A 67,627-nucleotide genomic window follows, 5' to 3' on the forward strand; every position below is an offset into this window, starting at 1 on the left:
ATATCTTAGATGGTTTTGATATGCGTTTCTCTGAATGCTAGAAATGATGAGCATTTTTTTATATATTTATTGATTGATTGTATATCCTCTTCTGAGAAATGTCTATTCAGGTCCTTACCCATTTGTTGAATGGGTTATTATTATTATTATTATTATTATTATTTGGTGTTTAGCTTTTTTAGTTCTTTGTATATCCTAGAGATTAGTGCTCTTCTGATGTGTGAGGGGTAAAAATTTGCTCCCAGGATGTAGGCTCTCTGTTTCACCTCATGGATTGTTTCTTTTGCTGAAAAGAAACTAAATATATATATATATATATATATATATATATATATATATATATATATATATATTAATGTAAGTATAAGGAAAACACTAAAACCTTGTTCTCTTCAAGAACATCTGACCAGGTATACAAAGGTAAATTGTAGACGAATTCTCAAGGGCCCACAACTCAGGCCTTTGGTGAGAGTTGCCACCTCAGGCCTATGGAGACGGGTGGAAAGTGGGACATAGTGGGATGGTGAGCACAGGACTAGGAGTATGGTACCCCCAGACCCAAGCCTGACCCCTGATAGTAACTCACCTTTTGACCTCTTTGGAGCAAAGTTTCTTTCTCTATCAAAGATTTGGGGAGATGATAACTCCCATCTCTCTAGTTTCACTATCCCACCATCACAGTCAAGGCTTTAGACTATCACCTTAGATAACAGCTTGTTACAACTTCATGAAGAACCATTAGCCAGACCACCCAGTTAAAGCCATCTCAGATTAATTCACCTAGGAATCAATGAGTTAAATTTTCAGCCTAAGCTTTTTGGTAATATGTCACACAGCAACAAAGAACTAACACACTCTTGAAGTAGCAGCCAGTATAATCTCTTTAAAGTAGAAGTCTACCCAGATCTTGGTTCTGATACCATTCCCACTAAAAGGAACCAGAACTCCTTCTACAAGATATCTGGCTTTGGAGCTAAGGCAGAGTGGGCGTCAGGTGAGTCTGTAATGCCAAAAATTTAGGAACTGCTTGGGGAAATGATAACTCCCATCTCTCTAGTTTCACTAGAGAACATGATGGGGAAATATCTCAAGGAACCATTGTGGGTAGTTCTTACTAGTCAATTTTGGCTCCTTTTGAACACCAAAATAATTAAATGCATATTGTACAGTAAGGTAACTATGGTTAATGACAATATGTTATATTTTTGAAAACTGCAAAAAGAGTGATTTTGTATTCTTACCACAAAAATGATAACCCTGCGAGGTGATATATTGGTTAATTATTTAGTCCATAATGTATATACTTCAAAATATCATGTTGTACATGATAAATACATGCAATGTATCAATTTAAAAATACTAATAATTTGATACATTTAGGAATTATACACCTTTGGAAAGATTAGGAATTCATGAATCCATACTTCTAATAAAAACAGTAAGCGTGTGAGCTGGGTCTGTGGTTCAGCGGGAGAGCACTTGCTTAGCAAGTGTGAGGCCCTGGGTTTGATCCTCAGCACCACATAAAAATAAATACATAAAATAAAGGTATTGTGTCCGTCTACAACTAAAAAATAATAATAATAATTTTTTTTAAAAAAAACAGTAAGAGTGGACAAAAGATATGAAGAGAGATTTTAATAAAGAAGAGCTATGGGGGCTGGGTTTGTAGCTCAGTGGTTGAATGCTTGCCTCACATGTGTGAGGCACTGGGTTCGATCCTCAGCACCACATAAAAAAATAAATGAATAAAACAAAGATACTGTGTCCATCTACAACTTAAAAAATTTTTTAAAAAACAATCTATGAATAGCAAATAAGCATGTGGGAACATATTCAACATCATTAGTAAATAGGGAAATGCATTAAGTGTACCTTTTCACACATATTAGTATGTTTATAATAAATAAGAGAAAATAAGTGTCGGTGAAGATGTGGAGAGAAGGGAACCCTCATACACTGCTTGTAGTTACATGAAATGGTGTGGTTGCTTTGGAAACAACTCTGTGGTTTATCAAAAAGTTAAACATGAAACTGCCACACCTCCCAGCCATTCCACTCTGATCTAGCCAAGAGCAATGAAAACGTGTCTATATAAGGACCAGTATGTGAATGTTCGTACCAGCTTTATGCACGTAGCTCTAAACTGGAAACACCCTAAGGTGAATGACTAGATAAAATGTTCTAGTTTGGTATAATAGAATTTTATTCAGTAATAAAAAGGAAGAACTACTAGCTGTGTGGTGGTGGTGCACACCTGTAATCCCAGCAACTGGGGAAGCTGAGGTGGGAGGATCACAAGTTCAAAGCCAGCCTGGGAAATTTAGCCCAAACTTGTCTCAAAATAAAAATGACTAAGGATGTAGCTCAATACTGTTATATTCAGTTTCCAGTACTAAACATAAACAAATAAATAAAAATTTAAAAAATGCTATCCCAAGAATGAGACTTTAAAAACATTCTGCCAAAAAACACTACTTATTATTTGATTCCATTTATATGAAGTATTTATAAAAGATCAATCTACAGAGATGGAAAGTAGATTAGTGATTGGGAATAGGAAAGACAGTAGAATGAATTGGATTTAACTTTCCTGTGCTCATATATGAATACATGACTAGTGAAACTCCACACCATATACAATCAAAAGAATGGGATCCTAATTAGAATAAGTTATACTTCATATATATATATATATATATATATATATATATATATATATATAAATACACTCTACTATCATGCATATTTAAAAACAACAAATGAAAAAGTGAAAAATAAATAATAGCCTTATGAGATTTATTTTACATATCATAAAACTTGGGCATAAGAATGGAGATTCACTTTAAATGGGCATGAAAGATCTAATAGGGGGAATGAAAATGCTCTACAATCTATTTATTTATTTTTTATTGTTTTTTAATTTATTTTATTTTTTAAATACACGACAGCAGAATGCATTACAATTTTTATTACACATATAGAGCACATTTTTTCATATCTTTGTATATAAAGTATGTTCATGCCAATTCATTCTTTATACATGTACTTTGTTTTTTTTTCATTACAATTCTTATTAGACATATATATCACAATTTTCATATCTCTGTTTGTATATAAAGTATGTTGACACCCAATTTGTGTCTTCATACTTGTACTTTGGATAATGACGTCCATCACATTCCACCATCCTTGCTAATCCCCTGCCCCCTCCCTTTCCCTCCCACCCCTCTTCCCTATCTAGAATTTATCTATTTCTCCCATGCTCCCCCTCCCTACCCCACTATGAGTCACCCCCCCTTATGTCAGAGAAAACATTCAGCAGAAAATGCTCTACAATTTACAGTAATGTTTGTACCATTTAGTAAAGTTACTGAAAAATCATTGAATTTTGTAAAATTGAAATGCCCAAGTTTTATGATATGTAAAATAGATCTTAATAAAGCTGTTATTTTTCACTTTTTCATTTGTTCTCTTTAGATATACAGGACGGTAAAGTGTATTTTGACATATATACGGGAAGTATGACTTATTCTAATTAAGATCCCATTCTTTTGATTGAATATGATGTGGAGTTTCACTAGTCATATATTCATATATGAGCATAGTTATGTCCAATTCATTCTACTGTCTTTCCTATTCCCATCCCCCATCCCTTCCCTTCATTTCCCTTTGTCTAATCCAATGGACTTCTATTTTTCCCCTCCCCAACCTTCTTTGTTGTGGGTTAGCATCCACATATCAGAGAAAACATTTGGCCTTTGTTTTGGGGTGGGGGGACTGGCTTATTTCACTTAGCATGATATTCTCCAGTTCCATTCATTTTCCTGTAAATGCCATAATTTCATTTTTCTTTACGGCTTAGTAATATTCCATTGTATAAGGTTATTATTTTTTAAAGAGAGAGGCATGGCAACTAAACGCAATACCTGAACCTAGACTGAATTCAGTACTAGAAGGAAAAAAAGTCTCAAAAGTCAACTAAATAAATTGGAGTATAGATGATAGATTAGTTTAAAATGTGTATTAAATCATTAAGGTTGATTATGTTTATATAGGAGAATTACTCTATTCTTAAGAAATACATACTGAAATATTATAAAGGATCATGATGTGGGTAATTAATGGTACCCTCAAATGGTACAGAAATTATATCTGTCTATATAAAGATAATAGATAAAAAAGAACAGATGATAAAGCAAATGTGGTAAAATGTTAATAATAGGTGAGTCAGTATAAGGAGTATATGAGTTTATTTGCTTTCTTTCTTTCTTTTTTTTTTTTTTTTTTTTTTGGTACTGGGAATTTAACCTAGAGATGCTTTACATTTCTATTTTGAAACAGGGTCTCCCTAAGTTGTTTAGGGCCTCGCTAAGTTGCTGAGTCTGGCCTCAAACTTATGATCTTCCTGCCTCAGCCTCCTGAGTCACTGAGATTACAGGTATGTGCAATGTGCCCAGCTGCACTGTTTATTCTTGAAACTTTTCTATAAGTTTGCAATTATCTCCAAATCAAAAAAAAAAGAAAAAAAAACTTGATTGCAGTTGTGACTGTGAATATCATAAAAAGGTTCACCTTGATCTGGCTCCTTATTTTTCCAATTTCATCTTCATTGACCCAAAAGAGCCCCCATGTTTTAATTATTCTACCTTTATTCTATTTCCAGACCACTCTCCCACCTCTCTTCCTTTGCAATCTTGATATACATTTTTTTTCTCCGTGTGGAATGCCATTTTAGCTCTTTCTTTGCCTGAAAACCTTCTAATCATCCTCCAGTCTCTGCTGTAATGTTTCCACTATCATGCACTAGCTTAGCACACTGGCTGAATCATAGCCTGCACACAGACAGACCCACGTTCAAGATATGGCTCTCTACTGAGGCCTATGAGGCCTCAGGCAAGTTATCTTCTACTCTAAGTCTCAGTTGACCCAAGATAAAGATAAAAATAATGATATACCTTTGAAGTGTAACGGGAATAGATGGGAAAATACATGTGGGACACTTATCACATAGTCTGTCAAATTGAGCATTCTTTAAATGTTATAGGGCATTCTTGCCCACCCACCTGTTCACCCTATTTCCCACCTGCCAATATCACTGTCATGTCTTAGTTCCATTTTTATCTCTCCTACTATGCCATGGGCCCTTAAAGAGCAAAGATCACATTCTGATTGCATCTGTATTTTTCAGCACCTAGTGTCATGTCCAATAGATAAGAGATGAGCAAAAACATTTCTTTCTCCCATAAAGCAATGTTACTTCCCAAATCAATGATTTCACTTTTAAAATTAAATCAAAGAGCCACTATCAGCCTTCTTTCACTCTAAATGCTTGGTTCTAATGAAAGTCTTAGAATTATAGTCAAAACATTTTAATTTGGGATTGACCTTTAATTCATTTATAGGAAAACTAGCAATTGGGCTCTTTATAAGAGACAGTTTAGAAAGTTAGGATACTTTGGTTATTTGTGGTTATAATTTAAGGTACTTGCAAAAGAACAGAAGACACTAGATGAGTTTAGGGGCTGGGGTGGTTGCTCAGGGGTTAGAGTGCTTGCCTAGCATTTGGGAAGCTCTGGGTTCCATCTTCAGCCCCACATAGAACTAAATAAATAAAGTGAAGGTATTGTGTCCATCTATAACACACAAACACACACACACACACATATATGTGTGTGTGTGTATATATATATATATATATATATATATATATATATATATATATATATTAAAAAACAAGCTAGATGAGTTTAGAGTTCTGGGGCCAGGATTTAGAAGTTTGGTCTTCATTCTGTGAACAGGAGGAGAGTACAGTGGTCCTCTTTGTAACTTGTAACTATTGACATGAGAGGGAGGTGGAGTATGTTGGGAAGGCACTCTAGGAATGGGAGCAGCCTCTACACAGCAGATGCAGGCTGACTGCTGTCCTGGGTACCAACCAGAGGAGATGAAATCACCACCTTGTGAAGATACTAGCAGGCACATGTTCACGGCAGCATTATTCAGAATAGCCAAGATATGGAAACAAACTAAATGTCCACTGACGGATGAATTGATTGTAGAGATCAGGTTTGACATGACTACAGGCATGTTGGCCCTAATTGCCATTTGGCTCACCAGATGACCCTGGCTTCCATCCCAATCCAAACAAAATTGTTAAGAGAATTGACAGAGTGTATGATGTTGGCCATTGATACCCTGTTTCTTTTTTTTTTTTCTTTTTTTTTTTCTTTTTTTTTTTAGTTGTCAATGGACAATTAATTAATTAATTAATATGCAGTGCTGAGAATCAAACCCAGTGCCTCACACATCACACATGCTAGGCAAAGGCTCTACCACTGAGCTACAACCCCAGGTCCAATGGACTATTTCTTAACTGACGTTGGACATGTCAGTAGTTTTTGAGAGAGTCCAGGCACATTCTGGTGGGCTGTGGCCCATCTTTGTCTAGCTTAGCACGTAAACTACTTCCTCCTGTCCTGGGATATGGGGAGTCTTCCATTCAAGATGTGCTGCTGTCTACAAGTCCCTGGTAAATTATTCTTTGTGTGATTTTGGATCTGTCTCTTTTTTTGGTGTCTCAGCCTCTTCTGCCTTTGGTGGCTGGTTCTCATACAAGAGATAGGACATTTCAGAAACAAGATTTTTTTTAAATGTGGTATGCATATACAATGGAATATTATTCAGTCTTAAAAAAGAAGATCTTGCCATTTGTCAAACATAAATGGACTTAGATGACATTATGCTAAGTGAAAGTGAAATAAGCCAGACTCAGAAAAATATTTCATCATCTCACTTATAAGTAAGTAAAATCAGTATTTTTAAAGAGCTTGAATGCACACAGAGAGAATGAAACAGTGGTTAACATGATAGGAAAAGAGGAGAAGAAATTGGAAGTATAAGTCAAAGGATACAAAATAGCAAATATGTAGTATGAACAAGTTTAGAGATCTAATGGATAACAGATCTAAAGTTAATAAAACTGTATTGTTTTGGGAAGTTTTATTAAATACAATCTAGCTGCACTATCCCCTTTTTCATTTTTTTTTTTTTTTTTTAGAGACAGGGTCTTCCTGAGTTACTTAGGATCTTGCCAAATTGCTGAGGCTGGCTTTGAACTTGTGATGTTTCTGCCTCAGCTTCCAGAACCCCTGGGATTACAGGTGTGTAGCACTGAAGCCAGCAGTAAGCCATTTCTAAGGTGGAATTGATGGCATTTTATGGCCAATTGGATGGGAATGTAGTGGTAAGGGGGAAGAACACTCTTGGTTGGGATCATCTTGGGAAGGCATTTTGGGGAATGGGAAATAATAGCCATAAATTTTGATAGGGTTACATTTGAAGGATGGAAGGGATTTCCAAGGAGAGATAACCAGTAGAAAATGATAAGTGAATGTTTGTGTTTGAGAAATCTGAGTCTATAAGCTGGAAAACAGGATGCTATAGAACACATGATTCCTACAGAGTCATCAGGCAGAAACATCAGGAAGAACTGCCAGGAACTTGCAGCTCTGGGGTTTATTAGTAAAGATGTCCAACTAAATCCATCTGCTTATTTATTTATTTATTTATTTATTTTTGGCACTGATGATTTAACCCAGGGATGCTTTACCACTGAGCCTCATCCCCAGCCCTTTTTATGTCTTTATTTTTAAACAGGGTCTTGCTCAGTTGCTTTGGGCCTCATTAAGTAGCTGAGGCTCTCCTGGAATTGTGATTCTCCTATCTCAGCCTCCTGAGTTGCTTTGAGGTCAGAGGAGGTTCAAACCCAAGCCTGGTCAGTGATTAGGTGAGTAACAATTCATAAGAGACTTTACTACTCAAAACCTGGCCTTCATTTTTAAGCTTTAGGCAAGGATAACATGACAAGGAGAGCCTTAGGGTTGATATGAAGAGGCAAAGAGCATAGTGGTCAAGAACATGAGCCCTGAAAACAGACCATCCTGGGTTTGAATTCTGTCAGTGCCATTAATTAGCTGTGTAACCTTGGCTAAGTGTCTGAATCTCTCTTGGCCTGTTTCCTTATGTGTTAAAGAACTGTGGGCCCTTGGTACAAATCATGTAGGATTATTGTGAGGATTTAATAAATTGATTCACAAGAAGCACCTAGAACAAGGGGGATCATGGGAAAGGGCTCGATATATGTTGGCTGCTACTTCATGCAAAACCATTTAACGTAATTAGCAAGTAGTATATAAAAATTTCTCAAAAGGATGACCACTATTATTAGTTATAGTTGTTGGTAAGGCTAATACATGGTTAGCTTTAAAAGTATGAAATTTTATATGTGGAAATCCTAAGAAAATAACCCAAAAGGTGTGATTTGTTTGAAAGGTATGATTTATGTAAAATGGTGTATCCTGCTGATACACCATTTTCCCTTTGGGTGATAATGAATTTACATTGTGCCCTCTTTAGTGGGAGTCTTATAATCTCAAGCAAACATTTGGAAAATTGCTGGGTGAGGTTAGAATAATTGTCCATTCTCAATAATTCAGAAGACTTTCCCTTCATATAAAATAGGAGAATCTTGTGACTCTACACTCAATAAATCCCACAGCGATTAATGCTTATGGTGAAATTGTACCTGCTTCCCTCTGTGTGCTTGAAAATGTGAACAATCATTTCATCTCCTCAGCAAGAAAGCCCAAGCAACTTCATGCCCAGATTGGAAAATGCTGTATGATTAAAATTCAGACTCAGACTTGCACCCACTGTACTTAACACATTACTTTCATTTGTTCCAAAGGCAGTATTTAACACAAATGAGTGTTTTTACCACCTAGATCCCAAGACACCTATGTGTCAGACTTTCTAGACTTTAATTTTAACTTGTGCATTGGGAATGCTATCATTCTTTGAAACTGAGAAATATTTTTATTGAGAGAGAGAGAAAGAGAGAGAGAGAGAGAGAGAGAGAGAGAGAGAGAGAGAGAGAGAGAGAAAGAGAATTTTTTTAACATTTATTTTTTAGTTTTCGGCAGACACAACATCTTTGTGTGTATGTGGTGCTAAGGATCAAACCCAGGCCTCACGCATGCCAGGCGAGCGCACTACCACTTGAGCCACATCCCCAGCCCCTGAGAAAGATTTTTCAAGTAGAAAATGGAGGTGGAGAGCAGCTGGCATTGGGACAACTGCTGGCATGATAAGAAAATCTAAGGTACATGTTTAAAGTCTGCCGTTGCTGTGACAATATTTTTCCTAAAAGCTCAAGATGATACAATTATTCATAAAATAATTTTAATAATTATGAAGAGAGTCTGCCTTGTGTATTTTGTAAATCATTATGAGAGTATGTTTCAGTAGGGTTTATGAATCCACAACTGTGCCCTTTTCAAACTAGTGATATGCCTTAATCAAACAGTTGCCTCCTTAGAACCTCAGGAACAATGTTAATCACCATTGATTTTGAAGTAGGTAAGCTTTTACTTGGGTGTTCTGGACTTTTCTGTTGAACCACCCTGAGCAGTCACAGTTTTCTGCCATAAGAAATCTAGAAATTGTTCAACCAGAGAGTCAACATTAATTTTTCGCTATTTCTCAAAAAGTCAGAAATCAATCAATAGTTTCCATAAATAAGACAATTACAACTTGCTTAATGATTCTCACCTCCATTAATGTTCCTGGTTGTTAACAAATCCTGTCCCTCAATCTATGTGCCTGTCACCTGCCAGTGATGGAGTGTTAGCTCAGCTCTCCACAATGCTTTGTTGGAGGTAAAGAATCCACTCAGAGCCCACTACCATGTGTGTTGTTAAATAATGCTTCTTTGTTGTCTATTTTTAAGTATTACAATTTTTGAATTATGGAATGAAAATAAAAATGTCATTTCTTACTCTGCTTTTTAAAGATTTATTTTTTTAGCTGTAGGTGGACACATACCTTTATTTCATTTTTATGTGGTGCTGAGGTTCAAACCCAGTGCCTCACGCATGCTAGATGAGTGCTCTACCTCTGAGCCACAACCCCAGTTCTCTTACTCTGTTCTTTATTGCTTGTTTTCTCTGAGTTGAATCAGTGACTAGGGTTACGATTCCTAGTACTTCACTCTTTCTGCAGAGAGATGAAATACAACTCCAAGAACAAGCTGAAGGTGCAAGTCAGGAACTACAGAAATTCTTACCAGCTTCCAAATGTCCAAGGCTACACTTGGAAAACAACTTGCTATCCTAGCAAAGGAAGAATGATTCTATTGTAACTGTCATCTGACCAGGACTGGGCAGGAAGAGGAGCAGGGGTGGCCCTTTTGCTTCAGAAGACTGTAAATTGTCTAAAACTCTCAGTATAAATTATCTGAAAGGTTATTTTCTCAACCATTTTCTTTGACAGGCAAGGACATTAAAGCCAAGAAAGGGCAAGTGGTTGAAGAAGGTTATACAGCTCACTGATGACTGCTCCAAGACTTCTGAATTTTCACTACAGCTCTCCTTTCTTTACTTCACACCTTCACATACCATAGAGGACCTCATATTTGTGAAACACTAAAAATACCGTAGTAGTGATACAGGCTGAATATTAGTGTTCCCACCAAATTTATACTTTGAAAACTAATAAGAGAGTATTTGGAGGTGGGCCTTTCAGAGATAATGAGGTCATGAGGGCAGGCCCTCATGAATGGGATGAATTCCCAAGGAAGCTAACTTGCAGCTTCTACCTTGTGAGGTTATACCAAGGAGGAACCACCTATTAGTCAGGAAGCAGGCCCTCACCAGACATAGGATCAACAGGTGCCTTTGACTTTGGACTTCCCAGCCTCTAGAACTGTGAGAAAGAAGTTTTTTATTGTTTAGCAATAAAAGAGACTCAATTTGTAAGACCTTTGACTTATGGTATTTTGTTATAGCAGCCTGAATGGATCAAGACAAGTGTTATTCTTTTTTTCCTGAGGAAAAGAAATTATACATCTGAAACGTACCGTATTTGGGCATCATGTTGTACATTACACGCAAATTTCATCCTAAAAAACATTATGACAACACTGTACTTAGGTTGTATTTTGCCTTTCATTAGATAAACTTGTAAATGAGGATTAATAGTTAAAATCCACTTAAACACTCATCCTCCCAGTCTACCATCATAGCTTCCCCTCTAACCACACTTAATTCCTCATCCACTTTTGTTGTTGCAGTATGAGCCTGCCTTTGCATTTACTGCTTCTCCTGCCTAGAATTATCTTCTCTTTATAAAATTTCCAAATTATTCCTGTCATTAGGTTTCTTTGTGTGCTATTCCTTTCCCATTTCTAGTTCCAGAGGTTTTTGCATTTTGCTATGGTGTAACACTTAAAGGATTCTACTTGAATGTAATACTGTCTCTTCAGCCAGTAGTGACCTCCGAAGCCTAACAAGGTGCTCAAAACATGCTTCCCCCATGTTTTTGCAGAATTAAATATAAAGATCAGATCAAAGCAATGGTACAAAGGATTCACTATATTTACTTTCATTTGGGATGACTTTTATTTGGATGGTGAATCTGTGGGTTCTTTTATACATTAAAAAGTAAGTAAACTTATAGAAATTCTGTATGACTAAAGCACAATAATTACAAAGTATTCGCAAGATAAGATTTGCCTAGAGTGTATCAAGTCTTCCACTGCTGAGAAAGATACTCTTCCTTTGCTTTCTAATCTTATCAGTTCCTCTCCAGAGGTTGCTCTTTGACCACAAGCTCACTGCATTGATTAACTAACTTTGAAAAAGATAATTAAAGGTCAACTCTCCTTTCCTTCCCCGGGCCTGATCTTTGCTTTGGAACCCACAGGTCGCCAGACATTTGATTCGAGGGTTGGCCAAGTATGCTGCCTTGGGTTTGGGAGCCAGGCGGGGCCGAGCGCCCCTGAAAGCGAACCCCAGTGGAGAGTCCAGACGTTCAAATGCGGGCGCCTGACGTCTAGGCCAATGGGCAGAGCAGGCGCGAGTCCACGCCTCCGTTGACGTCATGGTGGCGCCACGGCGCGCAGGCGGCGGGGCCGCAGGGTGCCCGCCCCCAGAGGTCCGCTCGCCGCCTTGGCCGAGCTGTTCTTGCTTTACCCTTCGTCTTCTTTCGCCGTCGCTGTAGTCGTCCCTGCACCATGGCTTTCGTCACCAGGCAGTTCGTGCGCTCCCTGTCTTCTTCGACCAGCGCTTCGGCCTCGGCGAAGAAAATTATCGTCAAGCACGTGACGGTCATCGGCGGCGGGCTGATGGGCGCCGGCATAGCCCAGGTGAGCGGCCCCACGGGCAGCGAACCACGCTCGCTCCGCCGCCCACTCCGAGACGAAAGCGCCCGCAGGTGGTGGCCCTTCGGCCGGAGTCGCGGGGAGTTTTCACCCGCCCCTCCGGGTGTAGTTGAACTACGTTACGTCTGGGCCCGTGAAGGAACAGCCAATCTGTGTCTCCCCGAATTCAGTGTTCTTGGCCCGGTCCCCAGTTCCTTCCTATCTGAAATTCCAGCCTTCCGCAAGGCCCCATGAAGGCTCGGTGGAGAGTGTTGGTGAAGGCAGTTTGGAACGGGGCCGTGCGTAAAGTTACAAGGGCACCAAGGTTCAGCATAACTTGTTTGCTCGCTGCCTCGCGCCAACAGAAATTTACTTTCAGAGACATGCACTGCTATCAGTTTTAACTTTACTTACCAACTTTTAATAATAATGCAGTCTTTGTCAGCAATATTCTTCCCTACACGGACTCCCCGCTCTTCCCCCTGTTTCCTTCGTCTGCCTGGTTACAAAGAATAACAATAGCCACCACTTTTCTAACACTTTGTAAATTACAGTCTCCTAATCCGAATTCGTGGGGGCCTGGAATTCCGCCTAAGGCTTCTGGAGGCAACTTTGACCTAGTGCCCTCAGTGCAGAGAAATTTGGGCTCTCTTCCGACGCTAAGGACAGTGGGAGCTGGAGATAAAACCGTGGAGGGGACTGAAGAAGTAGAGAGGAGACTTCTGTTTTTGTTTGTTTGTTTGTTTGTTTGTTTTTTTTGCAGGACTCTGTTCCAGCTCTATGATTCAGGTTCAGAGGTGCAGTTGATTATATGGATACAGTGCTTTTAGTTTTTAGGGTTTTTTGTTTGGTTTGTTTGTTTTTTGTTTTCCACAACCAGTTATGTTCCCACTCATGTCAGAGAATTCTGATTTGCACATCCTAGCAGCTTATCATTAATTTAAGTCCTTTGCCCTTAAATTGTTGGGGAATGGAGGAGCGGTTATTGTCACCTAATTTTTCCTTTGGAGTGTTCCTAAACTGCACTAACTATAGTCACGAAAGAGATTAATTTTTATTTATTTATTTGTCTTTTTTCCAATTCATACTTCCATGTTACTTAACATTTTTTTTACTATTATTATGTGTCTTTATTTCCCCTTCCTGCAATTTTTTTGCAATATGTTAATTTGATTGCATTTCCCCCTAAAATCTGTATTTCTGTAGTGTTTTATCTTTCTGATTTTTACTGTCTCCCATTTCTTATGAGATCATGGTTTTGGACATATGTTGTTCTTTTCATTGTACAGATACCCTGGCTGCTAGGTTTTGGTGTCCTCATAAACTCCATTATGTGTGGCATGAGAGGAACAAGTCCCTTCAACCTAAAAGTTTTACACATATTACAGAAAAAGTTCAGTGAGGCAGATGCCTGTAATCGCAGTGACTAGGGAAAATGAGGTAGGAGGATCATAAGTTTGAGGCCAACCTCAGCAACTCTCTGGGAACCTGTTTCAAAATAAACAAATGAACAAATATATAAGGGTTGGGGATGTAACTCATTCTTAGAGTGCCCCAGGGTTTAATTCCCAGTTTAGGTGGGGGGCATGTTGTATTTCATGAAGAGACAGAAGCAGCACCTCAAATTATAGGCATAATGTTGGAACTTTCACCTAAAAAAAGAGAAAGGAGAAGTGACTGACATTAAGGAGATACATAGATTTGATAATTTAATCCTTCATTAGCTGGACCAGGAAGTGCCTTTTGAAACTTGAAAAAAAGAACGCTATTTACCTACTAGGTTGGAAAAATAATAAAACTGTTATTCCAAACGGTAATAAAAACCAAAAGCCTAAATAGTGGACCATCATAAGAAATAGTTCCATCCTTAATGTAACAGTTTAAGAGACCCTAGTTATTTTAGGTGACGACTCTAGTCCTATGAGGTGTCAGGAGAAGAAATCACCAGAAGAGAGTCTCCTGGAGTTCAGAGGGAGAAGGGGCAGGGGAGCTCAACTCAGGACAAATAGAGCCCTTGGCATACATGAAAGAAAAAAATTCCAGTAGGAGTCAGTAGAGGCACAGAGATCTATTTAAGAAAGCAAACAGTACACTGTTCAAGGGAGAATGCAGACCATCTTGAGAGTGAGAGACAGTGGTTTAGGGGTTTCTGGCTCTTGTTTTAAATGAAGGATGTAAGGTATGATAAGAAAAGGTATGTAAGGTTGCCATCATTCTCATTATTGAAAGACAATTTATGGTGGTCTGATCATTCTCAGGATCCTTAGCTGACTTGGTCTCTGTTATTTGAGCAATAGGTAATACTAGGAAGTTCCCTAAATTATAGGTTCCTCAAAATATTTGTATTTCTCTTTGCTTAATCTATTAAATCCATTATTTAACAGTGCTTAAAGTGATAATGAGGGAATGAATTTATGGTCAACTTTAAGATTTACAGATTTCCCCTAAAATTTTGGAGTGACAGCCCTGGCAAAGAGACTGGCTTGCTATGTGGAAACTCAAATTAAAATTATATTTTCTTGTCTTTCCTTTATGTCTTCTTTCTACCCATTTTAATTTCTTCTATTCTACTTCAGAGGGAAAAGGTGCTTTCCTATGAAACAAATCTATGCAATATTTTCAGTGGGTTAGATGATTTCGTTTTGCATTCTTCCCTGTAGCAAGCAGTCTAGGCAATAGTACCTCATTCTTTTTGCTTCTGGGTCAACAGCTTTGGCAGAGTAAAAATCTGTTTTGCCTATTGAGTTCCACTGACATTACTTGATATGTTTTGTATACAGATGGATGTCAGTATAGGCAGTTGGATGGTCTGCAGGCTGTATCCCACACTGGTTGTGGTAACATTGGAAAGTTAATTTACCTCTGTACCTCAGTTTCCTTGTCTCTAAAGTAGTACTGGCCTGGAGGAATATGGAGAGGAATAAATGAATTAGCACGTGTCAAACAATTAGGACAGTGTCTGGCAGATGATAAGAGCTCATTGTTAACTGCCTCTGTGATTTTTATGTTCAGTGCAGTTATCTATCCTGTTGCATGTTTTGCCTTGTGTCCCTTTCATTCCTGATCTTTGCTACTGAGGTAGACACCTAATATTAAGATGGAAAATATTGGTCATAATTCCATTACATATTGTAACTCTCATCTGATACTGCAGTTTGTTTAGGGAATCTCTGAAACGAGATAAAGCACCTTTCATCTACCACCTTAGTAAAGTGAGAAAAGTGCAAACCCAAAACCTATTGTCTTGATTATAGTGCTAATCACATTTCCGTTCATTCTCCTGAATTCTTGCTGAAGTAGTTTTAATTTTAATCAAGTGGCAGTTCTGTTTACAATTTTAATTTTTTAATTTATCATTTTAATGTGTTCTAGTTTTTGCTGAGCAAGATGAAAAAATTCTGAACAGATTTTGTAGGCACCTGATGTATTTCACAAGCAATTAAACAATTTTAGACAAGTGAGGTCTGTGCTTAATTGCATTTGACCAGAACATAGGCCATTAGTACAGATGTATTTTTAGAGTATCTACTTGGCCTGTCATTTTTTTTTTGTTTGCTTTAAATTAAAAGAAAAAAAAAATCCCTTAGACTGCAGGTTAATGTTTAAATAAGTTAACTTGTTTTATGTGTGTTGCTTGTTATAGGCTTCTGACTTGGTCTTGATTGCCAATTTATCTTTAGCTGGATATTTAGGCCAACAGAGAAATTTGTGCATTAAATAAACCTTGAGTGAGGACAGGTAAAGTCTTTTGCTGGTTTCCCTCTTTCCTTTTTTTTTTTTTTTTTTGGTGGGGCTGGGGGAGTTATCAGGGATTGAAGCAGGGTTCCCCAGCTCTTTTTATTTTGAGGCAGGGTCTTGATAAATTGCTTAGGGCCTCATTAAATCGCTAAGGCAGGCCCTGAACCTGTGATCTTCCTGCCTCAGCCTTTGAGTGACTGCATTACAGGCATGCTGGGATTATAGGTGTGCATCATCATGCCCAGCTTTGTTTTTTGCTTTATAAGGGGGGAAGGAGCCCAGAAGAAAGAAAGGGAAGAAGCTGTGCATTTCTACAGTTCATGGAATGAATCCTTTCTAAATTTTACTTAGTCCATTGCCTTTTTTCATACAAGGAGTCCAGATAGCGCATACGTTTCTGTTAAATTATTGGTGAGAAGCCAGTGGGCTCCCTGGGACATTTCAGAGACTTTCTGTAAACCATGTGTGTGTGTGTAGAGAGAGAGAAAGAGAGAGAATGAATGAATGAATGAATATGAGTGTTTTATGCTAGAGATTGAACCCAGGGCCTAGTCTATCCTAGGCAAGAACAACTGAGCTACTGAGCTATATCTCCAGCCCATTCTTTTTAGGATATTACACTTCTTTGGGGAAGTGAGAAAGTTTTCACTTTAAAGGAGATTAGAGGTGAGTTGTCTCACCCAAAAAGTGTGTGTATGTGTGTGTGTGTTTATTTTCCCCTTTAAGAAGCCAAAGTTGCACATTTCTTTTGGGGAGAACTCCTTAAGCTATTGAAACAAAGTGGGGGCAGGGGGAGCATTCTAAGCTACAGGTGAATATTCCCCTAACCTTTGTGTTCCTTTGTGATGCTCCAAAAGGACTCAGACTCAAAAACTTCTCCCCAGCCACTGAATTTATTCACCCTGTTCCCACTGCTCCCAGCTCTGAACTTTCTGATTCTGAATGGAGGAATAATCATAGTTATTTTGTACTTTTTAGCTTTATTCATTTCTGTTGGGACAGTGAGTATAGGGCTCTGTTGAAGTTTGCTTGAAAAACAGTGCAGAGACCTAGAAGTTTCAGGATCATAGATGTTGGTAGTTACCTGACTGTAAGATCTCATTTGGACAGTTCATTATGAAAGGAATATTTTTATTCGCAGGTGTTAACTTCCTGCTCAAGAGTATGGCATATATCTGTTTGTCATAAAATCTTCCCTCATTTCTTGTTACTTAATTCTTTATAGGGCTGTTCTCTGATCATCACTGATGTACTGCTCTACCTATGTATTGCACATCAGTCATTGAACTCAGGATGGGTGTGGAGATACTGTTGTTCCCAGAGGGTGAGAAGAGGTAGGACTGACAGGCAAAAATAAACAAACAAACAAAAACCAAATAAATAAATAAATAAAAATAAAATGCTCTTATTGAATGTATTTGGACATTTTGTAGAATAAGAAATGGCATTTCAGTCACGTTTTGATTTTTCTCTGCTATCTCCTAGATCTGCTTGTTTGAGTTTCAGGTTTCCTCCCCTTCCCCTCCTCTTCTCCCCTTATCTGCCTTAAATATACACACTTCCTTGCCTAGCTCTACTGAGAACACAGGAAGATTATGCTGCTGCTGTCTATACTGTCTCTCCAGTTATGCTAGAGATGCAGTAATTGTTTCTGGTAAGTGGTGTTCTAAGCTTGAAAGTACAGGCCTTGAAATCCGTGCCAGAGTTTAGATCCCTGCCCTCCTTTCCTGGCTGTAAGAACATTGGGCAACTCACTTACTCCTTCTTTCCCTAGCTAGAAATAACAGTACTTGCCTCATGTTGTGAGAATTAAATGTTAAAATACACTAATAAGAATTTATACAGGCACAATTCTTATTAGTGTATTCAGCAATAATTGGTCAGTACATGTTCACTACTTTATGATTTGGCATATCTAAACTGGTGGCCTATTTAAAGTCTCTTATCTGTCTTTGAAGCTATTTGATACAGAAATATGGGGAGTTCAAACAATTCTGGAAATTTTAAATTTTACCTAAGTGTTTTCTTGAAAAAGATAATCTTAATGCCCCATTGACTTGCTTTGGGGATATTGCCATGCATTCATATTCACAAAGCATTTAGAACAGAGCCTGACACTTAAAATATCCAAGAAATATAATGTTTTATTCTTTGCATAGCCTTTTGATAGCTATTATTTCATGTGACCATTCTAATAATTACCCCCACAGAGATGATACTTGAGGTCAAGGGTGAGAGGCAGAGCTGGGGCCAGAACTGGGTTCCTTACGCTCCTATTCTGTGGATTGGAAATCCCTGAGACTGAGAAAACCATAGCTGTGTCTGATCTCTGGCCCATGCTGTCTTATGGGGAGAAGAATGGCCAAAGGATCCTCTTGGTATCCTGAATCCACAGTTATCAGCTTGTCTTCTCAACTCTAGACTAAAAATTAGAGTCACCTGCAGGTCATCTCCCTCTGGATGCTGTACTGCCATTGACTTTCTGCCATTATGGACTCGTTACCTACCAAAAATTAAATCATCATGTTCCCTTTTCTTCCCCCTAAAGTTTTTCCCACAGGGTATCCTTTGGTTATTGCTATTACTGTTCTAGCCTCATGTACTCTGCAACTGAGGTCATGAAGTGTTTTCTTTATCCTGGAAAAGGCTCTGTAACTTTGCTATCTCCTCTGTGATTCCTAGACCAGGCATATTACTTGAATTGTTGTGGGAGTGTCTGTGTTAGTCTTTTCAGCAAACACTAAAGGAAAAAACCTTATTATAACACATTATCATATTAATCTTGGTGGAGAACAGTTTAGATTATAACTCTTTTCTGCCCAAAGTGTCTATCATGCAGCATCTTTGAGGGATTCATAAATGTGATTAAGACTTAATTGTTATGATTAACATGTTCAGTTAACCCTCCTCTTTTTCAGAATTTGTGGGAGGTCTCTGTATTACCCCTATTACCTAATACTTCCTCTGTATTAACCAAACCTAGATACTTAGTAAATTTTTTTTTTTTTAAGGTATAGATGGACACAACACAGTGCCTTTATTTTTATGTGGTGCTGAATATCAAACCTGGGTCCCGCCTGTGCTAGGCGAGCGTTCTACCTCTGAGCCACAATCCCCGCCCCTTAGTAAATTTTTTTTATATTTAGCAGACTTATAGTCCAAATTGGGGGGCACATTTTCTTAGCTTTTTAGAAATACGCTTGGGAGGACAGCCAAGGCATTTAACTGTTTTAATAACAAACCAGCTGGCTGTGGTGGCAGTGTGGTTGAAAACCTCAACAGAGAACCCTTGCCTGATTTGTTGAACTTAGTGAAGACTGCTTTGTGCTGATAGCAGAGTCCAAGGTCTTACTCAAGCAGAGATAATCATAAACCCAGAATCGCCAGTTCACGGGGTTGCACCTGATTTATGACCCATTTTCTTCTCTGGAGCAAATCAAGAAGACTGAGAAAGGCAGACCTTCCTGTGAAGGCACAGCAGCCCTGGCACAGTCAGCTTTGGAGCATTGACTCTGTCCTTATTCAGAGTTCAGGTGTGGTGGATAATTTGTACCACTTGGGATATTTTGAAGACCATGCCATAGTCCTCCTTTCTGGTGTGGAGCTGTGTTGTTGGTGGGAGAGGGGAGGGAAGCCAGTCAGTCACTGGACCAGTTGGTGACTGGTTTTTACATATTCATCAGTTAAGCTATGCTTCAGAGAAACTGCTTCAAATCTGGTGATACATTTGCAAAAAATAAATATAATATTGGCATGCTTACTGATCCTGTGGCCAGAGTACTTTGGGGACTTTGACAAGCATTCTGTTCTCTTGGCTTATTTTTAGAACTCTGAAGCACCCTTGTCTAAAAATATTTCCTCTCTGGCTGAGCCTGCCTTCCACTAGGCCTAGAAAAGTCATGGAGCTGAGGACATAGGCTTCAAATAATTTTTTTCCATTGCAGACTACTTGTCTTCAAGGTCTTGGAATGTGTAAGTCACTGTAATACAAGACAAGAATTCTCAGTGGGCTGATTTAAATTATTGTCACTGAAGTTCAAGTGCCAGGAGGAGTCTTCTTCATTTATTGTAAAAATTACAATAAATTATAGATGTTTGAAGGAGGAGAAGAAAGGTTATTTTTCTTTTGTGGTCTCCTTTTCCATTACCAGATATCTCCTTGCCAAAAAGTTAGCAGTAACTTAAGTGATATCATTACATAATTCAAGAAACATGAGTTCTGTTGATTTCCTTGCATCCAAGATACATGAAATGCTTTTCTAAATAAGAGCTCTTACTAATACAAGTATCCTCACATTATCAGAAAGGTCCTCAGTTACATCAATAGAAAGAGCCATCAGATCTTTGGTGTCTGTCTGTATCTGGGTGATTAATTGTTCTGTGATAGTTTCTGTTTTATTTCTTCACTGAAAAGAAGATATTATGTTAGATTAGGTCAGTGGGTTTTTTGTTATTTTTCTTTATCTGTTTTTTCTTAATTATGGTAATTTATCATTTTAACCATTTTCAAGTGTATGATTCAGTGGCATTTGAGTACATTCACAATATCATGGAACCATCATCAACATCTGCCTCTAGAACTCTTAATCTTGCAAAATGGAAACTTACTACTCATTAAATAGTTTTTTTGCCATTTTTTCTTCCATCTCTGACAACTGTTGTTCTACTTTTTGTCTCTGAATTCAACTATTTTAAGTACTTCAAATAAGTGGAATTTCGTTGTATTTGTCTATTTGCAACTGGCTTATTTCAGATAGTATCATATCTTCAAGGTTCATGTGCTAGATTGCTCTTTTTAAGTGGAATAACACCCTACTGAATGTGTATCACACTTTGTTTATTCATTCATTCATCAGTGGACACTTGAATTACTTCCACCTTTTTTTTCCCCCCTTGTGACTAGTACTGCTTGAACATAGGTGTACAAATATCTGTTTCAGTCCCTGCTTTCAGTTCTTTGGGGTATATAACCAGAAGTGGAATTGCTGGATCATATGGTAATTCTGTTTTTAATTTTTTGAGGATTTTCCATTCTGTTTTTCATAGTGGCTGCACCATTTTCCATTTCATCAGCAATGCACAGTGGTTTTTATTTCTCCATACCTTGCCCAAACTTTTGTTTTTTTGTAATAGTCATTCTAATGGATGTGAGTAATTCATAGATTTTTGTACTATGCTCTCTGATGGACCTCAGGGGTCCCATGAATATTCTTAGTGTTACCCAAACTGCTCTTCTATGACTTATTTTACATTATTGGTCTTTTATATTCTTTCCTGTGGAGGATTTCACGGCTAAGAGAATTTAAAAGATACCACTAGTTGATTTTGGCTACCACATCAGCTGATCTGCTCTACAAATTGCTGGTCTTGATTATCTTTAATAACCCTGAACAATAAATGCTTTTGCTGATCTCTGACCTTAAGGTAGTGAAAGCTAAGGGTCTTAATTCCCCATGTGGTAAGAGGAAGCTGTGTTGGAGGGAGTGAATCTGAGTTTCTGTGGCCATATCTGACCTGGCTCACATGGGCCCCTCTGCAACCTAGGGCCTTGCCTACAGCCCCTTTGATAAAAGGAACAAGATGCGTTAACATGCTGGAATGAATTAAACACAAATTCATTTTTAAATCACAGGGGTAGGTACAGTGTATAAAGAATGTTAATTACTCTTTAGGCAACATGTGTCTTCCAGTTCCCCTTTTGCCTAGCATTCCAGACACCAATTCCAGAAATCTAATCTGCTCACCAAAATAACGGAGACTTTTATAACTTTTTTTATACTTTATAATTGGCTGAAGTCTGCTATTAGCTCCTTTTTTCCTTATTTTCAAACAAAAGTGATTTCTCATTATTTTAATTTTGCATAATTTTAAAATAATTTGACATTTATGTAAAGTTTGTTTTCATAAAGTTTTCCTAGTTAACAAAACCAGTCATGATTTCTTGAGAATTTATTTCTAAAACAATTTGCATATTGAGGCTTTTAAAAAATAGACAAGGCTGGGCTTGGTGGTACAGGTTTGTAATTCCGGTAACTTGGGAGGCTGAAACAGGAACATTATGTGTTACAGGCCAGCCTGTGCAATTTAAGAGAACTTGATAAGGGCTGGAGATGTAGCTTCATTGCAGAGTGCTTGCCTGATGTGTGAGGGTCTGGGTTCAATTCTTTGTACTACCAAAAAATAGTGGAAGGGTTGTCCATCATTCATGTGTTCATAAGAAGTATGAAAGGTAAGATGTGATTGCTACTCTTGAGGAGCCTACTGTGTAGAGGAAAAAATACAAATATGAATAACTAATTGTAATAAAGACTGCCTGCCTTTCATGTCTGGGATGTGACTTGCTATAGATGAAAATTTTAATAGTTTGGATACATTACCTTAAGGTAAACATGTGCATGTGCAGATACACACAGTACAGTGGATCAAACCCAGGGCCTTGCTTATGCTAAACATGTGTTCTACCACTGAACTATATCCCCAGTCTGAGGAAAGTCTTTTTAAATACAAAAGATGTGATGTGACATATAGAATATAATTCTTATGGTAAGGAAAAATGGACATTAAAAAAGTATGAATATATATGTATATATATATTGTTTATATGTATGTTTATGAAATTTATATTTATTGGAAATTCAAGTTGGGTTTCAGATAGGGGTAAGACAGAACAACCCTGAAATGGCATTTATAGTGACAGCAACTTTAGAATCTGAACTAGTAGATGATGTAGCAGCCCTTTTGAAAAGGTTCTGCATTGTTATCTTGAGTTCACAATCAAAAGTTGGTGTTGATCAGTTTTTGCATTTCTGATTTATCATTCTTCCATCACATCTGGAATTTCTCTTACATTCTGGTTGATTAATGACCAAACTTGAGAAATTTTTACATAAAAGAACCTATGGCCTTTTTATCTTTCATTTTCTGATCCTGTGGTTTGGGTTACTATTATATTATTGAGCAGCCATTGGTAGCTGGTGAGTCATATTAGCTTAAACTTCTGTTACCTTTTTTTTATTTTTTTTTGCCACCCCACACACTATTTTGAGTCCTATACAAAAGATTTGTTATATCTATAAATCAGTAGAGGCACAAAGAAATGTCTGCTAGGGGTAGGAAGAAATTTCATTAAAGGACAAGTAACCTCTGTATTAGAGTATGAAAGATATAGGGGAGGCAGCAATGAGGGAGAACATGCCTGGCAGAGAAAACCACACAGGTGAGGGCATGGATCTATAAATTGGCACAGAAGAGGAAAAAGTGTGGTGTGTCTGGTTTGTATCTGGAGCTCAGTTTATCATGCTCCAAATTATTTTTTATTTTACAGTTATTGGGTACCTGTCATGTGCAAGGCATGTGATAAATCCTAGTTGGGTGCAAAGACTTAAGTCAATTTGTAATAGTAAAAGATTTTAGGTCCAACAGGAGAAATTAAACAAAAATCTAAGTGACATAGTCACTTTGGTGTAAAATCACATAATAGAAACCATAAAAAAATTTTGCTCTAAGGTTTCAAAACAGAAAAAAGAGGACATTCATTTGGTCAAAGGCTTCATGAAGAGAATAGCATTTGAAATAGGCTTTGAATATTCAGTAGAACTCTTTTGGACCGTAATTAAAAACTAAGATATTATCCAGCACGTTGTGATTTGCAGAATAGCGGTACCATTCATAAAGGTCAGGGAGAATTGGCTTTAGGGTCAAGATGATGACTCTAACTTAGAATAGAACATGTTTCAGGCATAGTTTCAAAAACAAAGGATATAGAGCCAGAAGAAAAGAATATTGAAAGCAGAACTTTAAAGGATACCTTTGCTTATAAGCCAAGAAAATTTTAAAAAGTCAGTTTTCATATGCCCAAAAGGAGCAACTTATAAGAAATCACAGACTTTCAAAGTGGAAATCCAAATTTGCAGTGTGCAGAACCATGCAAAAATAAAAGATGAATCCAAAGAATAAGGCATTGACTTAACCTGTTAAAAGGCCTTATCTTTGTTTTCTATTGCTACAATAATACCTGAGATTAGATAATTTATAAAGAAAAGAGGTTTATTCAGCTTAGAATTACAAAGGTTGGAATGTCCAAGATCAGGCAGCCACATTTGGTAAGAGCCATGCTGTTTCTATTCATGGTAGAAAGCAGAAGAGTAAGTGGGCTCATGAAAAAGAGAAGCAGGAGAACACTAAAGAAGCCAAATTTGCTTTATTACAGCCTGTTCTTATGATGCCTAACCCTCTCCTGTAAGAATAAACCCATTCCTATGAGAAAGGTCTTAATCTGTTGTCATGACGACACTCTGCCCTTGTAATCCAGACATCTCTCACCAGTCCACACCTCTCAGTATCAGTATGCAATGACCAAGGCTCAAACATGAGTTTTGGTGGGGACAGATCCTATTCAAACTATAGCTAACAGTCATTGGTACATTATCTGTAATTTCAGGAAACAATGGTGCTTTGGTTTGAATGTATTTCCTCCAGAAATGAATGTTAAAATGAATCCCCAATGCAACAGTTTTATGAGGTGAGGGCTTTAGGAGGTGATACAGCTGTTGGATCTGCCTTCATGAATGGATTAGTGTCTTCTAAAATGGCTTTAGGGGACAAGTTTGCTCCTTCTGTCTTTCCATGTGAAGACACAGTGGTGTTCCCTGCAGAGGATTCATCAACAAAGCCCTGTCTTGGAAGCAGTGTAGCTCTCTCTAGATAGCACACCTGCTGGCACTTTGATCTTGGATTTCCAGCCTCCAGAAATGTTAAAAAATCAAATCCTATTATATATAAAGTACATAGTCTATGGTATTTTGTTCTAGCAGCACAAAAAGACTTGAGACAGAAGCCATATAATTAGAGTTAAGGAATGGAATAGCTCTAGAGAAAGTGGAAGCACCAAGTGTGCTGAGTAGAATAGTAGCTGACAAACTTTGTGCACCTTCCGTGTGCCCAGCTTCAGTTGAAGCATTTTAAATGCTTTAATTTTTTCTTCTCCCCCTCTCCCTCCTATTTCTCCTCTTCCTTCCCCTCTTCCCTTCTCCTTTTTTATTGAACCAAGGGCCATTCACATGCTTAGCACATGCTCTGCCACTGAGCTCTGTATCCCTAACCCTAGTGCATTAATTTCTTAATCCTCATATTAGTCCTGTGGAATGGGTATCCTAAGATTACAGAGAGAGTGCTTAACTTGCCCAAAGCCACATAGTAAGTGGCTAAGCCATTGTCTTAGCCTGTTTTGTGCTGCTGTGACAGAACACCTGAGAGTAGGTAATTGGTAAAGAATACAAACTTATTTTCTCAGAGTTCTGGAGGCTGGAAGTCCAAGAACAAGGACTTGGCATTGGGTGTCTGATGAGGGCCTTCTTGCTGTGTCCTGCAGAAAGGAGAAATGCTGTGGTCTCATGTGGCATATGAGAAGAGACCAGACATACTCCCTCTGACGTGCTCTTTTATAAGGGCACCTAATCCCACTCATGAGGGAGGAGCCCTTGTGGCCTATTCATCTCTTAAAGGCTTCACTTTTTAATATTACCGCATTGGCAGTACCTGACTTTGAATGGAACATATTCAAAGCATGGCATTGAGGGTTTTGCTTTTTTTTTTTTTTTAAATATTTTTAGTTGTAGATAGACACAATACCTTTATTTTATCTATTTTTATGCAGTGCTGAGGATCAAGCACATGTGCCTCACATGTGCTAGGCACGCACTCTACCCCTGAGCTACACCCCCAGCCCCGTAGTGAGAATATGAATTTAGGAATATGAATGTGAATCTAGCTCTAGTCTAGAACTTGGCCCTCAGCATACCACTGTGCTACTTAGTAATGGAAGGACTTTGGTGGTGAAGCCAAAGCCACTTTAGATATTTGAGGAAGTTGCCTCATCCACTTTTTTCTTTCTTTTTAAACAGAGTGATTTCCCAGCCTGTTTGTAAAATTAAAGACGCAGGTGGGAATACCTGAAAATGAAAACTGAAAGGAGAACAAGTCTTGAGATCAGAGGTGTAAGATCAAAAACAAAACAAAATACAGTTGACTCATGAACAATGCAGGGATTAGGGACCCTGATCACTGCACAATTGAAAATTCATGTATAGTTTTTGACTCCCCAGAAACTTGACTACTATGAGCCTGCTGTTGGCTGGAAGCCTTACCTATAACATAAAAGGCCTATTGATACAGATTTTGTTTGTTGTTTGTATTATATACAGTGAGAACTATGCAGGAACCATAGAGATCACTTTTTACTATCATAATATGGCTTATTGAAGAGACACACTGCTCACCCAGAGACTTAACAGCAGCACTTGAGCCCACGGCAGTCACACCTGGACACTGTGAAATGATCACAGCAGTGCAGAGAGTACTACAGTTAATTGTATGCAGCTATGATTTAATGTTGCATCTTTGTTTACATTTCTCTCCACTGCAAATGATACTATTTTGTGGGTATAGATTTTGATATATTTTAACTTTTTATAAAAGATTTGTTTATATTTTATGGTAGTAGGTGATAAAATAGACAATTATATATTTTATGCATTATTGGCATAACTAACTTTTTGTGTGTGTGTTTTTTTTTTAATATTTCTAGGAAGGTTTGTCTGCCACCTTTTCCAAATGGTTACAAATCTCCAAAGAAATCTTGTAAGTAGATCCATTCCATTCCCAGCTGTGCTGTGTAAGGGTTAACTCTAGCCTTAGAAGGCTATACCTGGGTCCAATTATAAGCCTTAGACCCTTGTAGCCTAAAGAGGGGAAGGGGCAGCCTAGAATACAAATAATAATCTATTGTAGTATGCTAAGAACTATAGGTGTTTAAATTATATGAACTCACTGAATCCTCCCCAAAATACTTTTGCCCCAGTTTTACGGTATTGGGCAGTTGACAAAGGTTAAGGTATATTTTCCAGTTCCAAGTTGGCACATGGGTGCCAGAATCTGGCCCTGGCTCAGCTTGTTGTTTGGGAATATTGCCCTTAGACCCAGCCATGCCTTGCAGGGTCAAGAAAAGTAAGCAAGCAGGCAGTTCCAGTTTCAAATCCCAGTCACATGTCAACTTCCAGTTGGCTTATTGTTACAATGAGAGCAGCATGCCTCCCCCCAGTGGATGTTATGAGGATGGAATGGAATACTTTATGAGAAATTAAGCTTTTTGAGAGCAGAGAATTTGTTTATCATTTTTTCCAGGGGCCTGGAGCCAGCTATCAGTGTCCCAGTGGTCAATGAAGGACAGAACACAGTACTGTGTCCTGTATGGTGCTCTAAATGGTCCATTCCATTTCTAGGAATGCACAGATGTGGGGACAGGTGTTCAAAAGCTCTCACCTTCAAGGAAGCAGGATTTGTCCATGGTCTTTGATCATTTGATAAAAAGCATTTTCTAATAACCTCTGCATTTCTTACCTGAACTGTCCAGAGGTTTCCCCACTGTCTGGAGCGTTTGTGTGCACCAGTGTAGTTGTGTGGCTGCCAAGAAAAGCATAGCCCTTATTCTGTTTTTAGCTTCACATCAACATATAACTGAAAACTGTGAATGAAGACTTAATCATGTTGAAACTATTGGGATTTTATGTTATTTTTTTGGTACTGGGAATGGAACCTAGGGGTACTTTACCACTAAACTACACCCCCAGACCTTTTTATCTTTTCTTTTGAGGCAGGATCTTTCTAACAGGCCTCAAACTTGGAATCCTCTTGTCTCAACTTCTGAGTCACCAGGGTTATAGGTGGGCAACAAAGATCCTGGCCAGAACTTGGAATTTTATTGAAGAGGAGAGACTAGAACCCATGACCAGGAACCATCATATATATCCTAGGAAAGAGGTTGGCCTCAACAGCAATTAAGGATAATTTTTACAAGGAAGAATGAAGAAAGAGTAAAGTTAGATGGAAGAGAGAGATTTTCTTTTCTTTTTTTGATACTGGAGATTGAGCCCCGGGGTGCTTTCCACCAAGTCATATCACTCGACCCTTTTTATTCTTTTTATTTTTTGTTTTGAGATGGGGTCTTTTCTAATTTGCAGAGGCTGGCCTTGAACTTTCTATTTTCCTACCTCAGCCTCCCAGATAGTTGGGAATTAAAGTGTGTGCCACTGTCATGGTGAAAGAGAGATTTTTAAGATCAAAGCCAAAAGCAAAAGAACTTGAGTAAGCTATAGGAGTTATGAGTTTTATACTTCGAGACTTGGTTATCTTGTGGAGGAAGGAATATGAGCCTGTGGAGACAATGTTTAAGTTGGACTTTCAGAAGATGAAACAAACCTCTATTGAGGGCTGGGAACGTTGAGCTTTGGAGGCTGGAAACCCAGTTGGGGAGAATGTTGCTGAAGAAATAATATGTCTCTAAATTGAAGTTTAGGGTGTTACGTAGTACAGAAAGAGGAACATTGAACCAAATGTTAATATGGTGTTCAGTTTAAATATTTATTTGATATTTTAACTTGTCACACCTTTCTTAACATTTGCTCTTATGGTTATCAGAAAGGTTAGAGGAGATCACATTGTTTTTTAAACTAGGGTCTTTAGGCTTATTTTGGGGGATTCAAAAGTTCTATAGGAATTTTTAAAATTTGTGTTTTCATTGATAACATTAATAGAAGATATTATGGATGATATGAGTTTATTTTTGTCACTAATCAGATCTGAGATATCAGTGCACTTTGCAAATTTATGTTCATAATATTATTTGTTCTAGGTAAAGCCACAGTACCTCCTCCAAGAACGTTTTGCAATGGCTTGAAAAAGGAAAGTTGTGGGAGAATGAAGCAGTCACAGGCACTTGATAATGTGCCAGAGAATTGAGCCTCATGATGTTCATAATGTCTGCGCTGTAGATTTTACCTAGCTCCTCTCTTTGGATGAATAGTTATCAGCACAGTGGTAACTGATGAATTTTCCTGTTCCAAATATCAAAAACAATCATAAGCTCATTTAATTGAGATTTTAATGTCATAATTATTCCATTTTTAAGAAAATAAACTATATAACTGTAAAATGATACTTAATTAAAATTGGCATTTGAAGTTGAATAATTGGTTAAATAAAATTGAGATTGATAGTCTTGATATTTGGTACAGGAAGGTACTCCTAGTGGGAGCTGTTATTAGGGGTGACAAACATCCATGGACTAACATTTCAGTTGGTCAGGGAATCTTTCAAAGAATATCTTCTCTGGGAGGTTCCCTCCGCCCCTCGCCAGTATTATGGCTATGGAGAAGAAAAGGGAGGTTGTTAGCTCAATGGTGGTGGAGGGTAGCTAGTAGTGGACAAGCAAGCAAGGGTGGATGCAGGACATGGTAGATGCAAATGTGGCCAGAGGTCAAAGTTAGAAGAGAGCCATTTCAGGAGAAGGGACTAAAACAAAAATGGAGCAATAAGTGCAGAGCCTGACCTTCAGGAATTAAGAAACATGTTCTATTTAGGGAAGCAAGGCACCTTATATTCAAGAGTCCCAGGGAAAAGAGCACTGGTAGGGCCTGATCTTTTTTTGGGGAGTTTGGGGAAGAAAGCCTTCTGGATAGTGTCTTCATGATGATGTCTGGAACTTTTTTGTGGACACAGTGGCAGGAAGACTGAAATAACTGGTTTAGGGACAGAGATTTGCTGGCCTCTCTGTGGTTTGAGGATATAGTTGGCAAAGCTGGTGTGTATGTGTAGGTGGTGGGGGGATAGGAATCAGGACTAACAGGATTTTTACCTCCCAACAAAATTGTTTTAGAGCAGTGCTTTCTGGGTACAATGACTGGGCATTAAAATCATCTGGGGATTTTTTTTTTAGTTTTTTTGATGCTGTGACTAAAATACGTGACGAGCAATGTAGAGAGGAAAAGTTTATTTGGGGCTCACAGTTTCAGAGGTCTCAGTCCATAGACAGCCAACTCCATTGCTCTGGGAGCAAGGTGAGGCAGAGCATTGTGACACAAGAAATAAGTAGAGAAAGGCAACTCAAGACATGGCAATAAGGAAGCAGAGAGAGCTGTGCTCAGCAGGGACAAAATATAAACCCCAGTGGCATGCCCCTAGTGACCCACATCCTGTAGCCACACCGTCCCTGCCTACAGTTACCACCTTGTTAATCCATTCAAGTGGATTAATGCACTGATAAGGTTAAGGCTCTCATAATCATTTTACCTCTAAACTTTCTTGCGTCGTCTCACACATGAACTTTTTTTTTTCTTTTTGGTGCTTGGGATTTGAACCCAGGGCCTCATGCATGTCAAGCAAGCACTTTGTCACTGAGCCACACTCCTTCACTCATGAACTTTTGGGGGACACATCATATCTAAACCATAACAGGATATGTTTAAAAATGCCAGTGCCTAGGTGCCATCTCAGACTAAATTGAATCAGAATATATGCAGGTGGGGCCTGGACTGTGTTCATTTTAAATGTCCCTCAGCTGATTCTAATCTATAGCCTGATTGGGTTACAGATCTTAGGGCAGAAGCTCTGAAACCTAAGTGAACATCAGAATCGTACATCTACAAGTCTTGCCACAGTGTGATTGACTGAGTCTAGATTCCGAGAATTTATATTTCTTACACGTCTGCAGCTGATGTTGCTGCTGCTGGTCCAGGACCCAGACTTTGAGAACTCTGTGTATTTAGTGTGCCTCTTATTGCTTTTAAGCCTTAAACACTCATTTGTCTAAGTAGGTGCTCTGGTTTGTCTAGTAATTTTTATTACTTTGACTAACTGAGGCCAAAAGATGCTTGTTGATGGTGTGTGTTACTGTATTTAGTGGCCATTAGACTTGAGACATGTTGTTTTAACTTCTCTACACCTCAGGTTTCCTTGTCTATATAAAATGAAACATTGATGCCAGTTTCATAATGCCTTTTTAAAAATTTGTTGTTGAACACAATACTTTTATTTTATTTATTTTTATGTGGTGCTGAGGATCGAGCAGAGTGCTCTCACATGCTAGGTGAGCACTCTACTGCTGAGTCACAACCCCAGCCCTTCATAATGTGTTTTAAGGAGTATTAGAACATCACATTGGGGGAGAGAACTGACATGTAATTATTTAGTTAACTAGGAGGGACTTGTTAATGATACTATTACCAAGTCTATAATAGTTACCAAGAAAGGCAAGGGAGAAAGAGGATAGAAAAAAATTAGGAACATGAAATTTCTGCAAAATGATATTTTATTATTGTATCTTGAAAGTTGGTAACTTCAAAAAACAGGACAACTTTCCTTAAACTCTTAATTGGATTACAAGAACACAATTCTGGAGTTAGGCAGTCTCGATTTGAATCATATTTGATAGATATGAGAGGCTTTGTGTCTTAACAACTTAGTGATCTTAGGCAAGTGACTCAACTTGTCCAGTCCCATTTCTTCTTTTGCAAAAAGTATGTTGTCTGCTTCAACAAGGTTTTTGGACCACTCAGAAGTAGTCTTGGAAAAATGCTGAGTTGAGCCTGGCACTTGGTAGGTGTTCAGTACATGGTCCCTGGTATTTTTGCTACATTTGACTTTTTTCTTTTTAAAGGATTTTTTTTTTTTCCTGATAATCGAAAGAAGGTAGAGAGACTTCTGTTGGTTCTCATAGGAAAAATAGGGCAAGTGCATTAATAATTCAGAAAGAAACAAGATGGCCTTCAGGTGGCCTGTGGCAGCCTACCTGTGCTTAAAATTGCCTCAATTTGCCAAGTCTGGAATGAGAATCTTGCAGCTTTTGTGGATTACATGGGGGCAAGGGCCAGACTGCCTATATCCTGAGGCCATCTCTGTGGTAGCCCGATAGACTAATTCACCAGTAGGAGAGGAGTACTGAACCCATGTGAAGTAAAGTTCTAGAAGCAAAGAATATTGGGTTTATAATCCTGTGAATATTAAGCATCTAATACATACCTTGTGTTGTTTGTGCATTGTGTGCTCACTATGGGCTAGGCATTGGGATTTGCAGAGATGAATAAAACATGAAATTATTCTCAGGAAGTTGTTGACTGTGTTTCTGAGCATATCTGTTAGAAATGAGATGGGAAAATAAACAGACCTTTTACACAATCACTGACAGGATCATGTGACACATGCACTTTGCTCTCCTGGAACGTTGCTTGGAGAGCTTTGATTTAATAGCTCTTTTTTGGCCACTGTCTGTACATATGTGTTGTCTTTGGTATGTGCTGCAGACACTAGGATGAGGAAAGGCAGAGGCTGAGTTGGCCCCGTGTCTTGTGTGTGTGGAGGTGTAGGATGCTTATCAGAGGACTTTAGGTGGGAGTGGAAGGTCAGCATTTAAGCCTAAAATACTTTCTGGACATTTTTTTTTCTGATTGAATTTTAGTTTTTTTTTTTTTTTTTAAAGTAAATGTGCTTGCTTCTTTTTATTATTTGAGGGTGTTTCTTCTCTAGATTTGATTCTGTTACAGGCTTAAAAGCAGTAATTATGAGGCTAGCATTATAGCTTATCTGTAACAGTCCAAATTATCTAGTGATGATCACAGTCAGATGTGATTATAGTAACTCAGAAAATAGCTTTCTAGAGTCACCACCTGTGATACCACCTGCCCCATCTGCTGAGGCCACTTCTTCAAGGTTACTCCTTAGGACCCTGAGCCCCTTGTAGATGTGTTCCTCTCCTCTAGCCTAATGAGATCTGATGCCTGCCTGGATTGCTCACCATGAGGCTTTTATTTTGTGTGACATCCCATGTACAAAGTTTTGTATCAAAAAATTGTGTTTGTTTTTCTCAGTGAGATTATAAATTCTCAGTAAGAGAGCACAGCTCCCATTGTCTTTTTGTGTTTCCGTTCCCTTCGGCTTTGGCACCATCTTGTGTCAGATATACTCAAAAATCTTCTTCCATCTCCTTGAAGACCTGAGAAAGCCTGGGTGGTATCTGTTGGAATTGGAGTGAGAGCAAGTAGATGGGTACTTGGTGGCTAGCAATCAGGAATCCTGTTTGACCAAGAATGACCTAGAGGAGAGGTCAAGAGGAATAAAGTGAAAATCACTTGTGTCATTCCAGAGGTGCTGTTAGACAGAGGAGCCAAGACAAAACAAAAAGACTCCAAGGCAGCAGCACCTCTGCTTGCCTATTCCTTGCAGATGATGTACCTGGATCAGTGACCATCACTCCTGCCTGTCAGCTGTGGCTGCCGATGGCCACCCATCTTAAAGCAATTCAGTTTCCTTACCAGCTCCAACCAGAATTTGGGATTGATTTCTTAGTTTCTGTGTTAGAGTTCCCCACTAATCTCCAGCCCCACCAAGTTTTGGTGACTCACTAGAAGGGCTCACAGGGCTCAGCAAATAGTCTTACTCATGATGATAATTTACTCCTTCTGCTAAAGGATAACAAAAACACAGACAGCCAGAGAAAAAAGTGAATTGGGTAAAGTCCAGGGGAGTCTTCCAAGGGCCTTTTCCCAGTGTAGTCACACAGGACATGCTCATTTGCCCCAGCAACAAGTTATAACAGCACTTATGAAACACTCATCAGTAGAGCTAACTAGAGACTCAAGTGTCCAAGATTTTTGTTGGGTGTGTCAGGTAGGCACCCTCTGCTTTGCACATTCCAAAATTTCACATTCAGGTGGAACACAGGCATTCAGCATAAGCAACATCATTTTCACAAACAGTTTAGGCACATGGGTACACTTGTCAGAGAATGGTAGGGAGCCTCACAAAATCCAAGTTTTGGATGCCAGCCAAGGGTCACCTTGCAGGCAGACTTCCTAAGGGTAGCTGTCTCAGGTGTGCTGTCTTAAGTCATTTCTGCATAGCCTCTAATTTGCTCTGGCCTTTCTACTTAGCATTTATTGATTTGGAAGGGCAGATTCCTATCAGATAATTTCAGTTGTTGTCTTGTTGGGCTTTGGTCTGTTGCCACTTAGGGAGAAACTTTAATTGGTCTTCTGCTTTGGGGACATTGTTCTACTTTAGGCTACCTGCCTGCAGCATGTGAAGTGCTTCTGCTGACAGTGGACTTGCCGCTTGCTTTGTCCTTTTATCATAATGACTCATCCCTTTGCCCCATTGCCCTGCTCTAGTTGTCAGACCTCTGTCCTGGCAGCTTTTTTCCTCTGTGGTTCCCAGGCAGGCTGTCAGGCCTTGGGGTGCTAATGCCACCCTCTGGCCCCACAGTCTCAGACACATACCTGCCCCGTGGTTGAAGCTGTAGATATGATTGAAATTGACTTGCATTTAAACCTGTCTTACCATTTTGAAACTGTTCCTGGGAGTCTTGCTTTGGGTTTTGAACCTCTTTGCCTTTAGGTTTTGCTTTTTTGTTTCTGTTTCTTTTCTTCTTTGGCTTTCTACTTTTAGTTACCTGGCCTCAAAAATTTCACATGATGACAGTGGTTTGGGACTAATTTTTAAAACTTTCATCTCCTTGTTCTTCTCTGGGCAGATCCACTACAGCTAACCTGCTCCTCTCTATATACTGTTGGTGCCCAGAGGTTCCAAAGCAGTGCTTCCCAGGGGTTTTCCAGATCCTCGGGACCACCTCATTCGTTCTGGCCTCTTAAATCATGTTTGTTATAGGTCATATGTGTCCTCTTGCTTCTGTCTTAAGCTGATTCATTTACACTTGTCTGTAAGGTGACCTGATGGCCTATTTTGAACTATAGTTCCTATTCCATGGTCCTTGCTGAAGCTATTGGCAAATTGATGAAATATGGATTGACTTTGTCACTGATTATGGCTAAACCAAGCTGGTTGTTTGTCAACTTGGCAGTTTCACTAAGTATACCTATTCTTTAGGATCCTCCCCCAACCAAGGTGATGTGGTAAAAGTAGGAACTCACCTGTCTTAAACTGGTCGATTACCAAAGACTTCAATTTCGTGTATATCTTATTGCTGAATAGCACAGAGCCTTTTTGTTGCAATGATTCTCTAAAGGTTGTTTTTGTTTGTGTGTGTGTGTGTGTGTGTGTGTGTGTGTGTGTGTGTGTGTGTTTTAGTACTGGGAATTTAACCCAGGGACACTCTATCACTGAGCTACATCCCCAGCCCTTTTTACATTTTTAAGACAGGGTCTCTACTAAGTTGCTGAGACTGGCCTCAAACTTGTGATCCTCCTGTTTCAGCCTCCCAAGTTGCTGGGTTTACAAGTGTATGCAATTAAGCCCAGCTTAAAGTTTAAAGTCTTATACTTGTTTCTGATTTAAGGACTACAGAAAGATGAATCCAGGGGTTGAGCTCCCCAAGTCCTGCAGCTCAGAAGAAAAGGGCTGGTGTGATTGAGGAACTGAGTTTGAAGTTTCATTAATTTCACTTCACTTAAGTGGTCACATGTGATAGTGGCTTCTGTATCGGACAGCATAGTGCTGGAGTTGTACAGGGAAAGGGTTCCAATGTGGTCTCCAAAACCTTGCTCAGATCCTTGCTGTGCTGTCTGCCTATTGTGCCACCCTGGGGGTGCTCCTTAACTTCACAAGGTTGTTTTGAGAATTTGCTATATTCCTCATAAAGGTTTTAGAGGGGTGCTTGGCAGGAAGTATGAGTTTAGTTAATGTTGGCTTATTATGTTTATTCACTATTTTGGAGTGAAATGGTGGTAGAATTCATATGGCATATGGAACTGTTTTCTTCTTTCTTAAACTTTTATGTTTTCTCTCTTTTAACAAGAAATTCCTTGTTTGTTTTTTTTTGTTGTTGTTGTTGTTGTTTATTTGTTTTTGCTTTAGGTTGCTGCGGCAAGTGGCCACACAGTAGTGTTGGTGGACCAAACAGAGGACATCCTGGCAAAATCCAAAAAAAGTATTGAGGAAAACCTTAGGAAAATGTCAAAGAAGAAGTTTTCAGAAAATCCTAAGGTAATTTCTTGTTATCATTGTCCTTAAGACTAGTCTTCTCTTCTCACTCATCACATTTGTGAGGGGTTTCTACTCATAGTTTACTGTGGGTTTGTTGTTTTGTTTTAAGTTTGTTTTTGGAAAACTCATTTCTTCACAATTTTAGACCAGTATAATAACATCATCAGTAAGCATTCAGGATGTGCTGATGAGAAAACAGGAGAAGTAAGTAACTATATTGTTGTTGGGTAGGATTTGAGTTGAGGAAAATGTTTCTGAGGTGGTAAACTTATTCTAAGGAAGATCAAGAATTTGGGACTGAGGAACAGCCATTTTTTCAAAAGAATAGAAGAGGGAGAAATAGTAATATTTTCTGTACTTGAAAGGTAAAACAGAATGATCAAATAAACATTATGTTTAGACGGAAACTTTTGATATCTTATATGCCTTCTTATGTAAACTAGAGAGGGCAAATCTAGGATGAGTCATTCTCACAGAACCAGGAGGAACTGTTAGGAGGCTGGGAACTCTAAGCTTATTGACTTGTTCTTGTTGGACCTTGTTGCTTTTCCAGCACATTTTGACTTGGGAGTTCACATTTAATTAGAAATATTGCACAAGTCACCCAAATGAATGTGTATTTCCTTTGTCACTTTGTTAAAGTTACTTAGATTGATTATCTGGAGGCTTGGTTGGATTTTTTTCTCCATATACCCATAGAGAAGATTATAAATAGGGAATTTGTTATTTGTTGCTTGTTGCCTTTTTAAATTTCTTTATTCTTGTAAAATACATATGACATAAAACTTGTCATTTTAATCAATTTCAAGTACACAGCTCAATGTCATTAATTACATTCACATTATTATACACTCATCACCTCCATCTGTTTTGAAAACTGTCTTTTGTTTTTAACCAGAAACTCTGTCCATGAAGCAGTAACTTACCATTCCCTCTGTCCCCCAGCACTGGTAACTTCTTATCTACTTTCTGCCTATAAATTTGCTTCTTGCTTGTTCCAGATGCTTCATATAAGTGGAACCATTTAATATTTGTCTTTTGAGTCTAGCTTATTTCACCTAAAGTTTTCGTGATGCATCCGTGTTGTAGCAAGTGTCACAATTCCATCCCTTTTATGGCTAAATAATATTCCATCGTGTGTATATACCAGAGTTTGCTCATCCCTTTATTTATTGATGGGATTAAGAGGCTTTCATTTTTTGGCTATTGTGAATAATGCTAAAACGAACATTGTTGTTTCCATTTCTTTTGGATATATAGTCAATTTCTATATCTATGGGTCCCACATCTTTGGATTTAGCCAATTACAGATAAAAAAAATACTCAAAAAATGTGTTTTTACTGAGAGTTATTCTGTGAACAATTCAGTACAAAATAATCTAGAAATGATATACAGTATATGGAAATAGGTATGTAGGTTATATGAAAATACTGTGTCATTCTATGTAAGGATTGCGGTCTCCTCAGGGGTCCTGGCACTGACTCTCCTCCAGCCCTTGTCACCAGTATTGGGATGAATGTTTATGTATTTGGAATTGTTGGGTTATATGATGGTACCATATTTAGCTTTGTGAGAAACTACCAAACTGTGATCCATAGCGAATGCTTTGGTTTATATCCCCACCAGCAATGTGTGAAGGTTCCATTTTCTTTCTATCCCAGGCAGCTCTTGTTTTTTTCTCCTTTTTTTTTTTCCACCATAGATATCTAAGGTGTGCAGTAGTATCTCATGGTGGTATGATTTGCATTTTTCCTAATGTCTAATCATCTTTTAAAAACTGGAATGGTAGGCATGGAGATAATTTTATTCTCTTCTTGATGAAATCCAAAGACTAAATATCATAAGCAAGTTAAGATCTCCTTTACTTGTCCTTCATGTTCTCAAACATGGTGGGTGTTATGTTGAGGGTTCAAGCAGACAGGTTATGAGAATCCTGCTTGGGTTAAGAGTTAGCAAGGACAGAGTATGTCTGAACCCAGATAGGCTACATTTGCCCTTTTTCTTTCACTCTGCAGAGGTCAGCCTTGGGCTGAGGCTGTGGCCATGCCATAGGGGTAAAAAGATGTCCCGTATGCTCAATTTGCTCAGCTCCTGATTGTTAACTCTTCAGAAGTCTAGTCTGATGTTTTCTCTCCTCTGCTGGGGTCACCATCAGGTGAAGGAGATGTCAGTTTAACTTGTCTGGTTGACATACTGTTTTTAACCAGTGCTGACCAGTATAATAGCTACTAGTTATGGGTGACCATTGAGCACTTGAAATGTAGCTAATCCAAATATAGTCATGCTCTAAGTGTAAACTAGACACATATTTTAAAGACTCAATAGAAAAAAAAATGTAAAGAGTTGATTACATGTTGAAGTGATAGTATCCTAAATTTAAATAAAGTTGATTTCATCCCTTAATTTCTTTTCATTTTAATCTGGCTAATAGAAAATTTAGAATTATCTCTTATCTCACAATTGTGTTTCTGTTAAACAACTGATCTGGCTGTTTATTCCATGATGACTTTGGATGATTTTCTCATTACAACTGTTACAATGCCCTATGGACAAATTACATCTTGAAATAAAATGGCTGCTTATAGAGGCATTGCTTCTGTTTCTGCCCCAACTGAGGTCTGTTTGTGGAACCAGAAGTCACAGGATAAAATGAGACTACAAGATCTTTGAGAGCAGAGATGGTTTCTAGCTTGTTTTTGATGCCAGTTGCTGGCACATGATGAGTGATTAGTTTTTAATATGTTTGTTTATTTTTATGAAGTGCTAAGGATCAAACTCAGTGCTCACACGTGTGAGGCAAGCATTCTCCCTCTGAGCTATAACCTCAGCCCCATAATGAGTGATTATTATTTGACTGCTTAGTTTGGCTTTCCTCTGCCTTCTATTAGAGGGGAGTAGTCTGCACCACTTCTAGATGGATGAGTAGTGCTGAGCTAAGTTTTTGTCCTTTTCTGGAAAGACAGATTGCAAGTTTCATAAGTATTCTGAGAACAAATACAGAAGGCTAGTACAGTAGCTGTGAATAGCACTCCGTTTAGTAACTGGAGCAAAACTAAGAATTGGATAGATCATTACCAACAGAGGACAGTGATAGTTGTGCCAGGTATATGGCAAATGCAAAGAGTCTGGGTTTAGTACCTCTCTGTCCTGGACACCAACACTCAGCCCAGGCCTTTTATAACTCTGTCTGCCTGGGACCTCGTAGCTGTGCCCAGGTGTTCACAGGCAGACTGTTGACCTGTCTAGAATTGCATTGAGATGCCATTGTCTCTAGGCAGAAACACAGTTTGATTTCTCAGGGTGTGTTCAAGTTGTGTCTGAGCATGTTGGTTTCTCCAGCCCTCCTTCCTTCTGTTTTAGGAGCAAGTCCCACCATTTTCCTGTGAACCCAGTGAATGCTCTCTTCTGTTTCCTCCCACTGCATTAGGCTGGTGATGAGTTTGTGGAGAAGACCCTGAGCAGCATATCAACCTGCACAGATGCAGCATCTGTCGTCCACAGCACAGACCTGGTGGTGGAGGCCATCGTGGAGAACCTGAAGGTGAAGAACGAGCTCTTCCAAAGGCTGGACAAGTTTGCTGCTGAGTATGTGACCCCTGAATGTTCTTGTCAGATTCTGAGGGCTCCTTCCCTGGCCTTGAGCATTCCTCCTTGTTTGTTGTTCTGATACCAGGACCACTTCTTTACTACCTTGCAGCTGTTCCAGAAGAGCCAATACCGTTTCCTTTGTCTTCCATTCACCCACTCCCAATTTGCTTCCTGAGGCTTGGGCTACCCTGACCTGATGCTTGTTTACAAATGAGGGTGAAATTGCCTGTTGTTAAGTGGACAGGTCCATTTAGGGACAGGCCTGTATGTTTTTTGCAGCATCCAGATCATGACCCCTCTGTACTGAGAATGGAGGAGGCTTCAGCACGTCCTTAAGAGTCTATCAGTTTCATGTTTCTCTGTATTTGGGGTGAGCAGACAGAATGTTGTCATTAAAGGGAATGTCCTTCTGTCTGTATAGTTCCTCAAGACTCTTCTATTTTGAGTTTTTTCTGGGCTCAGTGAAAACACTCTTGGGAACATTTAAAGGAACACTGACTCCTTATCGGCTTTCACGGCAAAAAAGAGCCACCTGAGTTAGGTGTAGGCTTGCACAGGACCCGGGACTGTTCAGGTAGTGGCATCTCTGGATTTCCCTGAGAATCCAGAACCTTTTATTACGTTCAACCCTTGGCATTTGGTGATTGTGATCCTGAATGATTGATCTGTGCTCTTCTTGTAGTCTGTTTTGACATACTGATTGCCTTTATAGGTTAGACCTGAAAGGCAAAAATAATTCTCAGGGATCCACTAGTGAACAGTTGAGATATACATATAATATCCTGCTAGAATGTCAACCCTCAGAGCTGTGGCACCTGACAGAAAAAAGCCTGTCTTCCTGTCATCTGTATATCACTCTGCTATCTGTGCCTTCAGGCTACAGAAATGTCTGACAAAGACAGAAGACACCCTTGGTACTGGGGTTGACTCCAAGTCAGCATGGGGCCCTCCTGGATATTAAAACACCTGCCCCAGATAGGCATTTTGTCAAAGAATTTGACCTTTGTTACAAGACTGATCATTCCTAGCAACAGCAGCAGGCGTGACTGCTCTCTGGCTGTAGTGGTGGGTAACGAATACATGAGAGGAAAGTCAGGAGGCTGGACTTGTGTCAGCACCAACCACTTTTTGTGACTCCTTTGCTGGCCTTCAGCCATATTTTTCTGCACTCTGTTTTTATTTTAGTTTACCACCACTGTTGAATGCTTCCTAAATTGTTTTCTTTCTTAAGCACATTTATTGAGAAATACTTTGTTCCTGAGTTTTTACAGTTAGATCTCTTAGTGGGAGAAGAAAATAGGTTCAAGTGATAAAGTTCCCAATGGAAGCCCTGATGAAACAGCTTTATCCGGAAAAGAACATGACTTCCCCAGCAGTAGAGGAAACTAAAGGAAAAGTCAGTGGCAACTACAGGCATCTGGAGCCATGTCCTGGCTCTCCCCATTCACAAAGCCTGGACTCCAATCTTTTGCAATCACCATCACCCTCTCTTGTCTTGACACAAAGACCTGAGTGTGATGTTAGTGATCATCATGCTTATGCTGTTATTTTCTTTTAGTGCTTTTAAAAGGACAGTAGTTTGGGGTATCTGAGTATCAGAAAGAGAAAAACAAAATATGATATGAAAGAGTCATGTGTTTCCAGGAAAATATGAGTATTTTTTGTGGAACATAAGATGGTCCTGTGCTTTAATATGTAAAAATCATTTAGTTTGTCCTAAAGAACAGCAGTGTGAGGCTGTTAGGAGCTGAGCCAGCCTGTGCTGATGGGGTAGGGACAGAGGTCTGCTGGCAGGATGTCTGCCTCTTACTGGTAAAACATGCCCTGGACACACTGGGACCAAGCTCAGGGTCCCTTCATTATTTTACCACGTTTGCCTGCATGCTCCCTTTTTGTAGAGGAGTGGCCCTTCAAATGTCCTATAAATGTCTTGTAAATGTGGTGCCTATCACATTATAAGTGTAACATTAGTCTTTGAAATAAACCTTTTTATTTCTTATTTTTGGTACTGTGGATTGGACCCAGGAATGCTTTGCCACTGAGGTATATCTCCATCCTCTTTTTTTTTTTTTTTTTGAGACAGGGTTTCACTAAGTTGCTTCGGGTCTTGTTAAGTTGCCCTGGCTGGCCTTGTGATTCTCCTGCCTCAGGCTTCTGAGTCACTGAGATGATAGGCATGTGCCACTGAGCCTGGCTAAAGCTTTCTTTTCTTAAGGGATCCTGGGAGCCATTGCTCGCACGGCGCTGGGCACGTGCCCTCCCTGCCGCCCTTGCGGTTCCAGGTGCCTGGCTGCCCTGAGTGCTATGTCAGCCACACAGTCGATCTTCTTTTGTTACCTTCTCCAGTGGGGGATAGTTTACATTATTTTCCCCACTTATTAAAAAGCAAGAAACTTTGAGAACTAAAGTTTTTTTTAATACTTATTTTTTAGTTGGGACACAACACCTTTATTTTGTTTGTCTGTGTGCTTATTTATTTATTTATTTGTTGTAACTAGACACAATATCTTTATTTTATTTATTTTTATGTGGTTCTCAGGATGGAACCCAGGGCCTCGCATGTGCTAGGTGAGAGCTCCACCACTGGGCCACAACTCCAGCCCAATAACTAAAATTTTAAAACCTTAGAAATGTCTTATTTATTTTAAAGAAAAGCCTCTCTGCCTGGCCTTTAAATTGCTTAACTTGAAAGTAGTTTGAGAAGAGTAGGTGTGCTTATGTCTTGAAAGGAAGAGCTGACCTGAGACAAGGATGCTGGAGCCTCATCTGTCAGCCACCTAACCCACATTGGCGTCTTCTTTCATCTCACTCTTCTCTCCAAATTATGGGTTTCTTCTTCCTTCCCCTTACCACCTCCCACCACTCTTGATTTCAAGCACATTGTAGTATTCTCTTGTAGGAAATCAGGAACCCTCAAGAATCTGGTTAGTAACAGAACCACTGCCCATCCTGTTCTGTGACCAGGCCTTTAGAATGGTGGTGATTGGCATTAGGCTGGTTTATGTAGTATTATCCACAAGGTGGTGCTATAGGAAAACTGAGAAGTCCTGTCTCCAAGGATTTGCCTTTCCTGCTTTTGGAACCTCATTTGAAAATTAAATTTGGTTTAAGTCAGCATGGACTTTTGTAAAATTAACCAGTTGATTTATACACACAAAAGAAGATGGAACTTTTCAGGAGACATTACAACATATATCATGTATATTCATGTGTCCTCCCTTCCCCAAGAGTACCTGTGTAACCTTAATACTTCTTTAGACCATGTTTGTTTTCTTGTTTTCATTTTAAATTCTCATCTAATGTAAAAGTAAGGATTTTTCACTTGAGAGGAAAGTTCTAAGCTTGTGTTTCCCATCAGATGTTTCTTGTTGGAGATTTGAGATATTTAGTTTTCTTGTTGTTGATTTTAGATATCCATCTTTCTTTTTTCATTAATTGGATCACTTTGAGTTTCATTTTGTGACTGAGGTTGGTTTTGTTGCTTGGTCAATTAGTTACCTTCTTTTTTTGTTCCTCATATAACATGAAAAGTAGCTAATACAAGTAGATTGGAGAAATTAAGTTCCTGGAAATTAAGGGAAGATTGGTAAAGATTACATGTGCCTTTAGAAAAGGTAACCTACTTAATTTAAAATTTTAAGATTTAAACAAAACTGAGGCTACTTAATTTCAGCCTCTTGTGTGAAGATGTGTCTTTTCCTTGACATCCTCGGCAGGTGGGGACAACAGATCTGGCAGTAAGCAGGTACCTTGGGCATGGCACCTGAGCATGTTGCTGCATGTCTCCAAAGTTGGGACTCATTCTGATTCACCATTTTTCTCTCCACAGACATACAATTTTTGCCAGCAACACTTCCTCTTTGCAGATCACAAGCATAGCCAATGCCACCACCAGACAAGACCGATTTGCTGGCCTTCATTTCTTCAACCCAGTGCCCCTGATGAAACTTGTAGAGGTCAGTGGGTATCTGCTTGTGTCTTGCTCTCCAGTACTTGGCTTCTGAGTCTCCTGGCCCTGCTACTGGGGATTATGTTGGATGGGTTTTAATGGGAGGGTGGAAGATTGTCCTGTGCTTGTGCTTCTCTTGTCCTTTTCAGGGCCAAAGGAAGAAAAAGCACCTAGAAAGGTGCCTGTAATTTGTGTCTTTACAATCCTGTGTTTGGAGGGCTATGGAATGTTATTGTTAGGTTGTGGCATTGCTGAGAAAGGTATCAATCAGTTTGGGAGGCAGCACTAAAGACCACTGGCTTGATGAGACCATGGAGGGGAGACCCACACACATTCATACTGTCTTGCTGAGGTCAGCTTGCTCCATGCTATAGATGGAATTTTTATTAAATCTCATGTACTACCTTGTCCACCATTCCTGGGGTGAATTCTGGCCCCATATGCCTTAAATTATCCCCAGAGGAGGCATATCTCTATGTTGTGATCAGAACTGTTCAGAGCAGCTTCCGATAACCTGGGAGCCTCCTGTCCACAAAGTTGAGAGGTGGAAGTAAAGGCCAGGCAGGATTACCTATAGTGTTCCTCTTTGGGCTGCTTCTGCTTGCTTGCTTAGAGACTTGGGTGTAAGGGAGATGGAGTCACAATAGACAATTTGCACCTTAAATGTGGCAACTTGCTCTTTACAGGGGCTAATTATAGGGTCAGAGGAGCAGCTGCTATTAAAGCAGCATTTGTTCTGAGGTTGAGGAGTTATTGCCGTGTGAAGTGTGGGGGACGCTGCCTGTGTGGAGTCAGGCAAGCTTCCAGAGACTGACTGTGGCCTTACTGCCAAAGTGTGGACTTGGTCTGTCTGCTCACTGCTGCCTTCTTTCTCCTCCAGCCCCCTTTCCTTCCTTTATTCCCTCACTGCCTACCTTCCCCAGTATAGCCATTTTGTGATCATCAATCATAATGATGACTCTTATTAGACCTTTGTCTCAAGTGACAGCTCTGATGCTTCTTCAGCTTCTTCCAATTTACTCATTAGGCTGATTTTAAAGAAGTTTAGCAAAGAAAAATAGCATTTACTCTTACGCAGTAAAAGCAAAGAAATGGAATAAATTTTCAACATTTTAGTATGTAGGAACTAATTATTTACTGTATCATATGTATACTTGTTTGGAGATAAAGACACTTTCTGTAGAGTTACTTTAAATGCTAATAATGTTTCAACTGCATTTATCTAATACTGACTATGTCTTTAGAGATGTAGTATGTTAACAGATGATGCTTAGCAAATGTTATTTTCTAGAAACATTTTGTTAAAGTGCTCTATTTAATTTTTATTTTTTAGCTTCAGCTCTTATATATATATATATATATTGCTGGTGGTGAGCACCAGAATGAATTGTGTGGTAAGCTGAGTGGCTCACCACCTTGAGACTGAACTTGTTGGAACTATAGATAGCCTCAGTGATATAGCAAGTGCTGTATCACTGAGACTATCTATAGCACATTGCTATATGTTGAACACATCCCTCCCCTTTACAAGAACAGAACTTTATTGTTGACTCCTTTAACCCAATAACTTATTTTTAAGATTCCATAGTTAACATAGTTCCATTTAACTAGAATAAGCCTAGCTCATTTTGTGTAGGTCTGATACAGACTTTTCAGGAACAGCTTCAGGATTGCTGTTCACAGGGTCTGTGAACCTACAGGTCAGTTTCTTGTTGCTTTTGTCCTGCTCCTTGTCTTTGTCTTTCTGATGCTTGTTTCTTTTTCTACTCATTAACTTTACTCAGTGTCAGAACATGCCACCACACCCAGGCTGTGATCACCTAGAACATGAGCAGTCATGATCCTTTGTTCTTTAACCCTGCATTAACATTAGCTCATTAAGCCAGGCACTTCTCTGGCCCCCCTAGGAAGGAGGACCTATTATGTATGAAGATGCCCATTTCATAGGAGAGAGGTAAGCCACTTGCCCAAGGTAACATAAAGGATCTGATGTAAAAGCCATACCTCCTCACTTTAACTCTACTGGAAGTTCTTTACTGGCATTTAAATTGTGTGTGTGTTTAAATTCACCTGAGTCTCTACATTTACCCAAATCTAATTCCTTACAGGTGAATCCTATAAGTGCTTACTGGCAGTGTTCTTGGTACCACCTCCTCTCCACCTGAGTGGGGTAGCAGCTGTACCCTTGTGTGCACCACAGGGCAGGGAAGGAGGGCTGCTGGAGCAGGTGGCAGGACCTGGTCCTGTTGGCTTCTTCTTGGGAGGATTCTGTTCAAAAGCAAAGGGGGATGTGGGCCCTAGGGCATCTGTGTAGGAGAAGGAGGAATAGTGGAAGGGTTTCACATCTAGGAGGCCAGGAGGAAATCACTCCTTGAGCAAATCACTCCTTTTGCTGGAGCTTTCTCTATAGTAGGAGAAAGTGAGGTTCTGTGCAGACAGCTGTAAGGGCAGTCTCCACACTCTCCTACCCTCCACCACCCTGAAGGGCTACTAAAACAATAAGAAAAGCCAGCATTTCCTGAGCCCTTCATACCTGCTCAGAGCTGTGCTTAGTGCTTTACCCCCATTTTAATTTTTTTCTCACTTCATTGAGATAGATAGATTGATTTTAGTGTCAATTCACCTTGAAGAAACAGCCAGTAAGTAGTAAAACAGGGGATTTTTGTTTGTTTTGAGACATGGTCTTACTAAGTCCTTAGGGCCTCATTAAACTTTCTGAGATTGGCTTTAAACTTGTGAATCTCCTGCCTCTGCCTCCTAAGCTGCTGGGATTACAGGTGTGTACCACTGCACCTAGAGCAACTGGTATTTGAATTCAGGACTGTCTCAGTGACAGACCTGTAGAACTGTCCTGTACCCTCCCTCTGCCCAATACTTTCTCCACTTACATTGTAAGCCTTGATTTTTTTGCATTTTATAGTATTTCACTATCTTAAAATAGACATTTTGGTAAACATTTTGTTTTTGGCTTAAGATCTCTATTTTTATGCTGAAACTAAAATTGTTTTTGCCATCTGTATGGACCCTGTCAAATCAGTGTTTCCTTGAATCATTCTATGATTCATTGCACTTGTTTGCTGCTTTCCAGACATAATTCTTTGCTTTGCATTTCCAGGTCATTAAAACACCAATGACAAGCCAGAAGACATTTGAATCTCTGGTGGACTTTAGCAAAGCCTTGGGAAAACATCCCGTTTCTTGCAAGGTAGAGTATGGGTAGTCTGTTTTCAGTTACTATGACAAAATACCTAAGGCAGACTAACTTCATAAAGAAGAGAGGTTTATTTAGCATACAGTTCTGGAGATTCAAAGGCATGGTGTTAGCTAGCATCAGCATCAGCTCATGGCTGATGGTGTCACATTGACCAGAGCATATACAGGAGGAATCATATGTCTACATAGGAAGCCAAGGAGAGACTCCGATCATGCCTAGGCTTTTTATAACAACTCATTCTTTGAAGAATTCATTCCAGAAAACCAGTAATTCCTTCCAAGTGAGTTCCTGCAATAACCTAAGAACCCCCTGCTAGGCTTTACCTCTTAAAGGTTCCACACCATCTCTCAGGGGTCCAGGCTCCCAAACCACCAACCTCTAGGGAGACAAACAGCATCCAAACTGTAGGTAGCTTGGGAAGGAGGTGGTTTCCCTTGGAACCTGACTTAGTTCAGGTAGAATACTTTTAATAGAATGATATATGAGAGATGGGGCACTTGTTTACTGCAGAATTGTCCATGAGCCATAAGATCAGGTTGTACCTTCATTCTGGTTTTTGGGCAAGGAAACCAGACTCCTGACCTGTGCCCAGGGCCATCAGGTAGATAGTCTTGAGATTCAAATAGATCTTAGGGCTCTAGCTGAATAGAAGACTTGGGAGTTCTCTCTGGGCCCTGGTTTTTGTCTATAGATAAGCAGTTATATTTTCTTTTCTTTTTTTTTTTTTTTTTTAGAGAATATTGATTTTTTTTCTTTTTTTTTTAGTTTTTTGGCGGACATAACATCTTTGTTTGTATGTGGTGCTGAGGATCGAACTCGGGCCGCACGCATGCCAGGCGACCGCGCTACCGCTTGAGCCACATCCCCATCCCAAGCAGTTATATTTTCATACATGGTTTTTGTGGCCCACTAGCTTTACCTGCTGTTGGCCCTTGAGACTCAGGAACGCTTTATGTCAGTTACAGCTTGCTGGACACATACATCTGTAACAGAAACCTATGAAAAGAACTTTTGAAAAGAACACTGCAGATAGTTAGGGATACAATGACACAGGAAGAGACCAACCTGATTAACCTGTAGCATTAAGGAAGTGCTTCTCTATAGAATGTAGCATTATGTTTTCCATTGAAAACCATGTTGAAGGGAAAGCAGGCTTGACCTTCAGTTTAAACCCCTTTTCCTAAGATACCCAGTTATTATTTGTAAAATGATCCCAGTTATTGGTGTCTGTCATTTTGATTACCTTCAGGTGTGCATTTGACTTTAGTTCCCCATTTAGTTTTCCAATTACCTTCATCCTCCCCAAACTTAGGGACTATACTTCTGCATGACTTTGCAGTTTTTTTAAAAAAGGTACAAAATGCCACACCATTCAAAGTTTTATAAATAAGTTGTGACCTTTATTTGTCATGATTTTTTGTATCTTTATGGTTCTTTCTTGGCATACTTTTCTAAAATAGTCTTACATTTGAACTTATAGTATTGTATTAACCCACAAAAAGTCATATCATCCATGAATCATCTGAACAAGACATATGTTGATGTAGGCCTCATTAAGCCAAAGACTTGTATATGCTGGTCCCCCTAGTCCACCAGTCTGGTGTTATTAGGAAGTCTCAGTAGTTTTTATTGTTGTTTTGCAGTATTGGAATTAAAACCAGGGTTTTACATATACTAGGCAAGTGCTGTATCACTGAGTTATATCCTCAGCCCCCACTTTTTTTTCTTGTATTCAGCTACTTTTTTTTAATTTTAAAAATTAATGTATTCTAATTAGGTATACACAACCGCAGAATGCATTTTGATTCATCGTAAACAATTGTAGCACAACTTTTCATTTCTTAACACCATGTTAAGTTGCACCATATGTGCAGTCATGCATGTATCTAGGGGTAGTAATGTCCATCTCATTCCATCTTTCCTGTCCCTGGGCCCCCTTTCCACTCTCCTTTGTACAAAGTTGCCCCATTTTCCCCATGCCTCCCCTATGGATCAGCATCCACTTATCAGAGAGCATTCAGCCTTCGGTTTTGGGGGATTGGTTTACTTCGCTTAGCATGATATTCTTCAGCTCCATCCATTTACCTGCAAATGCCATAATTTTGTTCTCTTTTAATGCTGAATAATATTTCACTGTGTATATCCACAGTTCTTTATCCATTCATCTATTGAAGGGCATCTAGGTTGCTTCCACAGTTTAGCTATTGTGAATTAGCTGCTATAAACATTGATGTGGCTGCATTACTATAACATGATGCTTTTAAGTTCTCTCAGTTAGACCAAGGAGTGGGATAGCTGGGTCAAATGGTGGTTCCATTCCAAGTTTTCTAAGGAATCTCCATACTGCTTTGCAGATTGGTTGTACCAATTTACAGTCCCACCAGCAAGGTATGTGTGTGCCTTTCCCCCACATCCTCACCAACACTTATTGTTGTTTGTATTCTTGATAACTGCCGTTCTGACTGGCAAAGATGAAATCTTAAGAGTAGTTTTGATTTGCATTTCTCTAATTACTAGAGATGTTGAACATTTTTTTCATATATTTATTGATCGATTGTATATCTTTTTCTGAGAAGTGTCTGTTCACCTCATTAGCCCATTTATTGATTGGGTTGTTTGTGTTTTTGGTGTTAAGTTTTTTGAGTTCTTTATGTATCCTGGAGATTAGTGCTGTATCTGCGCGTGTGGCAAAAATTTGTTTTCAAAATGTAGGCTCTCTCTTCACTTCATTGATTGTTTCTTTTGCTGAGCGAAGCTTTTTGGTTTGAATCCATCCCATTTATTGATTTTTTATTTTATTTCTTGCACTTCAGGAGTCTTATTAAGGAAGTTGGGGCCTAATCTGACGTGATAAAGATTTGATCCCCAGGTCCTTTTTAAATTTTATTTTGAGACAGAATCTTACTAAGTTTAAGTTGCCTGAACTTGGTGTAGATGGAACCACAGGTGTGTGCCACCACACCTGGCTGGGAGTCTCTCTCTCTCTCTCTCTTTTTTTTTTTTAAGTTGTAGATGGACCCAATACCTTTATTTTATTTTTGTATTTTTATGTGGCTGAGGATCGAACCTAGTGCTGCACATGTGCTGGGCAGGTGCTCCACTGAGCCACATCCTAGCCCAGGAGTCTCATTTTTGAACACTCATTTTTTATTTGACTGGTTCTGTGGTTTTACATCACTTGGATTTGAAAAAAAGCACATTGATAACTGGATGTTATATTTGTACTTTCTTACCCATTTTTGCTTTGTTAGTGGAAGAAAGTAGTAATTGTGTTAGAAAGAACTAAACTTTAGGCAAATCAGAAACTAGTGCTAGAAATGCAGGAAAAGGCCGGTAATTATCCTCAGCATATAATCATTAATTCATGGAGAGTGTGGATTCTTTCTCCCCTCAGAGTAGCTATGGCAGCTTCAGGGACAGGAAGCCTTTGGTTTCTGAAAATTGAGCTTGTTAGATAATTGGGAAACACATCTGTGTGATATTTTGAGGCTCTCTGTGAGTCAATGGGTCATGCATTCAAGCTCTTGATGAGACATGTCCTGGCAGCACATAGAATGAAGCACATAGTACATACTGTCATATGCTACATAACACTGTCAGTCAGTGATGGACAGCATACATGATGATGGTCCCATAAGATTGGGCTGGACCTGAAAAATTTCTATTGTGTGCTGGTGTGGTAGCCGTCCTGAAGTTTTGGTGCCAGCACTACTCACATGTTTGTGGTGATTCTGGTACAAACGAACTTCTACTGCCAGTTGTGTGAAAGTGCAGCGCATACAGTTACACACAATACATAGCCCTTGATGATAAACAGCTGTATTACTGGTTTATGTGTTTATTTTTTATCCTTTCTACTTCTTACGTATATAAAAAAGAGGCGACTAAAAAAGCCTCAAGCGGGTCCTGTGAGCTCTTTCTATTAAGGTTATTAGTTATTATAATTGGAGCCAATTTTTTGGAGGGTTACCAGGGACTGAACTCAGGGGCACTCGACCACTGAGCCACATCCCCAGCTGTATTTTGTATTTTATTTAGAGACAGGGTCTCACTGAGTTGTTTTAGCACCTCGTTGTTGTTGAGGCTGGCTTTAAACTTGTGATTCTCCTGCCTTGGCTCCCAAGTTGCTGGGATTACAGGTGTGCACCACCAGGACTGGCCTGGAGCAAATATTTTTGAAGGCTGCTTTCTGATTGTAACTTTGTATTGGTGTGTTTCATGCTCTCATCTTAAGTTGAAAAGCATGTTTTGCCTCAGTTATAAAATCACCTTTGTGTTATTATTATAATCTTGGTTATAATATAAACCTTGTTTGGTCTTCTCTGCATTCTTGTAATGGGGGTGGGGTTGGTTTCTGCTTGGTCGAAGTTATAGGAGGTACAAACGCTGTCACTTCACTGTGCAGTTTACACAGCATGCACCCAGGTTAGCTCAGCAAGTGTGCCAGGTTCTGGTCATCTTCAGTTCATATGATGGCAGAATACCTATTATATGCTAGAAACAGAATACAGGGTGTAGGTCAGGGGGAGGATGTCTGTCTTAGGATGATCAGACTTTTTTTCCCCTCCCTAATATTTTTAGTTGTAGATGGACACAATGCCTTTATTTTATTTATTTATTTTTAATGTGGTGCTGAGAATCAAACCTAGTGCCCCATATGTGCTAGGCAAGTGCTCTACCACTGAGCCACAACCCCAGCCCAGATTAGAGCTTTTTGACAGAAGAGGGAGCACTGTTTACTTAGTGGAAATTAACTTCACATAAACACCATCAAAACATTACCAATCTGACCTTCTCCATAAGCCCACCAAAGAGATCAGTAAATAAAAATCTAAATCTCATACTGATCCTTTTGGAGAGATGATTAAGTGTTGTACTCATGCAAAGAAATTCAGTGCCCGGAGTCATCCCCTGGAGAGGTGGCATGCTGTGCCAATCTGTGCCATGAAGGGCCAGCCACCTACCAGGGGACCTACTCCTTTGTCCCTGCACCTGTCCCGGACTCTACTGTGCTGCACTGTGCAAGGACACTGAGTAGCCCAAGAATGTGCCAGAGCCTGGAAAATAGTACTCCTTGAAGGATTGTTCTAGATGGAGTGATAATTTTTCCTAGGTTGCTGAAAGGGAAATGGGATAGGAAAGAAGAAAAGATTACATTGTCATGTGAGATAAAAATAGGTACTTTAAAACAAATGTATATAGCTTGATAAACGTGGGCAACTTAATCCAAGGCAAGAAGTAATGATCTTCACAAAAGTGGTGACTTCAAAAAAGATGAAGTTTAATGAAAAGTCATTTTTCTTTTTTCTCTTTTCTGAAATAGGACACTCCTGGGTTTATTGTGAACCGTCTCCTGGTGCCATACCTTATAGAAGCGATCAGGATGCATGAACGAGGTACTCTTCCTGAGCTGGACTGAGATCTAGATTTCTTATGAAGTGTGTAGAAAGCAGGGCCACATAGTAGAGGAAGGAGCTGCAGTTCTCTAGCTGTGTCATCTTAGCCTCTCCATGGCCTCAGAACCTTTGTCATTATATCCAGGTCTCCCAGCTTCTCTGTGAGGCCTCTAACAGGTGGCTGTGGGCCTCCACTGCAGTACCAGTCTGAGCAATTGCGTGGCTGACCCAGATTTATATCCTTGATCTTTGCCTTTGGTTAAAAGTATACTGCTTCAAACAAAGAATAATAATAATGTGAAAATCAATAGACTAGGGGACACTGAAAGTTCCTTTAGGATCTAAAAACTTGTATTGGAAATAAGTGACAGAGCTGATATGTGATAAAGATGATTTCTAATGGCCCTGTATTCATACTTATTGAAAGACGGCATGATTCTTTTTTTTTTTTTAACCTCAAGAAAAATCTAAAAATTTTCCCTCAATACTTGTTTGACAAAGACTTTTCCTGTTGAAGGAACATAAAACTTGGGACGTGGTCCAGGGTTATAGTTGATGTTCATTCTCCTGCACACCTTCTCTCCCATTTTTGGAAAGGTAACTATCATATCTGCTTCGAAGGCAAGCAGTCTGTAATGGAACTTGATAAAAAGCAAGTGTAACTGTTTTCAGTGACATCATTCACAAATGCTCACTCCCAGAAGAGTGTCATTTTTGAAACAAAACATTTACACCAGCTCTTCCCGAGAGATGAAAGCACATTTGCTTCCTCAAGATCTGCTTTAAATATTAACTTTTCTCTATGGTTTATAGAAGCAATTGCCTCACTTTTGCTCCAAGATCAAACCAACACTTCTGTGTTTATCTATCAACAAATATGCCTAATTATACCTCAAAGAAAGTGCAGCATTTTGCCTACCTTGAAAGGCAGTTGTGTTTTTTTTTTTTTAATAAAATGTAATGTTTGAGAATGTAGCATGTGGATGAACCACCTCTTCATGGTGTTTTCCTCACTGAACTACACTGTCCCTTTGATACATTCTCCTGTATCAAGTATCTTATGGGAAGGTGAAAGCTGTTCTGTTCTGCTTCCCAGCAGCAGTGGTCCCTTTCAGAACAGACTACCTTTGCCCTTTAGCATCGCAGGCTACCTGTGGGGTGTGACAGAGGACAGGGTTTGATGCCTGGTGGATGTGCTTTAGTTTGTTCTTGGTGCTCTCCAGAACAGTCTGTCATTGCTTATCTCCTGGCGTTTTGAGGCCTTTGAGCTGGTGCATCTCCTAAAGGAGCTGAGGTCTGGGTGGGTGCAGTTTTCCAGTAATCCACACTGTGGTCTGCACTCCTTATGTCATACCCAGACCTCTTACTATATCCCTTCTGTGACCTTACTGCCCCTCCCCTTCCAGCCAGCACAGAATAGGGCTTAGGTGCATGCCCACCACTCTGCCTCCATTCTCAGCTCTGCAGCTGGGTTGTTGCAGTTACTTGTTGACACCCAGAGTCTCTGGTTTCTCCCTCTTCTGTCTTCCACATCTACTTGATTCTTCCTGTTGTACCTGCTCCCTTTCCATCCCAGCTCTCCCTCCTCCTCAGTGAGGCTTCATCAGGCACCAAACAAGTTCCTGTTACCTCATGTCTTCCTCAGGTCTGTCCCCTCCACAGTGCTTGCGAAGAAAGTGCTGTGCTGTTGAGGAAGTTGTGGAGATGCTGTGTGCTGTATCTTACCTACAGACCCTGCGGGGGTGTCTCAGACTCCAGTAGCACAACAAAGCCTCTGTAGATGCTCTGTGACTTCATTTCCCACTTCATTTGAGGGAAGCTTTTCTGTGCCACACTATTGATATGCCTGGGCCATGGGATTGGCAAAGGCTGCTTTGAGTGGTAGAGGATCATTGGAAGGATGTGTGGGCTACTGTCTAGTCAAATCCCCAGATGTTTGGACAGCTTTCAGGACACAACTAATTCCTGCTATTTATCACCCACTCCCTATGGGACTAGTGGAAGCCCATTGCCCTCTTTTGCCTTTGCTGACTGTGCCTCATGGCTCCTGTGTTGGGCCTTCTCATTGTCCAGCTCAGTACTCACTATTGCTCATTCCACTATGGGGAAGGCCTGGTGGGGGCAGTCAAGCACTATTCTTGTGGGTTGGAGGGATATAGATTGGATGGGCTGATGCCCAGACTGCTGTCCCCTCTCAGGTTTCCATAATGGTTTGCTAGTTATAGCTTGGCTGTGGACAACACAGTGAGCTCTTTACAAGAGGACTGTGCTGGGAACAGGTCCTGGGAATGTGATAATCCTGGCCCCCAGTCACTATAGGATGTTCTGTTTGTAGTTACCCCTTGCTCCAGACATGCACAATGGTTCTCTGGTAATCCACTGTGTACAAACTGTTCTCATTCTCTGCCCCTGCTGTGGTTGCCACATACTTTACTCCCATGCCCCACCTGAGTGTCCTCCATCTCCATGCTGAACATAATCTTTCATAGCTCTTTTTGCTTTGGCCTTCCTATGGGTGACTTGCCAATCCCTTCCCTGTGGAATGGCGGATGTCTGTCTTCTCTTGCCATACCCTTCTGGGGAAGTATCTGGGTCCTCCTCTTCTTCATGACCCCAAAGCACTTGCACAGGTCAGGCATTTGGAATTGAGGTAACTACTGATGTGGACATTGGGAGTCTCTGTTGGTAACGCTGAGAGTAGTTGGCAGGTGGTGCTGATGAGCTGCTGGTAGGGGAAACAATGTTGAGACCAGGCCCGGGTCCCAGTCCCCATCCAGGCAGATTTCTGAGTACACTGAGGAAGCTTTTCTTTGTTGTCTATAGAGTTAAGGGCTCTTGCCTGAGGGGAGGTGGAGGGGTCTCATGAACCTCCTAAGGTTGATGCAAAATTTTCTATGGAAGGAATGACAGATTCTTAGAAGTACTTAACTCCAAAGAAGTTTAAGTATTGGGGCCGGGGTTGTGGCTCAGTGGTGGAGTGCTTGCCTAGCATGCATGAGGTACTGGTTTCGATCCCTAGCACCACATAAAAATAAACAAATAAAATAAAGGTATTGTGTCCATCTACAAGTAAAAATTAAAAAAAGAAAAAGGAATTTTAGGGATTATTGATCAATATGATACAACATTTAACTCCCACTTGGTCCACCAGTCCCTGTGTGTGTCTTTTATTTCTCTCTCTTCTTTTTGCTCTTTATTACTCAAGACAGAACTTTTAAGAGTTGTGCTGACTTTGTAAAACTAGATTTTTAAAAAATTTTTTCATAATACACGGTATTGTCTTTTTGTTTTTGGAAGTAATATAGTCCTCAAGTGAGTCTCTGAATCAGGAATTACTGTCTTGCCTAGAGGGCTCATATTCCTTCTTTGAGTATGAATTTGATTCAGTGGCTTTGGGTTAAGTGGGAACAATTGGGCTGTTTGTGGGCACTCCCCATATAAATGAGTCAGTAGAGAAGTGTTAGACTGTGACTAGGAATTGTAGAGACAGAGGGTCTAGGATGGTGGGAACCCTAGCCCAGAGTCCTGGGAGCTTCTCTTTTAGATGCATGGAGTAGGGGAGGCTCTGACGAGGTGACACCTGAGCTGAGACCTAAAGAAGCTTCATGCCCCAGGCACAGGGAGCAGCTATTGCTAAACTCTGAGATAAGGGTATGTAAGCCTGCTACCCCCCATCATCTAGAGGCAACAGTACTACCATAGAAGTTGCAGGGTCTTGAAATCCTGAGTCAGATCCACTTTTGAGCCATAGAGCCACAGCTCAAATTTTGCCCCTTCACATGTTCTTCTATCTTCCTGTCTCCCCTCCTCTGAGAAAATCTGCCCATCATTGCCCACACAGAGCCATGTAAATCTTCATGAAGCTTCAGCAACTGTTATATTGTCTTTTTGGTTTGCACATTTTAGTCTTCCCATTTTGTCATAAGTACCTTGAGTACTTGTTTTTCATTGTCTCACTGTACGTCTTTGGTGCCTGCTACACAATGGGTATAAATCAAACATGAGTGAACAATAAGGCCGCCTGATAAGGCTAATATACCTGATCTTTTCTGCTTTTTTGTGGCAATGATTTCTCAGAAGTCTCGAATCCTAATTAGTATAGTACTAATGTCATGCATAGAAAATAATTTGAGTGGTGTTTTGTTCACCTTAAATTGCTCTGAAATTCTGCAGCATTACGTTAGTACTTTCTATACTTTTAAAAAATATAGTCTTAGGGCTTTGGGGTGCATGCCTGTAATCCTAGCAACCTGGGAGGCTGAGGCAGAAGGATCGCAAGTTTGAGGCCAGCCACAACATCATAGTGAGGCCCTAAGCAACTTAGAGAGACCCTGTCTCAAAATTTAAAAGAATAAAAAGGACTGGGGATGTGGCTCAGTGGTTAAGTGTCCTAGGTTAGATTACTGGTACCTGCCCTCCCCAAATTACATATGTCTTTATAGCTTTTTTAGTAGTTCTTGCTCCTTGTGCTTAAAAATCTGAATTATGAAATCCTGTTTTAACATTTTATTTAACTCTGAATATCATTAAACTACTTCTTTGTGCTTTGAAATAAAATTCTACATAGCCACTTCTTATAGCTCATTCCAATTTCTGATTTCAGAGAAAGGATACACAGGTGGCTGGTTCTCTATAAAGTCCTCTTGTGGTCCAAAGGACAGCATGTTACAGGGAAGTTTTCAAGGAAAAAAATTGTCTAGGTCTGTTCAACCCATTTTCATATGTTCATAGCAGTTTGTGAAAGCTTTTTGCAGCTGTGACCAAACATACTTAACTTAAAGGAGGAAAGGTTTAGTTTGGCCCATGGATTTACAAGTCCATAGTTGGTCAGTTCTATTGCTCTGGGTCTAAGATGAGGCAGGATATAATGGCACAAGGGTGTGGTAGAGGAAAGCTGTCAACTCATGGCAGCTAAGAGGGAGAGAAAGAGCGGGGTTGGGGGGGATAGGATGGGACAGCCAGGAATAAGATACAGGAATAAGCACGCCCCTGGTAACCTACTTCCTCCAACCATGTCCCACCTACCTATAGTTTCACTCCTCACCGTAGGTCACTATTAATATATCAGATGGATTAATCCATTGATAAGGTCAGAACCCTCATGATCCAGTCTCTTCCCCAAAGCCCCACCTCTGGACATTGCTGCATTGGGTACCACATCCTTAACACATACCTATGGGGGATATTCCAGATCTAAATCATAATAATTTGGACTTTTAAAAACAGTTATCTTAACTGATGTATTCATGGGAATGTGGTTCCAGGGGAATACTTGTTACTTGTGAAACAAAGAAAGCTAGAAAAGAAAATATACATGTGATACATACTAAAACAGAAACCTCTGTGTGTGTGTATGTGTGTGTGTGTTTGCAACCCATTCATGAATAAAGAAATCTTCTCTAGCATTAACTGATATTTCAGGAAATGATTCCAGTGTTGGAAAACCCCAGTTTGTTAGGAAGTAGCCAGCATTTCCAGACCCAGGGCTTTCCCTCTCCATGAACAAACAGCAGTGCTCTAGAATTTGCCTCACATGATACAGTTGCTTTGAACATCTTGTGACATATTGGGCAAATATCTCAGATGAAATCTTACCCAGTTCAGAAGACACATGGACTCTAGACATGCTTTAAATGTAAAATATGAAATTCTGATTCTGGGACTAAACCCCATGATAGGAAGAATTTGGGAAAAGTGGTGGTGACTCACTGCTGCCCTTTTTTCCTTAGGAGATGCATCCAAGGAAGACATTGACACTGCAATGAAGTTGGGAGCTGGATACCCTATGGGTCCATTTGAGCTTCTTGATTATGTTGGACTGGATACTACAAAGTTCATTCTGGATGGTAGGAATTGGAATCCTTTGTTGTTTTTGTTAAATTGAATTTTGTGTTGCTTTAACAACACTGGGTACTTCATAAGGAAAAGAGGTAAGGCTGGGCATGTAGCTCAGTGATACAGTGTTTATCTGGCATGCAGGAGGCCTTGGGTTCGATCCCTAACACCACAAAAAAAAAAAAAAAAGAAAGAAAAGAAAGCAGTTTATTTGATTCATAATTCTGACTCATAATTCTGGAAAATCCCAACAGTAAGATGCTTGAGTTTGGCAAAGCTCTTCTGGCTGGGTCACAACTCAGAAAGAAGTACAAAAGGCAAACAGTGGTGTGAGAAGGGACCATGGTGTGGGATGGCTTTGCGTTGCAGTAGGCCAGTCTCTCAAGATGTAATCTAGTCATAGGAGACTTGCTCCCAAGAGACAGAATTCATCCATTGACCTAATTACTTTCCACTAAGCCCAATTTTTAAAGGTTTCACCACTTTGGCACCAGCACTGAGGACCAAACTTATAGCACGTGAACCTTTGGGGAATAAACCATATGCATACCTTAGTATCAGATTCAATATTTGATGGCAGGAGAAAGAAAATGTGACTGTCATTGTCCCTTTTTATCACACAATTTGATTTGTGGGACCTCCATTACAACCAAGATACACAACTATTTTTTAAATGTATCCACTTTAATGTGGTGACTCCGAAGACAAGATAAAAATAATTACTGAAACTGAACTGTTGAGGCTGGGGTTGTGGCTCAGTTGTGGAGCACTTGCCTAGCACATGTGAGCCACTGGGTTCCACCCTCAGCACCACATAAAAATAAATTTTTTAAAAAAGAAGGTATTGTGTCCATCCACAACTAATAATAGATAAATAAATAAAGCATTGGTCTAACAATGAGATTTTTTTTTTAAATGAACTATGGAAGTTGAAAGTAATTCTCTACTCCATATTTCACAAAAAGTTGTATGCATTGGGGAGGAGGGGGGTTATAATTTAAGCAGGAAACTTGAATTTTATGAGGAGCAAATTTCAGTAGTAGGAAGTAATAGGAATTCAGATTTTTAACATGTTTTCTGAAAGTCAACTGTGCTACTTAGGAGTCCAACCAGCAAATTAACAGGTTTTATTAGTTTTCTTGGACCTTTGAACTTAGTGATTTCCAGGAATTGATTGGATACCCAGAAGGGCCATAACAGGGCTGGGCTTCGATTGGCACAGGTGGGTGGCAGCATGCCTGCTTTGGGGCTGATGTGGCTACACTAGCACATGCCTTAGTGCCTCATGCCTCTGCCATGGTGGCCTAAGTGGGCAACATGCCTCAGGAGCTTTCCCACATCAGAGTAAGGCCCTTTTCCCCAAGCTGTACTTCCAGAAGTACCTTGGGAACACGGAGCACTTTCTCTCTCCTTTTAATAGGGTGGCATGAAATGGATGTGAAGAACCCACTGTTTCAGCCCAGCACATCACTAAATAAGCTGGTAGCAGAGAAGAAGCTGGGCAAGAAGACCGGAGAAGGATATTACAAATACAAATGATGCACAGCTTCTCTGGCTTCAGGAAGAAGTTTCGTGAGGGTGCTCTAACCAGCCCCAAGAGCCATGGGGATGCGCTTTGGTCAGGCAATCCCTCACTGTGCAGTCTGTTCAATGTGCATTTCGATTATAATCTGAGGTAATTATTTCATTAGTCACAGTAATGGTAGATTCTTCCATTGATAATTAACTTCTTTTTTTAGTCTGTTCATTTCTGTGTATTTTCTAAAAAACTTTACACCCTCAGTGCCTTGGAGCAAATGTTTCTTATGTAATACATTGATTGAGTCACTCAGAAAGGAGAGGCCCTTCCTCCCAGAGTGAGCTGCTGGCTTCATGTTGCTGTGCACTCCTATGAGGAGCCAGCAACGCACACTGTGCATCTGTGAGGGACAGCAGTCGGTGGTGCCTGCATCTTGCCTTTCTGAGAATATTTTGCTGTCTGCAGCTTTGAGCCTTATCCTGCATCTGGGTGTGACCTAAGATGTTATATCTTTATTCAGCTCATCAAGACACTGTTGCTGGATTGGTGGGAATATCTGTGTATGTTTGGTTTCCAGGAAGACGTCTTTTCATGGTCATTCATATCTACAAATCCTAATCATCAAATCCTAATCATTACTCTCTCTCTTTTTTTTTTTTTTAATAAGAAATCAGTGCTGCAAACTCCTGTAAATTGTCTTCTAATAAAATGCAATCTATTAATCTGTGAAAATTTGGAAATAAACATTTATAATTTAAAATTATAAATGCTTAAGTTATTATAAAAGTAAAGGTTGACGATCCAGTCAAAAGCTATGTTTTATCTTCTCTGGCCAATTGTTATTTTATAAAGTGGCAGCAATGGTGAGGGAATGGCAGAAGGCATTTGTGTAAAGCCTGCCCGAGGCTCTCCCTTTCACATTTCTTACCAATAAAGTAGTAATAAGGGCACATAGAATGATTTTTAAGGAACATCTGTTTCTTCTTTGCCAACAAAGTGAAGTAATGTAACTTAAGCTTCTTTTAATCATTGGCTTGAGAAAGTGTCTTCCATGATAGAATTTAGGACTTGGAAAGACATCAGAAGCCCTGAGGTCCAGTGGCCTCATTAACAGAGAGTTTAAGGGATGTGCCTAAGGTCACCAGATAATTTTGTTGCAGAATACAGATTAGATCTAGGTTTTGATGATAAAGTTAAGTACAAAAGAGTAAATTTGGGGCTGGAGTTGTGGCTCAGTGGTAGAGGGCTTGCCTAGCATGTGTGAGGCAATGGGTTTGATCTTCAGCACCACATAAAAATAAATAAAATGAAGGTATTGTGTCCTCTATAACTAAAAACAAATTTTTTAAAAAAAGAGTAAATTTGAAAATCTCAAATCTGAACTGTAGATGGGACTTTTCTCCCAAATGGGCACCCTTGCATACTTGTAAATGGTTGAGAGATTTTTTTCTTCATTTCATAATTGATAAAAGGAAGATTATTAATTTTAAAAATATTCAAATGCATTGCAAAGTGAAAAAGTACATACTTAATGTTTCTGCCACACTAGAAGCTTAGAAGCTTCCTAAACATTGCTTAACAAAAGGAAGTGCCTGTGCAGCCATGACCATTTTCTCTGCTCAAGGTGATCCTGTGGCCCGACAGTGCCCTGCTCACTCTCAGGTTGGCTCTTGATCTTTGACATGAACCATGGCCCAGGAGGGGCTTTACTTTCTCACTGTGAGCAGAGTGCACATAGAACCTGAGCCTTCATCCTGGAAGTAGCAGGGCTCTCTCTTGCCTACTGAATTCCAGGAAAGAGATAGAACTCAACACTGTGACTGTTGGATTGGGAAGGTAAAGGATTATAGTAATCTTTCTGACTCAATTTTAAAATGCACTTTAACCTACTAAACAGTTGAAAGAACTGGCCTCTGAATTTTGTTAGTTTCATTTCCAAGCATCAAGTTCAGAAGGAACCAGGAAGGGATTTTGAATATCCTTCTCTTAAACCTGGGACTTGGGGAGTGGCCTCCCTTCCCAACTCCTTGGGTTCCACATTCTCAGGTGTGCATGGTTCCTCCCAGGAAGAGCTGTGTGGCAGGATGGTCCATATATAGCTGTTGCCATTTGCTTCAGTGTATGGTTGAAAACCAAACCTGAACGAGAACCCCAGGCGCCTGTGCTTTCCTGGGCTGTGTTTTGGTTGCACTTGTTGAGGAAGGGCGAGTCCAGGCAGTGCCCCTGAGCCTCACCTTCCCACCCATGCTTCCTGACAGCAGCCATGAGTCTTCAAAATATTCTAAAGTAACTACCAGGTCTTAGCTCAAAAACATAGTTTAATTTTTCCCCTCTAATTCCTCTTCACGATATTTTTATTCCCGTAGTAGAAGTGAACATTTGAAATTAAAACCATACAATGTATGAAATGACTTGTTAGAAAAAAAAAGTAGGCCTTGAATGTAGGTATCACCTGGTCTATAGTTATCAGCAAAATGGAGTTCTCTGGGGAACAGTTTGAATAGTCATGAAGATGTCTTTATAAAATAAGATTCACTGTTAATATCAGTTTCTCAGGAGAAATTGATAACTTCTTTTGACACCATTTGAAAGGTATAGTCCTATTGAGTCCTGTTGAATGACAGCATGAACTGAGTGAGGTAAAGTGAAACCGGGTATGGGTACTAAGAAATATGGATATAGAGATCTAGTGTTGTAAAGTAATTTTATGCTGGATTTTTCTAAGTATCAATATTTTTTTTTTACTAACATATTAGTAAAAATATATATAATTCCGAAATTCACCTGAGATTGAACCACTCATCTTTGGATAGAACCAGTATCTTAGTCATGCCTTATAAAATAATATGCACTAACTATGCTATTATACTGTTTACATATTTGAAACAAGCTTTTGTTTTGTCCCACCTTGATTTTAATCCCCTTAACATTTCAACCTAAGTAACTGATTAAATCTACCAAATATAAGGTGTGGCTATAATTCTATAGGACTAATTTGCTTGTAAATAGGCATCAATGCTATATAAGTAGTAATGTATAAGTAGTTCAAAATGCTTTGAATGGTAAATTCATTGCTGTACTTCCAGAACTATACCTTGAAAGAACCCGTGGGTTGTGTAAATCCTATCTTTTAAGTTACTTGATCTCATTTTTTCAGAATCATGGTTTTAACTGCTGAAAGATACAACCTTGTCATTGATACTAATTCAGTGTTTTATTTAAAGTCACCAGCTATAGCTGCTGCAGGATTAATCAGTCTAATATTGTGGGTTTTGAAATGAAACAGACCTGGGTTTTAGTTCTTAGCTTCACTTTTTTTTGCCTGTATAACTTAAAGAGGTTGTTTTCTGAATATGTCTGGTAAACATTGGAATCTATCCTATAGGGTTCTGAGGACCAGATGAGATAATGGCTATCAAGTATTGAGAACACTTTCTAGCAAAGATAGGCCAACTGCAAATGAAGCAACAGTAATCTACAGGGTTACAGACAGCTTAGGTCTTACACCTGAAGAGAATGAGCTGAAGATTGGGAACAGGCCTGAATGTTATAGAAGGGAGTCTGAGAAGGGAATCCATTAGACTACCTGAGCTAAAAGACCTGTGCCCCACATTTACTTGGGAACGTCTTTCCAAGCCTTCAGAGAAGTGCTGGTTGAGGCTAATTGGAGGAATTACCAAGAAGGAAATGATCTGGTGTGCTATAAGGATGGTTGTCATTCAGGTAAGTTATGTTTTATGTATGAACAATAGACTAGATGATTTAAGACTCCAGAAAAAAAGCATGAGTGTTAGATGTTTTCAAGTCTCCTGACATGTAAATTGAGAAGTAGTAGTAGTATAGGAGAAAATAAAACTTCATCCTATGACAATGTATTTTTAAATGGTACTAAGTGAATTTATAAAGATTATAGAGCCCCCTCGCACTAGAGTGGCCATGCAGGTCTTGCAGACGTGGAAAAGCTGTGATGTCTGAATATGGGTCTCCAAGCCTCGGCAAGATAGACACCACAGCCTCATTTCTGTAGTGTAGTGTATTGCTAGTGTATTTTGCCAGGTATTAGAGAGGAAAACCTCCTGGAGTGAGAACTGTACTTCCTACTGTCTCCTTATAAACTGGCACTTAGAAACACCATGTGTAAGGGCTGGGGCAGGGGCTCAGTGGTAGAGTACTTGCCTAGTATGCCTAAGGCCCAGAACTGTTAAAAAAGAAAATTGGTTGTAGAAGTCTGGAAACTGGGAGCCTCCAAAACCAGTTCTAGGGGAAAAAGTTTTTGACACTGAGTTTTCTATTTGAGGACCTTTGAATGATGGAATGATGTGCCTCATTTGGGAGCCCTGTGGGAGTAGCATATGCTTCTAAGAAGGTGATCTTCTAGAGTCCTTTTTTATCCTTAATAGTGAAGTTGTAGGGAGGTGACGATGGTGCAGAGCGACCTTTCTCTCCACCATGTTGATTTGTAGGACCAACTAGAGGTGAAGTGGAAAGGCCATTGTCCAATGTGGAGGTCTAGATAGCTAGTAAGTAAGTAGCTCGTACACATGCCCTAGTCTGAGAAAGCTACTCTTCCAGCAGTTGGTCTCATGGTAGATTCTGCCATTGTTGGCCATGGTGTTCTTACAAAATCATAGGCCTTAGGGCAGGGGACTAATACTTAACAGCTGGACTTTTTCTGTTGTTTTGAGCATGTATGTACACTAGGGGCTAGTTTATGACATCCCTTTAGTAAAATCACAGTTAATCCCAAATGCAGAGTCTTCAGAGGATGGCACATCTCATTGATATATTTTGCAGCCCCCATCTCTCCCCTTGGGACGTGCACCCCAGAGTTCCTGTTGATGCTTGAACTATCCCCCCCATCCCTATGGGCTGAAGATATCCAGCCTGAGACCAAGTCCTAGAGAGAAAGGCCTGAGGGGGAGGACAGAGATAGCTATTCTAAGCAAGTTTGAGAGAGCGGTAGTGACCAAGTGTGCTTCCTAGAGGTTGAAAGCAAGTGAAAGCCAGGCCACTCCCTGGAAACTGGGTTGGTCTCTAGAATCAGGTGCTGAGAGAAAAGCAGTCCTAACTAACAGGAACCTGAGAATGCCAACATGAGGCACACGGATGGGAGGGCTACAGGCACCTCTGGGCTGCACTAAGCAGCCCTCGCTTTGTGGAGCAGAGAAGTGTGTTCCAGAGCTGAGCAGGAGGCAGGCTCAATTTGGAAGCCATTGTTACTCTTTCCAGTTGAGCAGTGGGCGGCTCAACTAACTTAAGACCTGCAACAACAATCAGGCCAATATGTGGGACTCTGTTTTACTTCAGTTACTTTGTACATCTTCCTGATGAGAGAAAATATCACTACAGGACAGGATTCAATGGTTCCACTGAGCTCAAATTCTGAGACAAGTTAATGATGGAGAAAATCTGCTAATTCCACTGTGACTAGAAAGACAGTTGTGTGTGTGTGTGTGTGTGTGTGTGTGTACATGTGATTACATCTGCTATGTGTATTCAGTGTTCTCATTTCAACTGGCAAATACATTTGCTTCCAATTTCTCTCACACAATGTAGATAAAAAGTTTAATTAATCTAGCTGGTAACATCTCCAGCTACTACATTAAGAAAAATAATGTACACCAGTGTACATGATTCAAAAATATCCCAATTTTGCACCCTTTGTATAAGTTCTTCCTTGATAAAAGAGATTAGTTAGTCCTGGTTACTAACTACTTCCCTGGGCTGAAGAAACATGCTCAGATGTCCTATGGTTATAGGCAACACAAACATGTCATTTTTTAGTAGCCCTGGACCAAAAAACCCCACACAGTTTTCTAAATATATATATATATATATATATATATATATATATATGTGTGTGTGTGTGTGTGTGTGTGTATGAACAATTTAAGGGAAAATTCATTTATTTGCCATTTCTTATCTGCCATGGGTCTTGTTTACCACTTGTTTCTTTGCATGTGTCCACTTAGCCCATGAGGAAGTATGCCCAAAGGGGGTTAGTGTGCAAAGCCCAGCTCTGGAACTTCAAACCTGGGCCTTTCCCACTGAGCCACCTTCATTCCTACTATAAGAGCAAGCCTGTTAAGTCCAAATTACCCTTCAGAGAAAAGGACGCTTGTACGTTACAACAAATACAGACAGAAAAGAGCCTGACAAATAATGTTCAAAAAAAATATTTTGTAGTGTGCAGTTATTAAAGCACAGCCCATTGTCAGTAAAGATGTATTAGTACATTTATTTTTTAGTACTGATTTATTATGACCTTTAACACTATTGATGAACATCATTAGCATAATTTCTTTAATAAAGGGAAGTAAACAGCTGGTTTTCACTTGAATTCTTCAGCTAAATTCATTATTTTGCATAAAATTTCTATTTAGGTTGATTCATGCCAAGAATGTTCATTTTAAATATCTACTCTTGATGTGTCCTTTCCTCCCCCATTCTCCCTGATCTACTCCTGGCTATGGAGTAAGATAATGCAAGTTTTCCCATGAGAGAGTTATATAAGTTTAGAATAGCAGCTTTTGGAATGATAGAAAAGAAAACTCAATGATCTTATTTTTTATCTTTTAAGTGGCATATAGAATCACATCCTTCTATTCATATTAAAATGCTTACCTGCAAATTTTATAATTTTTATTCAGAAGCATTTAAAAATTTCATGTGTGTATTGGTTTCACAGGGCAGCACCTAAAACTCCCTCAGCTTTCATGTGTGGAAGAGAACAGCAGTTTTTTACTTGCATTTTCAAGTTTAACCATAAATTATTAATTTATGTATATTATAGTATAATTATATATTATAGTATGTGTAGTTTTTTTTCTGGGGTAGAAGCGCTAAGTAGAATTTGTTAAGCAACTCGTATGTCATGTGACATTTAAGCTCTTTCCTGTTAGAACAATACGTAATTCTTATATGACTTTTCTATAAAAGGGAAGCCACACAGACATCTCATTACTGCTTATGGGTTTTTATTGGAGATTTCCATATTGTTGAAGCCTTAGATAAAACTATAGGAAAAAATGATTATACTTAGGCTAGCTGTATACATCAAACAGTTGGAGGGCCCCTTCAAGCTAAACAGGTACTTGCCAGCAACCCTAGCAACCAAACTCAAACCAGGAGGAAAACAACCTTTCATAAGGACCAGCATGCCAGCTGTGACCTCAGAGAAGGCTCAGCTCCCAGAAAGAAGCCTGACCCATCCTCCTCTTCCTGGCACATAGTTCAACTCTTTGGGTTTGCTGCAGGGAATGGAGCCAGATCACTTCAAGATCAAACGGAAGTGGTGGCCAGAAGAGAGTCCCTCTCACTAGCTACCCTTTTTGGTCCATGTCTCTTGGGGAACCCCTGATTCTCCTTCCTCAGTACTGCTGCTGGCAGAATTCAGAAGTTTGGCAGAATGGCCAGGAATGGCCCTGTGCAGTGACGTCATAATTATTTAGGGAAAATTATTCTTGAACAAATATAGAAAACTAGGACAGGACCAAGCTTGTGGAAGGAAAAACTTGACTCAGAGAGGTCAAAAAACCCATTTCTTTTAATATTGTATATTCAGCTTTTTGTGAGTCAAAAAATGTGGAAAGGTCGAGGAACCAAGGGAGAGAAGAGTTGAGTGGGCTTTAAGCCAAGTCTTGAGTCAAAAAAGTTTGTATCTTGGTATCAGTTTCCTTGATAAACAGGTACTTATTGCCCAGAAGAGCTACAATCTTTTTATTTTCTCCCGCCAAAAGTTACACTCCAATGACACTTCCTGCACCATTTTGTTTAGATTTTCTAGTTAACTCCCAGAAAAATCATAGTGGCAGCTTTAGATTGTTTTCTTACTCAGTTCATGTACATTAAGAAAACAATTTTCAAATGAAGTCCTAGCTAGCCCTGAATAATATGAAATTTTTATAATAAGTAGGTGCCCCCCCCCTTTTTCCCTCCCTGGTTCAAGTTTAGGACTAAATGAAGAGGAACTGGAGAGTTTCCAGAGGATAGTAATGAAAATGATTAAAGGGCTGATGATGAAAGGTTCAAGGAATTGGGATTACTTAGCCTGGAGAAGAGAAATTTGAGGGGTGATTTAATGGCAATGTTCAAGTACAGTATGTGGAGGGTTATTACAAGTATGGTAGCCAGCTGTTCCCCAGCTGTATTGAAGGGTGGAAAAGGGAAACAACTAGAATTTCAGCAAGTGATTTAAGTTAGACCGGTGGTATCAGTGATTCCCAAAGTAGCTCAAGGTGTAGAAATCCACTGTGGAAGACCATGAAATACTATTTCAAACTTAAAATGTTTTCACTACGTCACATACCAACTTACACTTTAGTTTAACAAAAGCTTATGGTAAAATTATAGAAAACAAACTCTAGACTGGGAAAATGCTGCCTGGGAAGATGAGCTGGGTGAAGACTTTCCTTCACCACG

At 39.6% G+C, this 67,627-nt stretch overlaps 1 protein-coding gene across 1 annotated transcript; it reads left to right on the top strand.

Annotated features, from left to right (window-relative positions):
- The first annotated feature begins 11,943 nt into the window (after nt 1–11,943).
- Hadh (hydroxyacyl-CoA dehydrogenase) lies at nt 11,944–59,441 on the top strand. Its single transcript, XM_026403199.2, has 8 exons — nt 11,944–12,205; nt 35,576–35,704; nt 39,133–39,290; nt 43,123–43,249; nt 46,358–46,447; nt 51,780–51,852; nt 57,582–57,698; nt 59,108–59,441. Exons 1-8 carry the CDS (start codon nt 12,074–12,076, stop codon nt 59,224–59,226), a joined length of 945 nt encoding a protein of 314 aa, XP_026258984.1. The 5' UTR covers nt 11,944–12,073; the 3' UTR covers nt 59,227–59,441.
- Nucleotides 59,442–67,627: the final 8,186 nt, after the last annotated feature.

Source organism: Urocitellus parryii, chromosome 10, assembly GCF_045843805.1.
Source record: "Urocitellus parryii isolate mUroPar1 chromosome 10, mUroPar1.hap1, whole genome shotgun sequence".
In the NCBI taxonomy this organism is placed as follows: domain Eukaryota; kingdom Metazoa; phylum Chordata; class Mammalia; order Rodentia; family Sciuridae; genus Urocitellus; species Urocitellus parryii.

Excerpts from the sequence above, each read along its gene's own strand:
- Hadh (XM_026403199.2), top strand. The coding sequence starts at position 12,074 with ATGGCTTTCGTCACCAGGCAGTTCGTGCGCTCCCTGTCTTCTTCGACC. Across the intron at positions 39,291-43,122 it reads CTGGACAAGTTTGCTGCTGA|ACATACAATTTTTGCCAGCA; the intron begins GTATGTGACCCC and ends TTCTCTCCACAG. Across the intron at positions 57,699-59,107 it reads TACAAAGTTCATTCTGGATG|GGTGGCATGAAATGGATGTG; the intron begins GTAGGAATTGGA and ends TCCTTTTAATAG.